A 72,089-nucleotide genomic window follows, 5' to 3' on the forward strand; every position below is an offset into this window, starting at 1 on the left:
TGTGCATTCCGGCTTCTTTACGCTGCATCTTCACCTGCAAAGATAAACAGCATTATTCTACTTACCGGCACGCTGTGCATTCCAGATTCTTCACGCTGCATCTTCACCTGCAAAGATAAACAGCAGTGCTACACTTACCGGCACGCAGCGAATTCCGGATTTCTTCATTCTGCATCGTCGCCTGCAAAGACAAAGAAAGAGACAGTAAGAGCGCTTGCCATACTTACGCAACTCCAGGCGCTTCTCCGCCACGCATAAAAAGACTATAAAGTGTAAAGGTGTCCAGAAACTTACCGGTCATGCAGACAACGACGGTACCCATCCTCTGAAGTCAAGAGGCCAACGTTTCACCAGTGAAGGAACTGGCAACGGCACCCTGCACTAGACGCAGATGGAGAGCCCAGCATTCACCTATCTAAGGTGAGCATGTGACCTGGGAGGGGGGCGCAACAGTCAGGCTGAGAGGAGAGAGATAGGGACATTCACAACCCAGACCTTTAACCCCCATATTATTTCACCTGCAGAAACCTCACCCTTCGAGTCCGACACACAGTGCGGAGAGGTTCGACCCCAGAAGCCAACCGAATCCTGCACATCACGTTTCGTGTTACAGACACCTTCCTGCCAAGACCCGCGCCTCCGTGGGAATCAGGTGAGCGTTACACGCTGGTCTTTCTTCGATTCGACTGTGCTTTGACCCGGAATGTTCAACGGACTGCTTGCTTACTCCTGCTCGGACCTTTCTGCATTTCTGGTATTTCGACTTCGGATTTCCCAATTGGATTGTCTATGTTTAACCCTCATAGACTTACCTTGCATCTACAGAACTTTGCCATGGACTTCCTTTGAACTTCTTGGATACGAGACTTTGGTTACAGGTGTCCTCTTTTCGCTGAGTGATAGGTGGAGTCAAAACCTCTAACAGGCGTCCTCGTTCTGTCGGGAATAGTCTGTTTCAGGGACGTCATTTGGGGGTCACCAGGGGTCGCAACTGCAAACCCTGTAGTCCGAGCCACGACCCCTGCCGTCTGGTTTGTGACCCCTGTATTTTAAGGGCAAACATCTTTTTTTTTTTTTTACCAAAAAAAAAACAGAAGCTGTGGGCTGCCGACAGTGGCATAACGGGGTGCGGGGTAGGGGGCGTCTCACAGACACAGCAACAACAGTGAGGCAACCCCATTTCAGAGGGTGACACCAGGTCAGTCTACAGATGGACTCTAGCAAACGCAGCGCAGCTTGTAAAGGCGAGCGCAGCAAGCTAAGTACGCTGTAGCCAGGCCTGACTGTGTCAAGGGGGATGGGGCAGACCAGGGATCGCTGGCTGAAGGTTAAAATTGTAACCGTCAGCCATGCTCAAGCACAGAGCAGCAGGACTCAGGGCATTCGTGCTCCCTCCTCCCCTCTGCACTGAATCCACGGCTCAGATGAAAAAAATAAAATTAAAAAAAAGGCACCCAATCTGGTCAATACTAAGCGATCCAGAGGGCCAGAGCCAGACACACTGGCACACCACCAGCACTCAGCCACCGATGGGCCAGATACTGTGAGATACCTACACCTATAGCTTCACAGCTACCCACAGACAGTGCTGCCGCATCATGTGGCTAAGCAGTGGTCACTTAGGAAGAGACACAGACTGCAGGCAGCAGATCCTCGCCGCCAGTCTGGACCAAGCAACAGGAAGGCTTGGGCCACCTGCATGATAAGAGGTAAGAAGTGCGCAGAACTACTCAGGCTTGAATTTTGGCAGGTTTGCTTGCACTCTCAGCAGTCTCCTGTTTAAATTAGAGTTCCAGTTCCATTTTGAAGTACTGAAGTGGCAAACGTACATGTAAATCCTCTGCTGTGCACATGAAGCTGGAGAGTGCCCTTGCTTTTGAATTCAAAATGTTTATATATTTTTTAATGTTTGCATGTATGCGAAGCAACCATTTTCTATTATCACCCGATTAGGCTGGGCGTCACTTCCCATTATGCATTTTAATAAGCACCTCGAAGTTGTATCCTTAACAAAATTAAAGCAGGGCAGGTGGGTTTGGCGAAGGGGTCCCTAAAATGAACTGCCAATACGCGACTACACTAATTAGAAAGTGATAGAACAGTTCCTGCCCATGAAATCATGGCTCTTGCATTTGAGACTTCCTACAGAGCCATTTAATTAGAAGAAAATATGGGGATGCCTTTTGGGGTCGAGAAATAACACTCCTGCGAAATGTGTAGAGACTGCCTTATTCCTTTACATGCAGGAACGAACAGCGATTGGCAGGGGTGTCTTTTGGTCTCCCGTGTGAGCAATGTTCAAGAGGAGACACTAGTTATTGAGTTGTGATGATAATTGCGCTTTTTTAATAGTACTTTTATACTTCTGCGTACGTCTCCTCGTCCAGCTGCTGACAGGTGCGCATCGTGGTAGTCGCCTGTGAGTACTCTGTCAGGAGTCGCAAACCACATTGGCAGAGACGTTGCGCACAAAATCGATTTTCTGAAGTAGTTACATATTTATATTTAAAGAAAACAATGGAATAAGTGTGCAATACCTTGCCATATTATTCTAAGCATTCGAAAATGATGCGACAACCAGCACCCACAGAAACATATGCTTATTGACACACAGGGCCTAATTTACACATTGTTTTTCAATGGAACCACTTCATTGTAAAAACCCTTTTGTAAATCAAGCCACTGCACACATACTAAGCTTTCAGAAAAATAATTTGCAACATTCGAAAAATAACCAGATCAGAGATGTTGCTGACAAAGTATTAAAGGTGGGCACCTTTTAAATTCCAGACTCTGTATCAAAATATTTCAAAATATACCTGCATAATTAAGACCATGTGCTTATGCATTCATGCAGGCTGGTGGGGAAGTGTCCTATCTGGGACTGGACTAGATCTCACTTTGAAGCCTGGCTTCAGCACTGGTTCAACACGTGCAAACAATTTGTTTTACTGCCGCTTCAAAAAACACCCCTGGGGACGAGGGCAGCAGATCGTACGCCATCCCAAAACATTTGACAGACACAGCCCATCTTCTTCCTGTACCCTCGACTTGTGCCCTGCTTTTGTTGCACTGAGACTTGCATCCAATGCTTGTAATCGTGCAGTTAATGCGAGGACGTTCATTTACAGAGACCTGTAAGTCCCAACAAATCAGCCGAAGCTGAAAATGTATTTTTCTCGAATCTGTGGAAAAAGCAGTTAGCAGCGGTCCCTGTAGCTGCGTGTTAATAAAATATACACACGGCGTGTAACGTGAGGAGATCACATTTTGTATGCATGCTGATATGGGTAATGGCATTTGTTATTTTATTTGATTTTAGCTAAGTAGGTTGTGCTGTTGGTGGATTGCGGCTTTTAGTGTTTTGTGTTTTTTGTGTAACACCTGAAGCAGTAACTCATGGTGTCACCAACACCAGAACCCCCCGTCACCTCCCCCTCCCAGTTAGAGGTTGACACCATGAGTTACCGCACCGGGTGTCACCAATATGCACCGCACAAAAAGCCAGCAGTAGCGCATGGCACACTCTGCCAGCAGGGAGGGTTCCATGTAATAATGTCCCCGCAAAAATATCGCCATGCAAAAACATTGCCGAAAAATGGCCTTTTTTTGTGGGGACATTATTACATGGAACATGCGGGGGACACCCCCGCAACCCACAAATAATATTACCTGATACCGCAGGGAGGCACTGTAAACATTGCCATCAATGAGACATAGCTGAAAGGCCCAGCTGTGCAGACACACAGCATAGTCTGCCATAAGTGACACAAGACACACACTACCAGCAGAGACACATACTGCATCCTGTTAGCAGTGACACATAGCATAAGGTGCTATACAGGCACATACTATTCCATGCTAGGAGTGACACACAGTACAAACGTCCAGCTGTATTACCCAGTATATAAGGCTATCAGTGACACACAGTTCTAGCATGCACTTTTTTTTACAGCAACAGCATTGACAACCAGCACAACGTGACAACATCTACCAGTGACGCACTCTGTCAGCAGACACGACAAACACTGCAAGTTTAATGCATTAGTGATGAGATCTAAAATATATTGCTCATTTGTATCTTTATACGGTTTCAAATATACTGTTAATTTTGCTTCCAGAAAGTGGTCATTCCGATGTGTTACACTGTCTACATTCGAATGCACTTTCATCTTTGACGCAGCATGCGGGGATGGGCACAGTGGCACGCACTAGCCTTATAACGTTTTGGGCTGCCAGCCTGAGCCCGGGCTGGTGGGAAGATGGCGAATGAACGGGTTGTTCCCTTTCAGTGTTATTCTCACTGTTGCTCTCAAAGTATTCCTTAATTAACTTGGCAATTAAGAGAACACACCATTTTGGCTAAGTGGCACAGTTAGGATTTGATCCCAAGTCCTCAGTTTTGAGAATGGTCGATTTAACAAGTAGTCAACCTCTTCTGGTGTGAGGTTAAATTACATCACTTCCTGTGATGTCACTTAGGGTGGGTCAAATTACATCACTTCCGGTGATGTCACTGGGAGGTCAAGGGTCATGTGATGTCACTTCCGCTACCCCTGGAATTTTGGTGAAATGACATCCCTGGTCTGTTTCAGGATTTTCTCTTGGACGTCCACCTCGTCACTCGGACCCCTCCATCGTAAGGATACCGGAATTTTCTCAAAGACACAGCGCTCCATTAACCTACGGTAAGATTGGCATTTGAACCCTAGTAATTGTTTCTGCCCTTATTGTTTACTATCTTACTAGTGTTGGTTATTGTTCTTTGGGTACACCTCTCATATCTTTGACAACTTCCTTGGCAGACATCATTAACACTTTGTTAGTGAGTATAGTTACTGTGAGTCATTGCTACATTCTTGGTGTGTCTTCTCAGCTAACCATTGTTTCATTTGTTTTCTTGCAGCCAGCGGTGTACCAGGGTGTACTTATTTTCGGGCAATACTCACCTCAATCTGTCCTTTTGTACTCTTGAGGGGTATGTTGTCATAAAGACTAAATCACTTCACAATGTGTCAAAGACTGCCTATTTCTTCTGTTTTTAGACACACGTCTTACATATTCAGAAGCCTCCAATAATCGAAAGAAATGGATCAGTGAAATGGGATGTCATTGGTTGAATTTAGTACATATCAAATTTTATTAAAAAACTCATCACATGAAAAAATTCATCTTAATGTCATAAAATTACATAAAAACCATCAATCAATTCATACCATCATTTGTATCCACATACAAAAGCTCATTCAAACTTACATCAATAAAACACCCTAATGTGTTACTACATCAAATATTGTTATTCCAAATATTTTCAATTATCATCTTCAATAGCGACCCAGTCCATAGTATCAGGTGTCGTTGTGTAACTGGTATCAAATTTCACCAGATATCTCACACGGAGAAAACGTCGACACGTGTTTCGGTCAGAGACCTTTTCCAGGACGTCGGGCTAGGAGCAGATACTCCGCCCTGTTCTAAACGTATATGGGCCAGTAGTAAATCTAAAAATAAATAAAAAACCATAATGTCATCCCTATTTCTTAAAGTCAGTGACAAAAAATGTCACAATGTGTTAAAATCCAATAAACACATATACCCTACTCACCCCCAAGTTCCAACTCGCGGGACGGTGAACAGGACAGCGGAAATGAATTCTCCACTGGCATCAGTATATATGTTGAGCCTGTGGGACCAACAGAAACACCACTCAAAATATATCACAGAGCAAAGCACATAATGTGCCTACCTATGACCATACAAAGTGTAAAATTATAAAAATTCCAAAGAGAAGAACACTTACGAGCACCTTGGTGCCGTTTGAAGCTCCTCTAGCACAATAAGACCCAGGAACCCCCCTGGGGCCCACGTAAAGAATTTGCAGGATGATTTTAATTGTGTATCAATCACACGATCCTCCATAACACTGCAAAAAGGAAACATATAATAGCAGTGTATCAATGGAGGGTTATTCACTTCCTATTAGGTCATTGTGGAAGATATCGCACCTCGTGTTGCACCACATACAGGGAGTGATCCCGCTTATTAATATCATTCTCTGCATTCAAAAATACTAAAATGCTAAAGAGTGCCAAATAAGTGTATGTGACAACACACAACACCCATTATTAGTGCGCTGTATATATCGGTGTGGCACCGCCCCCGTGATATTTAGAGAAATCACCTGCTGTACTAGTGATAAACATGATGAAACACTAGTCATATGTGACCTATGTCAAGTATACCTTCATAGAAGTTGCAATGCTATATATACGAAGGAAAAAAGCCGCCATAGTATCTACATTATTCCTCGTTACGAGTATGGCGTATCAAAATGCCTCATATCTAGTTACAGTAAGTAAGTCATACTCTACACTGCCTCGACCGTATCATACTCCCTAGTTCATCATTTACCTTCGGACGGAACGCACAGCCCCGCTCTTTGTTGGGAAGAATTTCACAGCCAGCTCCTCCTTCGTTCATACGCGCCAAACACCAACATAGCATCAAAGTCCATATGGGCTAGACACAGTCAAGGGACTAATCATTTATTCAGTGCTGCGGACACTGAAAAAGGACTGATAAAGTCCACACCAGCTAGACATGGACAAAAGACTATCCGTTATGATGGACTACGGACCATAGAACAATTAAAAACCTAAAACTAAACAAAATGGGACAAGATGTCAATCCCTCATCTGTCACGTATAGCACAAACAAAGGGACAAAAAGAGGTCAAGAAATGCCCTAAGAATAGACCTATTGCACTTCACACCCTGATTTCAGGGACTGGGACCTATGGAAAATGTGAACACCCAGGTACATGCTGCGTTTAAATATTCTAGTGTTACAGCTTACCCCCGATCAGTTCACTATTTTTGGATGACTTATGCAATATGAAAAAAACAGCATTAAAAGCTTAACACAATGTAAAAAAAAGAAATGTGAGGCAAACAAAATTAAATGAAGCCTTACTTATTATAGAACCAGCTGCGGATACATTAACGGTCCTGACTCAGATGGTGGCAGATCTAAGGGTAGACGTGAGCGTAGCTCACGATGCTACCCAACGTCATATTAATGAAATACACGCTAGCATGCTATCTGGGGCGGAGACCCGCCTTCTGTTTCTGGTTCAGTCTCAGGAGGGGTTTCGCCTAGACAAGAAAAAGTCCCCGTCTACATGGCGGCTCAATTTCCTTTTGCCCCGCATGAACGTTTTTTGGGTGATCCAAAAACCTTTCGGATATCCATAAACCAATGTCTTTTACACTTTTTGTGTAGACCCTCATCATTTCCAGATGCTGCTACCAAGGCAGCATTTGTTTTGTCCTATTTGGGTGGCACAGCCGCAGTTTGGGCTAATCCGTTGTTGGAAGAAAGTAGTCATTTACTCCATGATTGTGATGCTTTGATAGCAGCTATGTCCCACATCTTTTATACGCGTTACAAGTCTCAGGCTACTGATTTGAAACTGCTATCCTTACAGCAGGAGGAGACACCGTTCTTGAACTACTTGGCTAAATTCAACCAACTAGTAGCAGAAACCGGTTGGCTGGACGAAAAAGAAGGGGGCCTTATTCTATAAAGGCTTGTCTGAGTCCCTGAAGGATGTACTAGCCACGGTTCCAGTAGTTCCTTCGGCGTTCCCCGAGCTTGTGGATCTTGTTTTACAGATAGATGCCTGCAAGGCTGAATGAAAAGGGGAAAGAAAGACAACACCTTTAAACTCCCCTACCTTGATGCCGGTGTTCAGGAGGAGAGGAAATTACTGACGGGCCCTTTGGTCAGTACTCAACCCCTGAGAACTTGTAATACTGGATAGCTGCACCGTGTGAGGACAGGGTGCAGGATTCACATACTCCAGCACATCTCAAAAATCAAGACTCAGTAAGTTGGCAAAGAGAAGTATGTTTAATGATACATACATCAGCATATGGAAATCAGCAGCATTGCGAACACCTGTCTCGCTTCGACTTCCTCGAACTTCAGTCGAACAGCCGTTTTTTATAGGCTAAACTCATCATCATTGACGTCTAATTCTACAAAAAATCATCACGCAATATAATTGGTTGGCAAAGGTAACTTAAGTATAGGTGTTATATCTGTATATGACAATAGAGCATGCAGATTGGTTAATTCTTATCTAGTGGGCGTCTACGCCCAACCCTCTATATCACACGTGATCGACGTCGCTATAAGTACGACGTCCTATTGGTTACAGTGTCTGTAGGACCCTAGATTACATGGTCTATTGTGATCGGGCAAGTTACACCCCTAACCATAAATCTCCACTTTAATTAGCAGCATGCAGGATGGACACCCAGGTGCCTTGTGTCCCAAGATTCACCCTGCCTCCTTTCCATCAATCAGTGGTTTTAGGGCGATGTGTCAATTAGTTGGCTAAGGAAAGCCTTGAAACTGTAGACTCTTATCAGGAAAAGTTATTATCAGACGGTGGTACATCTTTGCGCCTGGCTGGTCACGTGTTGGTTCAACATGAATCTGCTTCAGTTTCCAGCTTTTCGTGTATTTAATTCTCCATGTAGCTCCACCACCGGCCCGGGCCTCCTTATCTTGACCTTCACAGGGCAGGCTGGTATGCTCTGAAGTTTCGATTCTCCTTAGCTGAAGCTCGCCTCCCTCTCTTGAGTTGACCTCGATTTCCCAGGCCTGAGCCATCCTTTGTTGAGTTTCGATTCTGCTCTTTCCCCTGGCTTGAGCTTATATATGAAACACGACCAGTTAGGCCTTGGCCGCCTGGGCGTTCTTCTGCTTTTACAAAATGGAGTCGCACGTGTACATTGTGCCTTCTTGAGGTAGATATATGGTTGGCGCTTGCCGCTCTATCTTCTACTAAGCATTGCAAGCATTATCGATTTCTTAGCATCTTGCGTTTCAAGCCTATTTACACACGTTTAACGGGTTCGATTCTTTCATCTTGGTTCTTTTGCTATGACATTTCTTACGTTTTAACATTGTGTTGTCCTTCGTGTCTCTTGCACCTGTTTTCGTGGATACACGCATTCGCGTGTCGCCTTTTCTCATGCGTTAGTCTGTCCAGGCCCTCTTCTCATCATTGTTTGCCTTCCATCGGGGCTCTTTGTGTCTCCTCATGGACAGTCTGTAAATACTCATCTTTTAGTATCAGTGGCTGGTATGGTTGTCTGATTGGGTACCGTGCTGCCCAGGGCTGTCTGCTTATTGGCATTTCAACAGGTACTGATCTTCTAATGTACATAAGGCAAAGGCCCAATGCGGCTCTCTGTTGGTTCAGTTGCTCCTCATACGTCACATACCTTGGTGAGTATTTTACTGGCAACTCGCAATTGGGGGCGGGGGTGCAAGCCATATCTGGGACCTCCTCTACACTCCCCCCTGGTCGGTTCATCGACCACTTCTGCTTCCTGCTTTATATTTAGTTTCTTTGTTTCTTCAATGTCTTGTTCATCGTCTTGCAGAGTTATACAAGATGGCTTGAATGCATGCACTTTTGGTGTCCATATCTTTATCACCCCTTTCAAACTTCCTGCTGTTTTCACATGCTCATCTTTGTTCCAGGTCATCAGCTGGCATTGTCCATTTGGACTGCAATAAATCCATTTTCCTTCATACGTTCTTCGTTTCTTGGGATAAGTGAATTTTGTTCCCTCTGGTGCAAATTCACTGGCCTTCACAAAGTCCTTTATCTTCGTCTGTCAGGTCTCTGGGCTTCCAACCTGGCTCGATATCGACCATCATTTTCATCCCAATGGCCTTCTTTGCAGTTTTCTGGGACTGTGTGATGATTATCTTGATAACACAGAATCCAAGCAGCACCATAGCTACTAAGGCTCCCAGAAACTTGAATATGTCAGCCATCCATTGCGGGACCCAGGAGAATAAGGTCCCAAACCAGCTGGCATCGTCCACTTCATCTGTTTCCTCGGTCATCTGGTTCTTTAGGCTTGTCAGCATGCCTATGGCCTCGGTAAGGGTTCCATTTTCCTCACCGTGCGATGGTGTAAATGTGCAACACAATTCTCCAATTTTTGCACAAACACCTCCATCCATCGCTGTAATCATGTCAAGCACATATCTGTTCTGGAGCGTCATCAGGCGGACTGCTCTTAGTTCTTCTTTAATCGCGTTGAATCCTTTTATGGTGGTATTGATGGTCTGCAGTAATTCCCATCTGGTTATCTGCAACCATTTGGTATTTGCACTAACTTGGATATGCAGCAAGAGTATTGTTGTGAATATGGATGAGGTTAGGCTAAACAGCCTGTGTTCGTAGGGAATGGTATGAAATGCGTCCTCCGATTTAGTGGAGAAGTAATTTTCTCTCTTCATCTTCGACATTAACTTCACAGACCTCCTTTTCCTTAGGTGAGCATCTGATTTTGGGAAGCTGTCCAAATTCAGTTAATTTTTTGGAATCACCAGTGCTGGAACGTGGACATTCACCAGCGTGCATATGCCTTCCCAGTTTCTTGGTAGCCTTATGTATGCCTTGGATCCACATGCCAAGTAATGGTCCATCAGGACTGCGGTTCTTTGCAACATCCCTGGGGCTTCATATATTCGTCTGCAGTTTTGATTCTCCCCCATTTTCCTTTTGCCATTACTTCTGAAGCACAGTTTCAGGTTTTCCAGTGGTACTATTTGCAGGGTTCCTCCTGTCTTCGACCCATGTTAGCAGCTTTACCAATCTTCGTCACAATGGTTTGCATAGTCTTTGTGAATTCTCTATTGCTTCTTGGCAGGCTCCAAGGACCATCCAGGCTCGGCAGATCACAACCCCTTCTTCCCATCCGTTTGGGGACACTACCGACCCCCAGATCTGCATTTGGCCTCAGTTCTTCCAGATTTCAGCTTCTTCAGCTGTTTTCCCTTGGACATTCAGTCTCGGGGTTATTTCCCATCTTATTCCTGATCCTTTGACGTCCGGGTTCTCATATCTAATCACATGATTCTTGGTGTGGGACTTGTTTCTTGTTTTGATGTCCTGAACAAAACTGTCTTCATCAGGGAAATCCTTTTCGTTGCCCATATCAGGAAAGCGTCTCTCCCCATAAACTGCCCTCTGGTGTTGCATATTGCTACGTGTGACATGCAGTGTGCAGTGGGGACATCAACTTCTATCGCCACAAAGATTTTGGACTTGCCCATGCTGTATGGCAGGAGTGCACAGACAAAACATTCCCCTTCTAATTGGCTCCTTCCAACTTCATTCATGTGTTGGTACCAAATGTTGTTTCCTAGATGGGCTGTGCTGTCTAAGTAATCGTTTAGTTCGTTGTCGGTTTCATATGGGCTTCTCTTGATTCTTAACATTTTTCTGTAATTGGCTATCACTATGTCTCTGAATGTGTCTGTACTGCTCTTAGGTTTGGGTAGGCTTTCGGGTATTATCCTTGGTGGGGCAGGGTTCATTTCCTGCCCTGCAGTAATAGGGGGATGTTTTGCATTTCTTTTCCTTCCCTCATGCATTCCTTTGTAGACCTCCTCCCACCACCATTGGCTCGTCATCTTCCCAACGCGTGGTGGCATTGTAGGCCTGATGCTTATTTCTGGGGTTGGAGCAGGCGTGCTCGTTATTGCAGTTTGTGTGGTTTTCTCGCTCAGCTCCTCATGTAGCTTCTTTGCTCCAAGTATGAGCGGGAGTACATATTCAACCAACACACGTGTTTTCTCAGTAAGTTCCTTTGTGGCTTCCTCCGGTTCTTAGATGGCTTCTGTCATGCCCCCTCTGCTTGGGTTCTCACCTGGCTCCTCTTGTTTACTTCCACTATTTTCTGGAGTTGGTCGTTCCTTAGGCAGTTTTTCTTTTACTGTTGATTTGGTCTGCGGTCCCGTAGCCATTGACACTTTCCCTTGTTCATGTGCACTCAGTGTGTGGGTGCGTGCCATGGAAAGTGCTATGTTATCATTCATTCCGAGCTGACCCTGTCCCCAGCTTTTCTCATCATTCATAACCTCAACCGTATAGCTGTCACTATTTATTACATTCAGTTTCAGTTTGTTTGCTTTACCACCAGCTTTTCTAGGAACAGGGATGACGAGATATGGTCTGGGTGCTTTTTTGGGACTCAGATATTCGTTATCTGGTAGATGCACAGACAATGGGACACTCCGTGCACCGATAAAAAGTGCAGTTCTGATAGTTAGGGACAAAAACACAATAATAATCACTATGCATATACATATAATGGCTTTAAACGATGCAGCATCTCCTTCCAGGGAAGTGGGGGCGCCCCTCCACGGGTGGCAAAACTAGGTTACTGTTCTGGGCCCCCATGTCGATCAAGTCCATAGTCAATAGTTTATTTCCTTTCTTACTTTGATCATGTTGCTCAAAAGGTTCAGCAAATACTAAAGTGACGAGTATTATTCAAATGTCCCCCTTATGGGGGTAACAAGCAGTCTCGAGATGTGCGGCACAGTGCCGTTTAGCTAGACTATGGAGAAAGGTTAGACTATCGTCTTTATCATATCATTTTCATTTTGCATTTTTACAATAAACACAGTCCCAGGGCCCTGAGGACATGTAGGAATCTGTTCGCAATGACACCGTGAAGAGACGGATTTGCTACAAATCACGCAAAATAAAATGTCAAAAAAATAAAAATAAAATAAAAGTGAACATATGAGAAGGTAGGAAGAACTAAGAAAGATGTTGAAAATGAAAAACACAATGGTGAAATTCTTGTGTCCGTTCCTTGCAATTGGTCGTTCGTTGACATGTTGAGTAGTGTCTCTCTCCTCCATCTGCGCCACGGCAGAAAGATGATGAAAAATAGAAAAAAAATACAAAGATAAAACAAAATAAAAATAAAATACGAACACGATGTGGTCATCCTTGTTTCCGCTCTTCTCAATCTTTCCTATGTTAGCAGAATGGAGAACTTTGTCCTTGTTTTCTTGCTCTGTCCTTGGCGGAATGATGATGAAGAGTTTTATTGTGGGTCCCCCCCCCCCCAGGGCTCTCCTCAGCAATGGATGTCCGTAATTGCTTCTCAGATGCGAGATGATAGCTCTCATGAGCCTGTTGAGTTGCACATTCTTTGCTGGGTTGCTGAGGAAGGTGGGCACGTCGACAGTAATGAGGTGGAAGAAGACTTGGAATGCGTATCTGCTGTCTTTTGGTGTCAACGGCATTCGCTCTTACTTTCTGGCCTCTAGATTACAGGACCTTTTTGTGCCATGAACAGTCTATGTACTTCCCTCGATCTGTCCCTCGGAGAACAGTCTCACAGGAATCTCCTTAGGAATTCGTGCTGGAAGTTGGACAGTTCCACATGGAGCATGATCCCGTGGAGAAGAGTTTTCATGTGTAGGAAATTGACTGGATCTCTGAGGAAAGTGACAACATCAACATCAGCAGGCCTTCCCACCATTTCTGGATAGTCTGTGACTAGTCCAATCAGGACATTGTGGGCAAGCTGCGTGTCTGCAGGGGACAGGGACATTTGCTTTGTTTTGCTGGGTCCCGATCACAAGTCTTTCTTTTGTCATGAGCAGTTTTTGCACTTTCCTGCTGCGTGGATTGCTACCACGTGGTTCAGTTTATACCACACTTGGTTCAAACAGTCATTGTTTCGGAGATCTCTGATGAAAGTCAGTGTATTTGTGGTTCTCCCGACAAGTCCTGGGCACTCCTCTATGATTCGGAAGAATAATGTATACGTTATTTCATCAATGATCACTTGGGGTGGGAGCATTAGTCTCTTGTTCACTGTGCTCGGGCAACTCGGCGAAGACCTCTGTGATGACAGTCAATAGTTGCCTGATTACCTCCTTATTTTCTGGATCTCGAATGTATTCTGTGACACTTGTTCCTCTCCCTATGAGTGTCAGATATGTTAGGAGCACAAGCTGAAAATAGGTGAGTACATCCCACTTGAGACTTCTGCCGGGATGTACCATAGGTTTTGTGCACAAAGACTTGGTACTGGATGCTTTAGAATAATGTTTTTTGGTTCTCAGAAATGTCTTATTTTACTACTTATCCGAGTCTTAGAGTTCATGTTCAATGCTTCGTGTGGTTCAACGTGTTCGAGTTACTAGTGTCACTGTGGTTTCGGAATATATGATTCTCCTTTTTTACCCTGCACTTTTGGCTGCACAGAGTGTTAGTTTGCTTGGTTTTGTCTCTTTCTGTGCATAAAGGAAAAGTTCAGTGTGGACACGATTTTCACAAACAGGCTCTTTTCTTTTCTTCTCTGCTCATGCGTCCTTCTTCCTCGCCATAGATCTTGTCTGCACGTGCTGAGGTCCTTCCCTGTTGTCTGTAGATTCCTCGGAGGTGGATACAGTAGGAGTGCTCTCTCCTATAAACTGTTTAATGTCGTTTAGGAAGATCCAGGCTCTTCTGCCCTCGAGATTGATGGCGGACGGGGTGCAGTCCTCTACGATGAAAGGGCCATTAAACCTTGGCTCATCCCATTTTTTCCTTGTAAAATTCCGTACAAGGACGCTGTCACCAGGGAAGACAAGGGGCGCACGAAGGCTGTGAGCTGCGCAGTATCAGCACTGTCTGTTGTGGTTTATGCTGTGCTGTTCCCTTCACGGCGTCGCTGCAGCTGGCCTGAAATGACAGTGGCGCTGGATGTGCGACAGTCAAGGTAATCCTTCATCTCTGCTCCCAGAACCTCCCTATCAGGCTGGGCATCACATCTAGCCCTGTCTCGGGGGGGTAAAGGGGTCCTCATCCTTCTACCAGTGACAATTTTGTGCGGCGTAAGATGATGGTCGGAGCCTGGTTGATTCCGAAGAGCATACAATGCCAGTGGTAGACAGTGCATCCATCCCTTCTTTAATGTGAGCTTCAACTTGGCTATTCTCTCTTTTAACAGGCCATTGAGCCGCTCACATATCCCATTTCCCTCTGGGTGATACGCCAATGAGAACTTGTGCTTTATACCAAGCAACAAGCTAATCTGCTCAAACACTGTGTTTACAAAATGGGGCCCATTATCTGATCTCATTACCTTGCACACCCCCCACCTAGGGAACACTTCCCTCACCAGAAATTTTGCGGCACAGGCTGCATCGGGGTGTGTACAGGGACCTGCTTCTATCCATCTTGCGAAAGGACACACCACCACAATTAAATACCTGTACCCATTACACACCTAAACCATATCGACATAATCGATATGTAGGTGCTGGAATGGTCCATTAGGTATGGGAATGATTTCTCTCAGTACTTTTAATGTGTACCTAGAGGTGAATTGCTGACAAATTATGCAGTTGACCATAAAAAATGCAACATGCTCTGCTAAATTCGGCATGCACCAGTCTTCTGCAAGCGTTGCAGCAAGATTTTCTTTTGACATGTGTAAGGGGTAGTGGAGCTGTTCTAACGCTACCTTTAGAAGGGCGACAAGCATTACTGGTTTACCATACATTTTTCTCCTCCTGAGGTGCCTCCCCTTGGAGCTCCATTAACTGAGTCTTCCCCATATTGCTATAGGCTTCTGGTGTGGCTCATGCTATCATCATTCGTTCATGGGTACTGCCACCTCCATGTCCATGATTGTTTCATTCTTGAATGACATGCGCTTGGCTTCCGTGTCCGCTTCATGGTTTCCACGTGACTCGAAATCTGTCCCCTTGGTGTGAGGAATGCATTTCACCACCGCTATGAACACTGGGAGTTGTAGTGCTTTTATCAGCCTATCCAGTAAGGCTGTATGTTGCACTGGCATGCCGTCTGCTTGGAGGTAACCCCTCCTTTTCTATCGTGCTAAGCCTGCGTGCACGGTGGAAGTCACATAGGCAGAATCACTGTACACCATCACTTCCTGATCCACATGATTTTCGATGGCGAGTATCAGTGCCACCAGTTCTGCAGCTTGGGCTGAATAGTGAGAGGGTATTCGCGCACTGACGAGTACCTGAAACTCTCCATTCGCCTGGTGTTTCACCACGGCTACACCTGTATACCTTTGTCCGTCTTCTTGGTCGATTCTAGAAGACCCGTCAATGAAGACGACCTCCCCACTTGGCAGGGCATTTTCCTTTACCCTTGGGATTTCATCGTAGAATTCTTCATAGTTTGCACAGTCATGGACTGGTTCACCCTCGGTTACTGGTTCTATTAGGAACGTTGCAGGATTCACCATTTTACATCGAACTATTTTGAACGATGGATTAGAGATGATCACCTCATAGGCGGATGCCAATGTCAATGTGCCTTTTGGTTTTTCCAATATGGCGAACAGTGAATGCCCGACAATGGAAGGCGCCTTCTCAACGGCAAAAGCGGCGGCAGCCAGACTTTGTTCACATGGGAAGTAGCCCCTCATAACTGGGTCCAGACTCCCGCTGTAATACGCTAGAGGTTTGCACCCCAGCGATGTTCGTTGAGCAAGTACTACTGTCATAAAATTGTCATCGGTAAGTGAACAGATAGAATTCTTCTGCATAATTAGGGATCCCAAGACCTGGGGCCTTACAAATTGCCCCCTTGAGTTCTGAAAAGCCCTTTTACATTGCCTCAGTCCACTCAATTTCCTCCTTTGTCCCTTGGGCCTTCTTCAAGGCCTGAAGCAAGGGCTTGGTGTACGAGCTGTAGTCAAAGACCCAGGCTCGGACATAATTGCACAGGCCTAAAAAGCTTTGCATTTGCTTGATCGTGCGTGGCTTGACCGTGTTCATGATGGCTTCAGCCCTTTATGGGGTTATCTTTTTCCCTTCATGAGAGATTAGTTGCCCTATGTACAGCACTTCCCGCTGACAGTATTGCAACTTTTCTTTATCAACTTTGTACCCCTTCTCAGCTGGTATCATTAATAGCCGGACAGAGTCACTCCTGCATTGCCCTTCAGTGGTGCTGCAGATCAGAATGCCATCTACATACTGCAAAACAACACTGTCTACCGCAATATTGCTTAGGTCCATTTGCAGGACTCTTTTAAAGATGGATGGGGACTCACAATACCCCTGTGGCAGCCTCGTGCTTTTCAGGCGCATTTGCTTGAACGTAAATGATGTCAAGTCTTGCGAGTCACGGTGCAACAGAATTGAGAAAAATGCATTTTTCAAATCGATCAAAATATTTTGCCTCAGTGGGCATGTTAAACAAAATTGTAGACGGGTTAGGGACTAGAGGGAACTCAGATTAGACAATATCGTTTAATGCCCTTAAATCCTGGATTAAACACCAAGACCCGCCCTTCGATTTCTTGACGGGATAGATCACAGTGTTACCGGGTGATTCTGACGTCACTAGGATGCCCTGTTCCATCATGGCGGAAATTGTCTTCGAGATCACTTCATCCATTTCTCTGGACATGGGATACTGTTGCGCTCTTGGTAGGATCGCTCCTGGCTTTAGTTTGATTTTCACCTCTCCCGCCCCCTTCAGGAATCCTACGTCATAAGGCCCTGTTGTTCATACTGCGACAGGCACCTGAGCCATGTCCTCCTCAAAGTATTCTGGACGTACCATCGCCAGCATCATTCTCTGTGGCACTTCTCGTTTGATCATTTTGACCTAGAATATGAGACTTACTTCCACTCTTGTCTCTTCTAAGTCAGGGTGTTCTTCGAACAGATCGTCATCCGTGACGTCAGTCACTCGATACCCTTCTCCAATGGCGATAATAGCGCACCATTGCCTTCCTTCATCAACATATCCTTCTACCAGGACCACCTTCCCCTTTACTGCAGCAGATTGTATTTCCAAGGGAAATATTTGTCCCTCTTCCTCATGCATGGGTATTCTTGGTCTAAATAGAAATTCGTCAGGGGTTCTCATAGGTTTGTCTGCGAGGCCTGGCAATCCTGCCATAAGCACTCGTACACCATATGCGAAAACTTCTGGCTCCAGCGGTATAGCTCTAATGGCTGCACATCCAGAGTGTGCTCTGATCATTTCGCACACATTAGAATAGTGCATTCCTGGCATGGAGCACACTATACCATCGTCAGTAAACGAGATTGTCATATTCAACTTTGTCATCAAATCTCGACCCATGATGTTTACTGGGGACTGACGAGAGTACAATAAGGGCACATTCATTTCACGCTCTCCCACTGAGACTGGGAGTGTGTCTGTAAAGGGAACTCTGCTATGAGCTCCAGTGAAACTCTGAGTATCTATAGCCTCGCCGGACAAGGAAAACCTGCCTTCTCGTATGCACAAACGCGTCACACCCGTGTCAACTAAGAAGGAATATTCTTTACCCCCTATGGTGACATTTACCCTGGGTTCCCTATTAGGGTCTGGTGTCACCGATAGGATAGAGCACATCAGGGTTTCCCGTGAGCTGTCCTATTTTATGTATAGGTTCGGCCCACTGTACGTTTGTGGAATACCCCCATTCCCAGGGTTGGTTCCTTCTCCATTGTTCATTCCTTGTGGCACCAGTGGTGGTGCCTGTTGGGGCTGCCCCTGTTGCAAGTTCCCCATGTTTGAGGGTTGAAACCCTTGTTGTGCACCTTGCTGCAGGCTTGCTGCCTGCTGCTGCACTATGTGGCCCTGCACACTGCCTTGTTGCGGGGCGGCAGGCTGATTCACCATACCTGCTCCCATTCCTTGGCCATTTTGCCACATGCCTTGGTTTCTGCACATGCGCGCCACATGTCCTGTCATTCTGCACAGCCAGCATACTGGCGGTGGTCGGACCATCTGCCCATCCAGCATGGCTTGACCGCTAATCTGTTAATTCTGAAATCCGCCTTGGTTATTTTGAAAACCTCCCCGATTACCATGGAAACCTCCCTGGCCACCTTGCCATCCTCTTCCTCTAAATCCTCTACCCCACGAGTAATATCCCGTATTTGCTTGGTAATTTACTTGCTGCTTGCTGGGCTGGGCTGGTCAACATGGCTCCCTCGAGAGTATACTTCGAGAGCTTCTTTTGTACCAGCTTTGCTTCTTCCCCCTTATGGGTTGCTTCCTTTTTTCGGTTCTTTTCTTGTAACAATCTGCAGTAGTGTGCAATTGTCAACTGAATTTTGGCCCACAGTTTGGCTTCGATCCCTACCAATTTCTTGAGCTGTTTTTGCACCAGTTCAGGCAACCCTTGACACAGTATGTGGTAGAAGACAGGGACAGACTTTGACCAAGACTCATGCGTTTGTAGCACCCATGCGTCTTGAAAGTTTTGGATATAAATTAACGGATCCTCTGACTCTTTAATTTTCCAAGTCATTATAGCTCCCATGTCTGATGTGTCTGGGCATATAGCGTTCGCAGCGCTTTCCACACTGCTGCTCTACAATTATTAAACGGTGCTCCGTCATGGGTAGTGTTAGTTATCATTACCCTTCGATACCCAGCCCGTTTCCACACATCGTCAGCCCTTTCACCGAGTATGGCGATCAGAAGGCCCTTGATGTCCCCTATAGCTAAGGTGACTCCTCCGGTCATCTTTTCTAACTCATGTATCCATTTCCCAGCCCCCTATGTCAGCATTGGAAGCTTATTTTTTACGTTTTCTCGGTCCATGTGTGGCCATGGAATGTATTGTGGCCTCACTCCCCCTTTTACTAGCAGCGGGAATTGAAAGGCACAATCTTCCTTTTCTTTTTCCCCACTCCTCCCGCCTACTGGTGGGGCAGTATTACCACCTTGCCGTCTACCCGGCAATGCCCTTAATCTGCCCGTATAGGTGGATGCTGGCTCCCCCCTCTGCTCGCGGGGTGTTCCCTCACGTTTGCCATGTGCCTTGGTAGGCTTCGATGTCCTAGGTTCAGATTCACTGGCGTCGGACCATCGTACCCCTTGGCCTCGAGGGAGCAGCTTTTCACATCGCCTCTCTTCCTCCTGTGCCTCGTCCTCCGTATCCCCACCGGAGTCAGACCCTGAATATTCCCAGTTTACAAAACATCTTGCATCATCTTCGTTCTGTCCAATTTCTAATATATCCAGGGACAGACCCCTACTCTCACTACTTCGAGTGACATACTCAGTGTCATATAGCTGAGTGCTCTCTCTAAGTGCTCGTCTTCCCTTTCCCCTTGGGAAATTAGTTCCAGCCCCATTTCATCATAGATTTTATCAATCGTTTCCCCGATGCTTCTGGTATCAAAGTCATCGTCAATATTTATCCCGCTTGTACCTGGTACTGCATCACTTGCAGGAAAGAATTCTTCTATGTCTTCCCATTCTACTGTAGGATTTGGTTAAACGACTACCCGCTCCAAATACTCAAGATCTCGTGCCCTTTGTCTGCGTTTTCGTTCCAATTCCTCATCTATCTCCTTTCACTTTTTCGATTCTTCTCTAGCCTTATCTACTTCTCTCATTTGTTCATTTCTACATTCCTTTGCCCTTCTGCTCTCCTCGTCTTCCCGCTTTTTCACCTTCCTTTCGTGCACTCTTTCTTCCTCCAACTTCAACATGTTCAGCCTGTATTTTTAACAGGCTGCATACTGTGTGCGACTGAGCGGTATTCCTTGCTCTTCACAATATAGTTGTTCTTGCCTTAATCTATCCTTCTTTCTTGTCCTTTCATCCCTTGCTTCTTTCTCCTTTCTTTGCTCTTCGTCGTGCCTTCCTCTCGTCCCCACATCATCACTTCCCTTTCCATCTAGCTTTAATAGTATCTGTCCTCCCATCCATTTGTCTTTCGCGAATGCTGTCTCATCACTTCCTTTCCGCTTCTTTCCCCCTCTCTCTTTATCGAGAGGTGCGCTAGCCTGTGCCCGATCCTTACTACTATCACCGCGCCTCTCCTTGTCCCTCGGAACTGTGTAGGCCAAATCAATTTCCTGCTCCTGTTTTTTAGTTTCGTCACTACTACATGTAGGTGATTCATATGCGGGGTTACTGTACCCTGTGGCTGCTTTGAGTTCTCGTAACGGGTAAAGACCCTCTGATTTGCTTCTCTCAATGACTGGTTCTGGCGGGGCTGGTGGCGCGGTAGGCGTCTCACCCCCTTCTGTACATACATTTAATATCCAGTCTGTAGGTGGTTCTTCTTCCTTCATTTGCTCAACCATCTTCCAAAGCTCGAGAACAGCAAGGCGTTTCTCAAGGTTCTTGCCAGTATCTGTGGCATGTAGGAAGGTTGTCATGTGCTGTAAAACAGCCTTAGACAAGGACCCATTCTGGGGCCATGGCATAAACATCTTATTGGCAGTACCCTTAACCCACTCCTGGCTATATTTCTTCAATTTTATTGCATGCTTGGGCAGTTGCTTGCACAAGTGCGCAAGTGGGGTAACTTTGACACCAATAATATTCACACAATCTTTTAATCTTCCCACTAGTATGAGCGAGCACCACAACCGCAAGCTCCAATCCACTTCTTCCTGCAAAATGTATACTATCAATTAACTCAAAAGAAACCATCAATTCACTGGTGATTCCCTCTTAGTTACAGAATCACGGAAGGCCAAAAAGCATTTCAAATATGCACCAATACAGCTGTTGTACATTTAACATGCAGTAAGACACATATGACGGACACTTGACAGACTAGTCAGACACCAGCTGGTCATACATGAACCTGCCTTCTAATTAATACTCCACCATGGGATTTGAACGAACCCTGTTAATTCCGTCTTTAAATGTAATCTAAATTGTCCCCCCTCTGTGGGCTCTGGGTTCACGTTCTTTCTGACCACTCTTTAAAGCGCAGGAACAAGGAAAAATCTCAGTTTTCTCTCGGGTGCACCCCCCCCTGGTATTCTTTTACGTTTTTGCTCAGGTGCCCCCCTGGTATTCTCTTACGTTTTAGCTCAGGTGCCCCCCTGGTATTCTTTTATGTTTTAGCTCAGGTGCCCCCCTGGTATTCTTTTACGTTTTAACTCAGGTGCCCCCCTGGTATTCTTCTTTATATATGTTTTTCTTTTTATACTTGAGTCATTAACCCTTTAAATATATACCGTCTACTCTACCTCTAACTACTTTATTTTTCTCCGCCACCCTCCGTTACCTTTCCCCTACTTGCTCTAATGCCTATGAGACATTTGCCAAGGTAACGAGTTTCGTTGTTTCACTCACCGATCGCTTCTTTACCTCTCTGGAACTTCAGGATCACCGCCCCTTCCTCTTCCCGCTTTTAACGTTTTCGTCCGATCCGCTGCCCGTGGGAATGAGAAGGGTTATGCTTGGAAAGGCGGGTTCCTTCAGACTGACTGCAGATTTTTTGAAATTCTTTACTCTATCATTGTCCACGGGGAGCTTCTCGGCCTACTGAGCCGGAATGGCGAAAGGACTCGTGATGTAAGCGAAGGCCCAGAGTCGTTCGTGCCGTCGGTTTAAGGGTGTCTTATAACTATATTAATCGATTATCAATAATTGATGGCCGAAACCATCCTCACGCTACCAAGTGTTCAGGAGGAGAGGAAATTACTGACAGGCCCATTGGTCAGTACTCAACCCCCGAGAACTTTTAATACTGGATAGCTGCACCGTGTGAGGACAGGGTGCAGGATTCACATACTCCAGCACATCTCAAAAATCAAGACTCAGTAAGTTGGCAAAGGGAAGTCCGTTTAATGGTACATACATCAGCATACGGAAATCAGCAGCATTGCGAACACCTGTCTCGCTCCGACTTTCTCGAACTTCAGTCGAACAGCCGTTTTTATAGGCTAAACTCGTCATCATTGACGTCTAATTCTACAAAAAATCATCACGCAATATAATTGGTTGGGAAAGGTAACTTAAGTATAGGTGTTATATCTGTATATGACAATAGAGCATGCGGATTGGTTAATTCTTATCTAATGGGCGTCTACGCCCATCCCTCTACATCACACGTGATGGGCGTCACTATAAGTACAACGTCCTATTGGTTACAGTGTCTATAGGACCCTAGATTGCATGGTCCATTGTGATTGGGCAAGTTACACCCCTAACCATAAATCTCCACTTTAATTAGCAGCATGCAGGATGGACACCCAGGTGCCTAGTGTCCCAAGATTCACCCTTCCATCAATCAGTGGTTTTAGGGCGATATGTCAATTAGTTGGCTAAGGAAAGCCTTGAAACTGAAGTCTCTTATCAGAAAAAGTTATGGCACCCCTTGGATCTGGGTGACATCAGACAGTGGTACATCTTTGCGCCTGGCTGGTCACGTGTTGGTTCACCGTGAATCTGCTTCAGTTTCCAGCTTTTCATGTATTTAATTCTCCATGTAGCTCCACCACCTGCCCGGGACTCCTTATCTTGACCTTCACAGGGCAGGCTGGTATGCTCTGAAGTTTCGATTCTCCTTAGCTGAAGCTCGCCTCCCTCTCTTGGGTTGACCTCGACTTCCCAGGCCTGAGCCGTCCTTTGTTGAGTTTCGATTCCGCACTTTCCCCTGGCTTGGACTTAGGTATGAAACCCGACCAGTTAGGCCTTGGCCGCCTAGGCGTACTTCTGCTTTTACAAAATGGAGTCGCACGTGTACATTGTGCCTTCTTGAGGTAGATATATGGTTGGCGCTTGACGCTCTATCTTCTACTAAGCATTGCAAGCAGTATCGATTTCTTAGCATCCTGCGTTTCAAGCCTATTTACATATGTTTAACGGGTTCGATTCTTTCATCTTGGTTCTTTTGCTATGACGTTTCTTTACGTTTTAATATTGTGTTGTCCTTCGTGTCTCTTGCACCTGTTTTCGTGGATACACGCGTTCGCGTGTCGCCTTTTCTCATGCGTTAGTCTATCCAGGCCCACTTCTCATCATTGGTTGCCTTCCATGGGGCTCTTTGTGTCTCCTCGTGGACAGTCTGTAAATACTCATTGTTTCGGATCAGTGGCCGGTATGGTTGTCTGATTGGGTACCGTGCTGCCCAGGGCTGTCTGCTTATTGGCATTTCAACAGGTACTGATCTTCTAATGTACACAGGGCAGAGGCCCAATGCGGCTCTCTGTTGGTTCAGTTGCTCCTCATACGTCACATACCTTGGCAAGTTTTTTACTGGCAACTCGCAATGGGGGGCAGGGGTGCAGGCCATATCTGGGACCTCCTCTACACCTGCGCCTGTTTCAGAACCCATGCAGATAGGGGCATTACGGGGTCCCTTATCCAGTGATGAGCAGGAACACCGGAAGAGAAACAATTTATGTTTCTATTGCAGGTCATCAGAACATTTCTTACAATTATGCCCTAAGAAGGCGGGAAACGCCAAAGCCCAACAATAGAAGGGGTCCAATTGTCGAGCCAGAAAGTTCAAGACCCTTTATCGTTCCTGCTTCTCTTGCTGTTCTTTCAAGGGATCCATGGCCTCTTGAGGTTGTTTTAGATTCCGGAGCTACAGGCAATTACATTGATGCACGATATGTTCAAGACCATGCTATCCCTCTGGAACCCATGTCATGTCCTGAGCTGGTCAATGCAGTTGATGGCACTTCATTTATCTCTGGTTTAGTCACAGAACACACTGTTGATCTTACTATGGTTCTCCCCTCGGGGCATACTGAGGTCATGACTTTTGATCATCACCGCACCACAGTTCAAAGTCATTCTTGGATTACCATGGTTAAAGTTGCATAATCCCGTCATTGATCGGTATTCTGATTCCATGGAATTCGTTTCTGCCTTTTGTGGAGAACTATGTTTGTGCACGCAGGCAACTACGGCTGGACCTAGTACTCTCATGATGACCTCTGCTTTGGTAATAGGAGTTGTTGCTACCGTTTCCTTGCCCAACGAATATGAAAAATACAGGAACGTTTTTGACAAGAAAGGGGCAGAGGTTCTACCTCCGCATAGACCTTATGACTGTCCCATTGATCTGGTTCATGATGCTTCAATACCTTCTGGGTGGATATATTCCCTGGCTCAAAAGGAAGATGAAATACTGAAAGAGTACTTGGACCAGGCACTAAGTTCAGGGTTCATAAGGCCTTCTTGTTCAGCAGCCGCCTCACCCCTTTTTTTTGTTCCTAAAAAGGAGGGGGACTTACGTCCCTGTATTGACTATAGAGCTCTGAATGCGGTTACCATCCACAACCAATATCCAATACCACTCATATCGGTTTTACTGGACCAGTTGGGTTCTTCTGTCATTTTTACGAAACTGGATCTCCGTGGGGCCTACAATTTGGTACGCATGAGAAGGGGTGATGAGTGAAAAACAACCTTTAAGACTAAATATGGGCTCTATGAATACTTGGTCATGCCCTTTGGGCTGTGCAATGCCCTAGCCACTTTTCAGTGTTTCAACAATGATGTCTTCACGGATCTATTGGACCGTTATGTTATTGTGTATTTGGACAACATCCTTGTTTATTCCCCTGCTTATGAAACACATGTTCAACACGTTTCCACAGTTTTACAACGATTACATGAGAACAACCTTCACGCCAAGTTGGGAAAGTGCATTTTTCATGCTACCCAAGTAGGGTCCGGATGAGCAACACTAAGGTAAAGCCATACTAGATTGGCCTGTGCCCACGTCTGTTAAATCCCTTCAGTCTTTTTTGGGGTTTTCTAACTACTACAGACAGTTCCATATGCTCTTTTTCCGCTCCAGCTGCTCCACTAACAGCCCTCACCAGTTCCAAGTTATCATTTGTTTGGACTGAGGAAGCTCTGGCTGTCTTTGATACCCTCAAGGCTACTTTTACTTCAGCCCCGGTCTTACAACATCCCGATCCTGGTAAACCCTTTTATGTTGAGGCTGACGCCTCTGATCAAGCCGTTGGTGCTTTCCTATCTCAGTTATGTACTGATATATACTGATTTTTTACACCCCGTTTCCCATCATTCCAGGAAGCTTACCAAATACGAGGCCAATTATATCATTACTGAGCGTGAATTGTTAGCAGTCTAGGATGCTTTTACAGTCTGGAGACATCACCTCCTTGTACTGCAGCTCCTGTGCAAGTATTTACCGACCACCGAAATCTGTTGGCCTAACAGTCGGTGAAATGTACCATGGCGCGCCATGCTAGATGGCACAAATACTTTTTCATGTTCAACTTCATGCTCACCTATCGTCCTGGTTCTCTGCATTCCAAAGCGGACGCTCTCTCTAGGATCCATGGAGAAGAACATTCCCGTACTTGGGATGGGACTATTTTGCAACCTTGTCATGTTGTTTGTTCATGTACTCTGGATTCGTCCTTAAAAACTATGTTACAGGAATGGGTAGCTGCTAACCCTCCTGAAATAGCAGACTACAACATGGATCTGGTTCTTTCGCTGCCTTACCTCCAGGGAAGAATTTACTTGCCTAACGTAGCGACCCGGCTGGTTGCTTTGAAGTGGGCTCGTGATGTGCTTATTGCTGCTCACCCTGGCCGACGCAAAACCATTGAGCAGTTGAAATGCTGTTGACATGCTGGTGTTGGTGGCCTACCATGAATAAGGATGTGGCAAGATACATTGACACATGTTAAATTTGTGCCCAATGCAAGGGGTCCTCGTCTAAACCCGTGGGATTATTACAACCTCTGCCCGTCCCAAAGAAACCCTGGGTTATGATCGCCATGGATTTTGTGGTCGAACCACCATTGGTCCAGGGGTACGATGCCATTTGGGTAGTTCTTGATTATTTCACCAAGATGGCCCTGTTTGTTCGATGTAAGGGCCTACCCACAGCTCCGGTTCTAGCAGAGCTGTTTCTGAACAATGTCTTCAGGCGTTTCGGATTGCCGGACGTTATCATTTTGGATCGAGGTGCACAGTTCACCTCACGTTTTTGGCGGCATCTGACTACTGCATTGGGTATCGATGGAAGATATTCCACTGCTTACCATCCTGAAACAGATGGTCAGACCGAATGTGCTAAGGCTACTCTAGAGCAGTTTCTCAGGTGCTTGACCATGCAACATCAGGAGTCATGGTTTTCGGTTCTGGGAGCTGCAGAGTTTGCTTACAACAACTCTGTTCATGCATCTACGGGTTCTTCTCCCTTTTTTGCTCTTTATGGCCAACACCAGAGAACCCTTCCCTTGGATCTGATGCCTTTGTCCGATAACCCGGCTGTACAGGGAGTAGTCCAGAAATACAGGCCTTACGTGGGCAAATCTTTGAATATCTGGAAGTGGCTCAGAAACAACCCAAGTATCACGCTGATCGCCATCGTATTCCTGCACCCGTCTATCTGCCGAGGTCCTCGGTTTGGTTGTCTTCAAAGAACCTGTGCATTCCGGTGCGTAAATGTCTGGTGCCACGATTTTTGGGTCCTTTTCCTGTGAAAACCTTGTTTAACCCATCCACAGTCTGTCCAGAATTGTCCTGCCATTGGAAAATCCACCCTGTGTTTCATGTTTCCCTTCTGAAGCCTTGCCGGGCGGGAACTCGGTTGCCTTTCTCGTCCTTCACCGATCTTGGTTCAGGGTGCTGAATAGTACGAAATCCAGGCCATACTTGGTTCCAAGTTGATCCGGGGTGTCCGCCATTATTTGGTGGACTGGAAGGGCTATGGGCCTGCTGATCATACCTGGGAGCCCAAATCTCATTTGCATGCACCTGAACTCTTGGCCCGATTCTTGGCTTCCTATGCCCGTGATCACTCATTGGGTGAGGATACTGTCAGGAATCCACCACGTTCTCACTCCCATGCGCACTGTAAACTCACTACACGCTGCGTTTCGTTCCCGGAACGCTGGGGGTTGTCATGGAAACGTTGGCAACCTATCCATAAACACCCATTGGTTCGGGCACGACGTGATTTCTTACGTCCAGTCAGCTGATACCTTTAAGACTCTGCCTCGCATTCAGCACGCTGCTTCTGAATCTTGCTTCAAGTGGCGTTTATTGTTGGTTACTCTGAGTTTCCTTGTATTCTACGACCCTTTTTGCATTTTGGACTGTTTAACATCTTGATCCCTGGTCTTTCTTCGATTCGACTGTGCTTTGACCCAGAACTTTCAACGGATTGCTTACTTTCTCCTGCTCGAACCTTTTTGCATTTCTGGTATTTCGACTTCGGATTTCCCAATTGGATTGTCTACGTTTCACCCTCATAGACTTACCTTGGATCTGCAGAACTTTTCCATGGACTTCCTTTGAACTTGTTGGATAAGAGACTTTGGTTACAGGCGTCCTCGTTCCATCCGGAATAGTCTGTTTCAGGATTTTCTCTTGGACTCCCACCTCGTCACTCGGACCCCTCCATCATAAGGACACCGGAACTCTCTCAAGCACACAGCGCTCCATTAACCTATGGTAAGATTGGCATTTGAACCCTAGTGATTGTTTCTGCCCTTATTGTTTACTATCTTACTATTGTTGGTTATTGTTCTAGGGGTACACCTCTCATATCTTTGACAACTTCTTTGGCAGACATCATTAACGCTTCGTCAGTGAGTATAGTTACTGTCAGTCATTGCAACATTCTTGGTGTGTCTTCTCAGCTAACTATGGTTTCATTTGTTTTCTTGCAACCAGCGGTGTACGAAGGCGTACTCATTTTCATGCAATACTCACCTCAATCTGTCCTTTTGTACTTTTGAGGGGTATATTGTCAGAAAGACTAAATCACTTCATGAAGTGTCAAAGACTGCCTATTTCTTCTGTTTTTAGACGCACGTCTAACAGCTGTCCCTCAGACATGATAGACCTCAGAATGGGGTGTAGCTTAGGACTCTAGGCACAGCAAGCTTAGGATCCTGTATGGGCATCCCCTAGACATGATAGACCTCAGAGCGGGGTGTAGCTTGGGACTATAGGCACAGCAAGCTTAGGATCCTGTATAGGCGTCCCCTAGACATGATAGACCTCAGAGCGGGGTGTAGCTTGGGACTCTAGGCCCAGCAAGCTTAGGATCCTGTATAGGCGTCCCCTAGACATGATAGACCGCAGAGTGAGTTGTAGCTTGGAACTCCAGGCACAGCAAGCTTAGTATCTGGTATACTCGGCACACTCAGTGGAAAAATACTCCTCCAACCACAAAGCTTATGAGCAAAATGATGAACCCTGTCCAGTTGTTTTGGCATGATAAAACGACTGTACTCCAGACGACCTGCCCTCTCAGCTCATTTCTGGGCTCAGGTTTTTTCTGCTGTCGGTTGGGAGCGCACCTGGAGAAGGGCAAGGCAGAAAAAACTGTTTGGAAGAGGCCTACAGCAGAAGGTTGACACTCGGGAGTGTTTGCGATTGTGAGGAGGGGGTAGGATCAGAGGAGTGTTGTGGGCAGGGCTGGCCTTAGCAGAGGCAGCACCTCGGGCAGCAAAACAAAAATGTGGTCAGAACAACATGGGGATAACGAGGCTTTTCACCATTCTATAATGAAGATGGGAGGGATATTTGAAAAAACTCAGTTTGTTCTAATGGCTTGAGATGAGAACAGACACAAAAGCAGTTCATTCTGTTGGCTGACCCTGAAATGGCTGCATCAAGTGAGGTCATAGAGCCTATTCAGACGGTATCCGGAGAAATAATCGCGAGAAAAAAAAGACTGCTCTTTTTTGCAATTATGTTTCCAAGTCAGAGAGCCACTTGGAAGTCATTGCATTGCAGCTGTTGAGACTTGGTGTAGCTCGGCACAAGTTGAGTGCACTTTTTTTCTCACAAGCTCGAAGACGTCTTCTCTCATGTTGTTGAAACCAGGAATAACAAAAATGCATTAGCCCGTTGAAATGAATTCGTGCAAGCAACCAGCCCCAAAGCAGGGACTCGCACCCAGGACATAGGTTAGCGACCTTCAACTCCTCCCCTCCACTAGACCACATGAAGAAGGCAGGTTCAAATGTCTAATTTTGGGAGTTTGAGGCCTTTCATACTTTGTCAACCATGCCATAGAAAATCTCTCTCCATTTATTTTTTCAGGGGTGTTTTCTGACAGGCGAATGGCTATTCCTCCTGTGCACGTTCTTTAATTAGGAAAGGCCAGTTGAACGAACTTTTTTTAGTTCTCTTTAAAGAATGTTCTTTTCCTGTTACGTCACTTTTGAATATGTAAAAGAGTCCTCCATTTTTTTCGGGGGACTTGTGCCCTGCTCTAGCCGTGGCATCTCTACCAATGGGCATCTCAAACCCAATGCCATCCTGATTGCCCAAGATCACATATAAAGAAGTGGACTAGTAACTCCATGTAATTTAAGCCCAGCCATTGCCTTACTCCATTTCAGTGTTGACTTTCCCCCTGGGAGGTCATTTCACCAAAATGCAAGGGGTAGCGAAAGTGACATCACATGACCCAAGACACATCTAATGACATCACAGGAAGTGATGAAATTTGACCCCACCCTAAAGTGACACCACGGGAAGTGATGGAACACGACCTTTCACCCCTTGACAAAACAGGACGTGGCATCACATAGCATTGTTCCCAAGTACACTACGAAAAATATGGTTACAATATCACTGTAATGTGATATACATTTCATACAAGAATGGATCACCATATGTATCATTAATATCAGTGTATATAGGCCCATAGTAACACATTACTGTGAATGCAAGTAGATGGCCAAGGCTAAATGACAATTATGTGTTAATATGTATAGCACTTATGCTTAAGCATTTTATATAGAACAAATATACATACAATATCACCCAACCTGTGTTGGTACTCATTTATCAACTTCAGAAGGATGAAAGGCTGAGTTGGCTGTGCCGGGATTCGAACCTGCATCCTGTAGATCACACACACAATGCAGCAGCAAACGCTCAACCCCCTGAGCTATTTTACTGCTATAGCTAGAGTGCCTGCTCTAGTTAAATGAACAATTACATGTTTGAATGGCCTCAAAGTCAGAAAGCAAATTACACTCTGTAGTGGATACCATTAAACTGGTATTTGAGATTTAAGAGTATTCCAGTTCATCTGCAGGTTTGGTGCAAAGTTGGCCACATGTCAAGCCTGCGTGGATCTACTTTTCAGTCTTCAGAGGCTGGTTAAACCACATACCATTGGGAGGGTTCAGAACTGTGTATTAAAGAATTTAGAGTAGCATAGGGAAAGCAGGACACTCACACGGTATCCCGTCCGCTGGGCACTTGTTACCTCCTACATGCAAACAAACATCCTGAACAGCATGCCATGGAGATAGGAAAGATAGACACATTACCACAAAACATTAATTGTGTCACAATGAAATCAATGGCCACTTTATGTGCTATGGTCAAACATTTCTACACTGCACACACACTTTTAGGCACAAGGATTTTATCAGGTGACCGAGGACACTGAGATGCAATGTCTTGTGATGATCATAAAAAGACAACGGCACAAAAAAACATGCTATAGCTGCAATGTGTGAAAAGCAAAATACATAGTCCGAAATTGATGCTTATTCTACTCTAAATGCTTTTTGGACTTTCTTTGTTCATTGTGAATTTGAGGTGTTTAAGAACAGACTAAATCAGCAACTCACCCCCTGAAGTGTGCCTGAAATAAACCTTTAATGAGTCTATCAATTATTGTATAGAATTCCAGAAGAACAAATTATTTGTTAGTCCTATTCTTTCTTATTTAGGGTCACTGCTCAGAAAGTGTTTTTTTAAGAAGCCTGAAGATGAAAGCCAGCCACTCTAGAAACAAAGAGGCACATGGTGATGGCCACTGCCCAGGAGCTTAAATATGAAAATAATAAAAAAACAAAATCTTTTTTAGGGGTAGCAAGGGAGACCACAGGGGACGCATGTGCGACCCATGGTGACCCCCAAATGAGGTACTTGCTGCAAGCAGCAGCCCCAAATTTCAAGTAGGCCTTTCTCTGAACCAAAAGTTCTTGCCTCTCGTAACCCTTAGCTATTGCTTATGGTAATTGACTGGAGTTTGCAGAAAGCTCCTCCATTCCCCCACATCTGACAACACACAGACGCTTGTTTTTCTGCACATGGGATTGTATGTATGAAAGAAAGAAAGAGAAAGGAGCGAGAGATTGGCAGGTGCAGTGCGTGCTAGCGCAATTGGTCCTTTATGCAATAGGCCAGTAGTGGGATTGCAGGGTTGCAGGGTGTTTTTCCTTGGCTGCATGTTATTCAGTGTTCATATATAGTGTAGCAGAGCCCTCAACTGTAGACAGTTGCTCGGCTGGTTGATACCCCGTCCTCCTCTTGCACTGCAACCCATAGAACACAGTGGAGTGCCACAAAAAAAAAACAGTGCAGCTGTCACATAGTCACTGACATAGCAGTCATCTCTGCGTCTGAACACAATGCTCTGCATGATTTTTATAATGTTTTAAACAATTCATCCCTGCTAGTAATTGATAAGTTACCCAATTCTACTAACTATAAGCATGCAATGTAATTCTCTTTTTATCTTCATGCTTGCGCAGACTGCGGACTTCTGAAGGGCCTTCCACTCCACATCGCTTCCAAGTCAGAACAATGGCAGTAGGCGCTATACAATTATCAAATAACATAACATATTGCTCGACAGTCAGCACTATTTGGAAACCCAGAAAACTGAAATATAACAATGAAAACAATAATATCATCAAAATCAGAAAACATTGCAACACAAAGAAATCATTAACCACACGCGAAAGTCAAAACTCCTGGCGACAAACACCAAACCACCTACCACACATAGTCTCTCAATTTGGCAGGCGGTCCGCACATCCTTGAGGGGCGATCCCTAGTCCCACCTCCACACCGCACCTCACCCCGGCACACCTCGACACCATCCCCGACCCCGGGAACATCCTCCACATCCCCCGCATCCAAGCTCTCCACACAATCTTGGCGAACCTGCTGCTGAACCTGAAAGTCACACGCCACACCATCAAGGACACTCTCTCGCTGACATGACACCAGAGCCAGCCATTTGTCCAAAACCACAATTCTCCTCTTACTCCATTTTGACCCATTTTCAAGCTGCACATAACCCACACCAGCCCTCACCACCACCTGAGGAGGCATGAAAACACTGCTCCCTTTAGGCACGAACCTGGGATTCTTCACACACACAAGGTCCCCTTCCTTGACCACAACTGGTCCGACACCGCTCTGATGAGACTTGACCCCATCCTGCCTCATACGCACCCTTTGCTGCACGTCAGCCAAATCCCTACCGCTGGCACCACCACCACCAAAGGCCATCGTCCTCAGTCTCGACCCTGCCTTCCTACCCCTCATCAACTCAAAAGGGGTCCTCCCAGTCATAAACGATAGAGTCCTTCTGTAGGCAGACAAGGATTCTGTTACCACTTCCTGCCAATCCAACCCATTTGCCAAAGCAAGTTGAATAGCCTCTTCAATAAATCTGTTTACCCTCTCCACTAAAACATTCGCCCGGGGATTATATAGAGCAGTGCGATGATGCCTAATGCCATAACGCCACAGAAACTCCTGCATCTGCTGAGAGACGAATTGGACACCATTATCCATTACGATGGTTGCCGACACACCCTCTCTGTCAAAGATCTTCTTGAGGAAACCAATGACCGCCTCAGAAGTGACCCTACCAAATGCGGCAATCTCCCCCCAGCGTGAGGTGTAATCCACCAACAGAACCAGAAATCTTGACCCCTCCAGCAAACAGTCCTTTGGACCCATAATGTCTAGAGCCACCTTCGACCATACCTCCTTTGGCACCTCCACAGGATAAATAGGTTGAGGATGCACCACCTTGCTCTTAGCACTGACCGCGCATGCCACACACTCCTTCACTTCTACTTCAACACCCTGGTCCATGGCAGGCCACCAATAGTCCTCCCGTAACCTTCTCTTGGTTAGTTACCTACCCAGATGACCCTCATGGGCCAATTCAACCAACTTGTGTCTCATGCTCACTGGGGGAATCAATCTCTCCCCTCTTAAGATGCCCCACGGTCCTTCTGCCAACTCATCGAGAACCTGGGCATACCCCTTTCCTTCCACACTACCTCTAACGACATCCTAACCCTTAAAGAGATCTTCCCTAATCCAACTGAGCTCTAGATCCTTGTCGACCTCAGCCTCCCACTCTCCCTTATCAAGAGCCGGAAGTACACACACCACCTGCACTCCCGCCTCCTCAGCATCCTCCTCCTAACAACCTGCCGCCACAGGTAACTGAGGAAAACAGTCGGCAACCAAATTCTTCTTCCTGGGAAGATAATCCACCTTGAAGTTATACTCTTGTAACTCTACCACCCACCTAGCAATCCTGGGGGACACAAACGCTGTTCCTCTGGTGGTAAGTACATGCACCAAAGGCTTGTGGTCGGCCCTAATCACATATGCAATGCCCCACAAAAACATCCTGAAATGCTTGGAGGCCCACGTGACAACCAAGGCTTTCCTCTCGATAGCCGTGTACCTACCTTCAGCCTCCCGCAAAGCTCTGGAAGCAAAAGCAATAGGCATACATGCACCATCTTGCCACTGTTCTAAGACCGCACCTATCCCCACTTCACTAGCATCCACAGTGAGAACAGTTGTGCATCTGGGGTCAAAAGATCGCAAAGACGGAGCCTGATCAACATTCCTCTTAACCAATTCGAATTCATCCTTCAACACCAGGACTACTCAAACCTAGCACTCTTCTTCAACAGTCTTCTCTGTGCAATTCGGAATGAACTTTACGTAGTATTCCATAAAACCCAAAAAAAGACCTTAGCTGCTCCTTGTTTGTAGGAGCCAGAGCCTCCCTCATGACACTGAGCAATCCTCCTTGTGCCTCACACCCTCAGCACTTAAAGTATGTCCAAGGTATGATACACTAGGCACCCCCACACACCACTTCGAAATCTTCACCGTCAATCCTCTGCTGCAACATCTTCTTAACTCTGTGCACCCTCTCATCATGCTCATTCCGACTCCTGCCCCAGACCAAAATGTCGTCCTGGAAATAACTGATACAGGAATGGCACCGAACAACTCGCTGGAAAACTGCAGAGGCCGAAGCCAAACCAAATGGCATGCAGCAAAACATGAAGGTGCCAAAAGGTGTAACAAAAGACGACAAAGGCCGCGACTCAATGTGCAGATCAATCTGGTGATAAGCAGATGACAAATCGAAGGTAGAAAATCACTGTGCCTGTCCCAACGTAAAGAACAACTCATTAATATTTGGCAAAGGATGACGATCCACCCAAATGCTGGCATTTAGCTCCCTAAGATCGACACACATTCTCTAATCACCATCCTGTTTCTTGGCCAACACCACGGGGAACAAACATTCTGAAGTATCGATTTCCTCAATAACACCTTGCGCCTCCAACTTCGCCAACTCGGCCTTCAATCCCTTGCTAGCCAACACAGGAACACCCTTGACCTTATGCACCTTGGGCACCGCCCCCTTTTTCAGCACATTGCGATGGACAAATCCCTGTAACATCCCCAATTTCTCAGCAAACACTTCATGGCACTTGTCTTGCAAACATTGAGCTGACCACCCCACCCAGTGTCTTTCCTCCACACTCAAAACATGCACCTTCTTCCCAGGACATATTTCAATGTCTACGGCTGTCTATTCGTCCCAACCCAAAACACTGGCTCCCTTATGCGCCACGTAGACCTTCCCCTCCGTACAGTGCCCCTTGAACTCAATGTGTGCCCACTTATAACCTATAACCTTGATAGGCACCTGTCCGTAGGCAGTAAGGTTGATATCAGCAGGGCACAGATCAGCCACCCTCCTGCCATACTTCTCCATATACAATTCAGGTGAGATCATGGTGTATGGCGACCCGGAATCCACCAACATCTACAAGCTCTGCCCATTTACAGACACCACCTCCCCCGGTCCTTTCTTCATGGAACCGTCGACATGCAAAATCACACCCCGATTAAGTTTGTTGCACCCAACCATATCATGACACACCACACTCGCATCAGACTCAATCATCCCCACAGTAGCCTTTCCTTGCATGCCCCTCTCGTCCGTTTTGGCCCTGCACATTCTGGCATAATGCCCTCTGCACCTGCAATGCCTGCACTCAACCGCACCAGCCCTTTGCTCCGGTCAGGTGACTGGACCAACCGCACTTCTTGCCAGTCTGTCTTTTCAGTCTTTTTCTTGAAGTCGCCACTGCCTTTCTGATATGAGGGTAAAAATGATATGAGGGTAAAACTGAAGGTAGAACTGCCTGTACTGCTTCTCCGTGGGCATGCCTTTCCGCCCTTTGCGTGACAATCTGGACACTGGCACGTAAGGCATCTATCGCTCTGGCAATCTCTATCACTTTATCTAAGGAAGGGTCACTCTCAATCCATAGTCTCTCTCTGACCTTGGGATTACAAATCTTCATCATTATCTGGTCCCTTATATACTCATACAGGGATCCAGTGAGCCTACATGTTGCCAGCAGCATCTGCAATGTAGTGACATAGGCATCAATGCACTCCCCTACTCCTTGGGCCAGGAGAAAAAGTGATAACGCTCAAGCACAACATTGATCCTTTTTCCGAACCATCCCTAAAACTTCAAGGCAATCTCATATGCACTCACCACTCTCTCCCCTTCCCCACTTCCATGGACATATAGATCCTCTCCAGGTAGATGCCTAAAAATCTGCAGGCCCTCTGTGCCAATGCAGTTTAGAAGTGCAGCCTCCTTTTCATCGTCGCTGTACTTTGCACCAGCAGCAGCCCTTAAATACACCTTGAAGGCATCAACTCACTGATCCCAGGTATCTGCCGGCTCACCAGGGGTCATCAAGAAAGCAGGGGGCGGTCTGGCGCTGGTGTGCTGCATGATGGCTTAGAGTGCTGAAATACGCCACCAGGCAGACTCGGACAAGTTTGCAGGGCAAACCCACTTAGCCCAAACTCCCAGCACGCAACCGGAGCAACCCAGAAAATGCTCAATAGACCCAGGGAATCACGCCACCCGGGGCTGTCTGTCTGTCCAACCACACTAGAGCCCTTACTGGGCCATCCAAAAGAATCGCCTGCAGTATGTTTTTGTGACCCCGGACACTGTGACCACAGGTCCCTCTCACCTGTGTGTGATGAATTACCCTCTCTTCCCAGTTGCACGAGGCGTGCGGCCCCAATCGTAGTGTGGCTGCGCGCAGACACTGACTGGTATACTCATTCCACACCAGCAGCGCAGCCTCCACTGTGCGTTGTTAGGCAATGGTGCAGCCTCCGTAGTATGCCGTAGCACCCGCATCCGCGTGAAAGCCTAGCAGGTCCTTTCCTCTTTGCGCCGCGCACACAGGATCTGGCAGTGAACGCGCATACCACCCAAATTCTGGTGCTTTGCTGCACCGAGGGCGCCCAGCACCCCTTCCCCCAGGACAAACGGAAAGTGTAGGGTGATGCGGTCCGCTGTCTGTAGCGAGCCCCTCTTCAACCAGTTGGGGCTCGAGCCTCCGCAGCCTCAGCGGCGCAACAAGCAGAAGTCTGCATGCATAGTCAGCTGTGCGGGGTCTGCCCTCAGAGTAATCCTCATCGGCAGTGATAAAAGCCAGGTACACAGGTTGTAGAAGTAAGAGCTTTATTGCAGACCCCGCAGCAGACCGCCATTGAGCCCAGCACCAGATCTCAACTGTGTCCACCTGGAATGTTACCGTACAAACTAACGAACATTCCAGGCACGCACATTACGACATAATGCTCTCCCCGCATGCCAGGCCCAGTCCCTTATCTGTCTTCTCCTGGTGAAAGTAGAGTTGCCGTCCAGTAATGGTCCCTCATGCCAGGCCCCGGGCCCTTACTGTCCTTCAGGTGAAAGGAAAAAGTTACTTACCTGCAACTCTTGTTCTCCAGCAGGACTCTGGCATGGATTCACATGCTCATGGCCGGGAATCCTCTGTAAAAAGAAAGCAGCCTGGCTTTAGAGCTTGTAAGACTGATGTAGTGATCATCTAATGGCACGTGTCTGTGCCTACCCTTAATTTGAGTTGTAGTAAACCGTGGGGTGCCACTGACTAAAGCTTACCCGTCTCTGCATTTTCCTTTTTATTATTATTATAAGTTATTTATCACGTGCTTAATACTGAGAGATTTCTAAGCGGCGGACCCAGGAATCGAACCTGTGTTGCTCTGCGTTGTCTTGTTTCCAAGGCAAGCGCATTGCCCCTGAGCTATCCTCCTGATAGCTCCTTCCCCTACACCATCACCACATTTTGGCGACATGCAACTAGGCACCCACAGTGGTGGACCCGACGTGCTGTTAGGCGGCTGCCTTCAGCGCAGACTGTCTCAGTAGGTGCGGCCCTCTACCAGAGAGGCAGCAGCAGCCTTGCAGCGGCCACTGGACTGCGCTGCAGTGTCATGCAGTTCATGATTGTGCACCAGAGACGTTGGCAAGACAAAGTTAAGCCCCGTAGGGCCAGCAATTGTAACTAAAGAGGAGAAGGGCCTGGCACCACGAGGCTGCGTGAGAAGTGGCTGGAGCACGCCATTGCTCGCCACCTACAGGCCCAGCCCTGCCACTTCATCCCCACCTACAGGCCACCCAGGTACTGCATCAGTGCTTGTGCCTGGAATCCGAAGGAACTGATTGGCCACATCATGCAAAGCACCCAGGCCAGAGCACACCGGGCCTCCGTGCAACACCAGGTGAGCCACCCATTTCCTGGGAGTTATGGCTGGATTAGTTTAAAGTTTACTCGAGGGCAGCTGGGTGAGCCCACTACAGTGATGACCAAAGAGAAGCAGCTTTGTTGAATTGCCTATTGACAGAGGGTCTCGGCATATTTGCGCATTCAGCTGGCGATGATGTCATGGTGCAGGCAGGTGGGAAAAGGGGAAATGTGTTGACAGGGCATATAAAACAGTCCCTTAAGAAGCTCACACAACGTTTTGGTAAGCAGCTCAATGTCGTGCTGGAGCGCTACCACTTTTACTCAAGAATGCAACGAGCTGAGGAGCCCATGGACAGTTATGTCACCACCCAGAGGACACTCATGTGTGCCATTTCACTGGGATCTTAGATGAGTATATAAGGGTCTGCATTATGATGGGGACATGCAATGCCAAAATAAGGGAACAGCTGTTCATTGACAGGGATCCACCCTTGAAGAAAGCTTTGGAACTGGCTAGGCCATTGAGGAATCTGCCAAGAACATTTGGCGATGACCCTGAAGGATGGAGCACAGGCCAGCGTTGGAGGGGCATCTATACAAGCAGTATATCCTGCTAAGGGAAATGAGGGCAGCAAAGCCAGATCGGACTGTCAAGCAGGGGCGAGTGGCGGAAGCGACAAAGGAAACGGCAACCGTTGCGGTTGGGGAAGTCACACCTTGGGGGCCAGGGAATGTCCTGGAGCAGCGGCAGAATGAAGGCGCTGCAGTGTGACGGAACCTTTTGCCAGGCAAAGCAGAACAACCCAGGAAAATGTTCACATGCAGAAGTGTAATGTCCACCTAGTGTAGAATTCTGCATGCAGAGAGCACGATGTGGAAGAAAGGGTGATACTCCATGTGCAAGTGGTTGAAAAGAAAGGGCAGTGGAGCATTGTAAAGGTAAATGGCAGAGATATTGAAATGATGGTGGGTTGCGGGTCACCCTATACAATGGTGTCTCCAGAACGTTATGAAGATACCTTCAACAAATCCATGGAAACCCTTTTACCTTCCGACATAAACCCAAACGCCTATGGGCAGGGTGCCATCAAAGTTCTGGGATACAAATGGGCCAACATCCAGTTCAAGGGCAGGTTCACCAGGGGCAAACTGTATGTTGCACACAAAGGAGAGAGTGTGCTGGGGTGAGATGAACAAACTGCAATGGCTATTCAGATTTGCCCAGGAAGGAGCGTTCCTGTTTTGTGTCTGGATGCAGAAAGGCCTATATCCGATGACAGTCTCAAGGAATTGTACCCTAGTGTGTTCTGCAACAAGTTGGGGAAATTGAAAGACTTTGTGTACAAGATAGTGTTGAAGTGAGGGGTGAATCCAGTTGCGCACAAGGTCAGGAATGTACCAGTGTTAGCACGTGAGAGACTGAAGGTGGAGTTAGCCCAGTTGACAGGAGATGGTGTGATAGTAGCCATTGAAGCCTCAGATTGGTCGTCGCCAGTAGTTTTGGCAAGGATGCAGGAAGACGGCCTAAAGATGTTTGTAGACCTCTGTGACCTAAAAGCCAACATCTGCGTGGACAGGCATCCTCCCCCAAACATCAATGAACTGTTAACCACGATGGGGAAGGCAGCATGTTTTTCAACTTTTGTCTTGTCTTCGGCCTATCACAAGATTGAGCTACATGAATCGTCATGCCATTTAACATCTTTTGTTACCCCTTTTGGCGCATACATGTTCCATCGACTGCCGTTTGGATTGGCATTTGTGGTGGCTCTTTTTCAACGGTTGATGCAAGAACTCTTTTCAAGATGACATTTTGGTGTGGGGGAGGAATGAAAAACGAGCACGATCAAAGAGTGCATGCAGTTTTGAGTGTTTTGCGTAAGAAAGTATTAACTGTGAAGATGTCTAAATGTCAGACTAAGGTGCGCAGCGTCATCTATCTGGGTCATACCATTGACGAGACGGGCATCAGACCCAAAGAACGATTGGTGAAGGTACTTAAGGAAACGCCTGTTCCTATATCTAAGGAACAACTGCGTTTGTTCTTGGGGATGGCCAAGTTTTATGTAAAATTCATTCCCAACTATGCAGAGAACACAGTTCATATGATGGATTTGTTGAAGAAACATGTGGCATTTGATTGGACTTGTGAGTGTCAGGCAGAGTTCGACATGGTGAGGAAATATGAGGATGAGGCACCTTTGTTGGGGGCATTTAGCATGAAGGCCAGAACGTGTTCACTGTGGATGCTGGTGAGGTTGGATGCTGTTTTGGCACAATGGGGCGATGGCGAGTACAAACCCATAGAGTTTGTTTTCAGGGTCTTGCACGGACAAGAAACAAGGTACTCCGTGATTGCGAGAGGGGGGGTGTTAGCCATAGTTTGGGCATCTAAACATTTCAGACCACTGTTATGGAGTCTACATTATGTGGCGAGAACGGACCACAAACCTTTGGGACATGTTTTAATTACCAGGGGTCTAGGTTCAGTATCGGCGAGGATAGCTCGTTGGATGGTGGCACTCCAGGAGTACAAGTTCATTTTGGACTATGTTCGGGGTCAGCAGAATGCCGTGGCAGATTGCCCGTCTCATTTGCCTGTCCCGAAAGAGTGAGATGTTGGTTTGACAGGCGCAGTTGGTGAGAGTCAACTGCAGGTGGCATGCGTGATCCGAGCTATTGACAGGAAGATATGGTGGGAAGAGGCTGTGAAGGCTCCAAAGTTGTCATGGTTAAGGAAGGGCCTTAAGAGGGTTGGTCTGCGATCAATGATGCAGTTGTGAGCAGATAGTATGCTCTAATAGCTAATGGAGGGAGTCTTATTGGTGGCCCGGAATGGATGGGGATGCTGAACGGGTGGTGAGAGATTCAATCCAGTGCAGAGTGAGTAACAAAAGCCAGGTAGTTAGGGTGCAACCAGTGCACCCTGTACCAGTTCCTGACAACATATGGAGCCCATTAGCTCTGGAAACGATGGGACCTTTTGAAGTGTTGGGAGCCGATGAAGCACATTCTTGTGATAATTGATTATACCTCGAGGTGGATAGAATTTGCCCCAGTACAAACCGTGACTATGCAGAAAGTGGTGGGATTTCTGAAGGAAGTTTTAGACAGAGAGGGGGTGCCAGATAGTATAGTCACTGGTAATGGAGTCCAATTTGTCTCTAGGGAGATTACAGACATTTTGTGGGAGAGGGGTATTGTGCATCACATGACAGCGCTGTATAATCTGAGTGCAAATGGTTCGGTGGAGGCTGCTAACAAGTTTCTGAAGGAGGCGGTGCAATTGCCTCAGGCAAATGGTTTGGATTGGAGGTTGGTTTTGGTAGAGGCGGTGAAGGCGCGTAGAGGCACTTCCTGTAGTTTCAAAGGGTGTTCTCAATTTGAGCCTATGAGGGGCAGATTGCCTGTTTGGCTGGGTGATGAGGTTGTCGAATGTGGATTTGGCGCAGGTTGTGAACTTGGCAAGGGAGAGGCAAAAGGTGATGGTGGACAAGATCAACAAAGGTCATGTGAGTGTGTCATTTGTGTAGGGGATGTGGTGAGGGTCAGAAGTCCTGGGTTCATGAGAAAAGAGTTACTTGGGCTTCTACCTCTGAGGAAGGTAGCCGGTGTGGGTTGGGGTTATGTCAAATTGTCTCATGGTACTGTGTGGAGTAAACAGATGATTATGGTGCAGGATATGTCGGGTGCGTGGTGGATGGATGATTATTCTTCTGAGCATGAGGGTGATGGGGTCATGGATTTACAGGCACCGTCCACAGTGTCTGTTGGTTCAGCGACTGGTGCCAGGGAAGACAAGGGTTCTGATGCATTTGATCCTTTTGTTAAAGGTTTGGTTATTGCTGAGCTAATTTCTGTTTGGTCGGTGTGCCCTGCTAATGTGGTTTCAGGCTCTGGGGGTATGTGTACAAGCTCAGTTGATAAGGGTCTAGCGGTGCATGTGTCTAGCAGGATCAGGCGCATGCCTAAGAGGTTAGACAATTATGTTTGTGAGTGAGTTGCTTAGTCATTTGTTTAGTTGTTTCAAACTGATGTGGCTGGAGTGTGTGTTCACTGTTTTCTATCTTTGTTTCCTCCTTTTTTCCTTCCTCTTTTCTTGTTCCTCCTGTGTTCCTCATCCTTCCTTTTGTGTTCGCCTTTTGTTGTGTTCGTGCTGTTGCTGGTGGGGGATTAAGGGGAGGAGGTATGTAGTGATCTTCCCATAGCACGTACCCATGCCTAGCAGAACTTTGAGTGCAACTTTAGAACAGACAGTTGCTTTGAGCTGGAGTAAACTGTGGGGTGCCACGACTAAAGCTCATCTGTCCCTGCGTTTTCCTTCTCCATCACCACAACTGCTTTTCTCCCTCTAACTAATCATTGATGTCTGGGTGATACTGCAGCCATCCACTGACAACTGTCTTCCGAAGTCCCACCCCTGGTGGCCATCTTCATATTCATAAGCATGCGAGGTGACAGTATGAACCAAGACGAGCCACAGCGGGGGAGGAGGGAGGGTTTGCATGTGAATCCATGCCAGACCCATGCTGGAGAACAACAGTTACAGGTAAGTAACTTGTTCCTTCTCCAGCATGGGGTCTGGCATGGATTCACGCGCTCATGAATACAAATATACAGCAGTACATAACACAATCAAGACTCAACAGAAGTAAAATGACTTACACATGGTAAAGATTCACCTCAAACAGGTGGAGTAGCACTGCCTGGTTGACTCTGGACTCCTACCTGGAATCCCCGTCGACGCAGTACAATTCCATGAAGGTGTGCATAGACCTCCACATAACAGCTCTGCAAATGTCCAGCAGGGGAACACCAGAGAGAAACGCTGATGTTGCTGTGAGGGCTCTGGTGGAATGGGCTCTCTGCCGGCCTGGAAGAGGTCTGTTGGCCAGACGATGACAGTGCATGATACAGCCGGAGAGCCACCTGGGTAAGAAAGCCTTCGACAGGGCCTTCCCATGATTCGCAGGTCCAAAATTCACAAAGAATTGAGACATCTTCCAAAAATCCTTTGTGCGTGGCAAGGCACGAGCAACATCCAGCAGATGCAGGGACCTTTCAACAGGTGAATAAGGATTCAGAAAGAAGACTGGAAGCACAAAGGGTTAGTTGAGATGGAATTCAGAAGGAGCCTTCGGCATAAAGGTGGGGTGTGTCTGAAGCACCACCCTCGTAGCATGGAAGGACAAGTATGGGCACTTGCAGGAAAGAGCCTGAATCTCCCCCAACCTGCCTGGCTGAAGTGATGGCCACTAGGAAAGTAGACTTCCATGAGAGAAACTTCAGGGGGGCCTGATACAATGGTTTGAATGGAGGCCCCATGAATTTAGTAAGAACAACATTGAGCTCCCAAGCTGGGGTAGGAGCCTTCACCAGTGGAAAAGTCCTGGAGAGGCATTTCAGAAACTCCTTGATGAGCCTGTGAGAGCACAGCAATGGCCTGCTAGGTGACCACGTGAAGCGGGAAATGGACGCCAGATGTACCTTGATGGAGGCGTGGACCAATCCGGCCTTGCCTAAATGACAACAGGTGCAGCAGGAGCTGTGGGGCCGTGACACACAGAGATGTAATCTTTTGCAACCTGCACTACAGAGTGAAGCGTTTCCATTTGTGGCTTTAACACAATAGTGTAGAGGACGTTCTAGACTTGGCCAGGATCTTCCTACATTCTAGAGGAATGTCATAATGCCCAATCTCTAGGACTGCAGGAGCCAAGCTGTGCGGTTCAGCTATGCTGGGTCGTGGTGTAGTATTGTTTCATCTTCTCTGGAGAGGAGTTCGGGAAGAGGAGGCAGCCGGATGGCTGGTGCTACTGCCATGCAGAGCAGTTCCATGTGCCAGATCTCGTGAGGCCATGCAAGGGCAATGAGTATGAACTTGCTGCAACAGCGTTTGAGTGTGTTGATTACAGGTAGCAGCAACGGGATTGGAGAGAACACGTATAGGAAGAGGCCTTCCAATGTGATGGAGAAAGCACCTCCCAGGCTCCCTGGCTGGGGAAACCTGCTGGCGAAAGCCTGGCACTTCAAGTTTGCTGCTGTCGCAAAGAGATCGATCCGGGGTAGGCCACACATGCCGAAGAGACACAATGTCTGTCTGCTGGAGCTCCCATTCATGGCAGGGCCACAGTTCCGTGCTGAGGGAATCTGCAATGATGTTTTTGATGCCCACCAGATGAAATGGTGCGAGCAATCTCTCCTGGAGTATGGTCTAGCGCCACAGGGCCTGCGCCTCCAGGGAAAGAGCGGGGGAGCGGGTCCCTCCCTGCTTTCAGATGTGAAACATAGTAGTGACATTGTCCATAAAGATAGTCCAGCCCACCCCTCGCAGAAGAGGAAGGAAAGACTTGGGGGCCCAAAACATGTTCCGCAGCTCCGGAACATTGATGTGCAGAGCCTGCTCCTACGGAAGCCAGGGCCTCAGGCATGGGACTGTCCGTGTGAGCTCCCCATCCACCCGGAGAGGTGTCCGTGGTTATGAAGGTGCCCTGCAAACATCAGATAAATGGATCCAATATCAAAGCCCCTTAACTTTCACAGAGAGGGAGTTGAAAATAAAACTTCGTAGGGGCCATGAAACCTGGGATTATTCCACTTTCTGACAAAACTCCTCATGTAAATAAGTTTCTCAGGCAGCAGCGGTTGGGTGGCTGGGGAGTCTGTCATTGTTGTGGTGTTCGGTATGTCCCCTTGCCGTTGTGGTACAATTGGTCAGGAGACACATTTAATTGCACGTGACAGGTACTCTTTAAATTTGTCACCCAAGACTGCTGCCACCCTATGGTCATCTGATGACCTTCTGACAGGGGGGGGCGTACTTGTGCACCGACCATTGACCACCTCATGGGGTGATAAATGGTGGTCCGTGCTGGGTTGCGTGCATAGACTGAAGAGGGCCAAGGGTAAGCAGTGCACCCAGTTCTTCTTTAAAGTGGTGCAAAGCTTAGAGAGCTTGCTCTTGAGAATCCTGCTGAGTCTCTCCACAACACTGTTGGCATGGTGGTGATAAATTGAAAACATCCAGTGTTTAATGCCAAACAGGTCTGTAATCTCTTTAAAGAGCTCATTGAAAAAATGTGTGCCATTAGCAGACCCACCGCGGAAATACTTTACGGACAAGAAATGTGGTGGCACATTTGGCATCTGGGTGTGCACAAGGGCCTGCCTAGACCCACTGTGAAAAGGGGCAAACCATGACAAATACTGGGACCTATTCCACCTTTATCCCATGTCTGCGTAGTCTATGTGTAGCTCGCAGAATGGCCCAATAGGGCGGGGTAAAGTACCCTGTAAAGTTTGGAGTGCCATGCTGACTATGTTTGTGAGGTGCTCCTGAAGATTGGGCACAAATCAATCTTCTTGTATGTCGGCTGCAATGTGTTGTGTTGAGCTGAGCTGTGGGGTGGCGGAGGGTGGTGAAGTTGATCACAGGCTATTGCTAATAGTCCCTGGGGCATAACAGTTTTGCCAGTGCACTCTTGTATCCACAACAAATCAGTTGGAGACTGCTTGCACCCTCTCTTCATCCACAATTCCTTTTCTTCATTTGGCGCTTTGCCATGCAGTTCGATCGGCTGTGCAATAGGCGCAGCTGTATATTGGGTGTTTTGCTGCTTATTGAGAGGCGTGGTCACAACATACTCGACAAGTGTGGGTACCGGGAGCTAAGCCGTTTTGGCTGCCAAGTTGGTAGAGGTGTTCCCCACTGAGATGGCGGCCGTGTTGTTGGTATGGCAGGGCAATTAATGACCGCCACTACAGAGGGTTGGGACAATGCAGAAATCAATATGTCTAGTAGTGCAGCATGCTGTAATGGGGACCTGTACACTCTTTGGAAAACCCCTCCCCTGCCACCGCGACAGAACAGCCTGCACTGTTGTAGTGATGTATGAAGAGTTGGAATAAATGGTCACGTGGCACCTTTATTACACCCTCAGTGTTTCAATAAGTGCTATGAGCTCCACAGCTTGAGCCGAGTAATGCATTGGCAGTCTTTTCATAATCAGTGACTTATATTCACCTCCCTCGAGGCGCACCACTGCGGCGCCTGTATGTCTTTGTCCAGTCTCCTGATACAATTGTCGCTGACCCATCAATGAAGACAATCTCCCCCTCCTCCAATTGGCTATCCTTTGCCTTGGGGATGTCATCCTCCTCCCCCTCGTACGTGACACAGTCATGCATTGCTATGTCTTCATCTGTACATATTTCTGTCAAAAACATGGCAGGGTTCACTGTCTTACATCGCACAAAATGGATGTTTGGGCTTGAGAGGATAATTTCATAAACTTAGGTTCTGTGTGTGGTCAGAGTAGATTTCGATGACTCCAAAATGGCAAAAATTGCATGTTCTACATACAGAGCAATGGAACATCCCATCACGATTGTAGAACTTTTCTTGATCGTGAACACAGCTCCAGCAAGTGCTTGCTTGCATGCAAACTGACCCTGCATAATTGAGTCAAGCGTGCCACTGTAGTAGGCCAATGGCTTGTGGCCCACGGTACTCATCTGAATTAGTACTGCAGTCATGAGTTTACCGTTAGAATAGGAGAATATGCATAACAGCTGTGTAGTCTGGGGATGCGAGCCCTAGGGCTGTGCATATCACTTACTTTAGGTCATTGACATTTTTTTATCATGGCTGCTGTCCACTCAAGGCTGTTGTAGCCTTTTTGTACTTCATTAAGGGCCCTTAGAAGGATCCTTGTATATGCTGCATGGTCTAAAATCCATGCTCTGCAATAGTTGCATAGTCCTAAGAATGCCTGCATGTCCTTTACTGTTATGGGTCTGGGGGTGGCGCAAACAGGTGCTGCTCTGTCTGGTATAATTCCTTTGTCGTTTGCGGATATCAATTGACCTAGATACAGCACTTCTTTCTGGCAGTGCTGTAGTTTGGCCATGTCAACTTTGTACCCCTTGTGGATCAGGAGTTGTAGGAGTGTGAGGGAGTCTCATTGGCAGTGCTGCTCACTGTTGCTACATACACGCAAATCATCCATGTACTGGATGATCGTGCTGGGCACTTGAATGTTTCCTAAATCGGCATGCAATATTCTGTTGAAAATGCTTGGGCTTTCGCAGTACCCCAGAGGCAAACAAGTGTGTTTGTAGTGCTTTCTGCCATGGATGAAGGCTGTAAGGTATTGGGAGCCGGGGTGCAGAGGTATTGAGAAGGTGTTTTTCAAATCCACCACTGTAAAGTGGGTCACCTCTTTGGTGATACTGCATAAAATGGTGGCGGAGTTAGGAACCACAGGTAACTCTTTCCGTACCACATCATTTAGGGGGCGCAAATAAGAGTAATTCTCCCATTGCCCCCTGTCGCCTTTTTGACACGGTATATCGCTGTGTTACACAGTGAGGTGGATGGCCCTAGTATCCCTTGGTGGAGCAGGTCCTGCATCGTGTCTCTAAGCGCCTCTTCTGCTTCTCATGATAATGGGTACTGTTTCACCCAGGGTAGCACTGTCCTTGCCATTAATGTGATGTGTACCGAGGTTACTTCCTTTAAAAGCCCAACATCATATGGGTTGGTGGTCCAAAACTGCTCAGGTACATATTTTAAGTCTGCCTCAATGAATGGGGGCAATGCCACAGCGGCCATCAGGGTGAATTGCACTCTTCTGTACTGCACCATGATTTAACAAGGAATACAAATCTCCAAAGCACTCTGCACCACTCACACCCCTGCCTGTCTGTCCCTAGTATGACCACTGTCTTCGCTGACACCAACAACCCTTGCAGGTCTGGGGACAGTGCCTACCACCAATTCAGGGGACACCACAGGGCAAAAGACGAAATGTGTCAGTACTCTCCAACAGCCCTTGGCAATTTGTGGCACCGCCTCAACAAGCACGTTATTCCATAGAGTAACATGTCTGCATCTACGAGTATCCCTGAACCACCACCTCCCCTGCCATTGCATGTATTACCATTGCTCTTATTGCACACATTCCTGGCGTGGCACAAACTATACCTTAATGAGTGAATGAGATTGTCATGTTCAACTTACCAAGCAGATCCCTGCCAAGTTGGTTGACAGGAGAAGTCTCACAATACAACAAGGGAGCAAGCACCACCTTTCCACCAGCCTTTACATCCAAATCATTGGTGTATGGAACCGAAGAAATAGCCCCAGAGAAGCCTTATGCGTCAAGAGTTTTGCCCGATAATGGGAAGTTCCCCTCACTGATGCATGACTTTGCAGCACCCAAATCAACCATAAAAATGAAATGCTGGTTTCATATCTCTGCCCCCATCAATGGTTCCTCTTCAGGGTTGGGGGATCATCGACAGGACCGGACACACAAGAGTTCTCTGTGGGCTGTCTTAGTCAGGATATGTGTTTGTTCTAGGGAACCTGGTTCCCCCCTACCACGGTTGTACCAGTAAGGAGGGGACCATACTATTTGGTGTTCCGCTGAATGGGTTTGTGCCACCTCCCTGTTGAAATGTATGTGGGGGTGTGTATTGTTGTATTGTCTGCTGCGCATGCGGACCAGGAACCTGTGGGGGCAATTGTGTGTAGGCCTGGTTTACCTCGTAGCGTATAGAAGTCATTCTGGGTGCCCCTGGGGTGGAGGGCCATAATAACCCATCCCTTGTCTGCTCCTACACGCTCTTGAAAAAAAGACCCCATTTTTCACAGTGCCAACACTGTGAAGGCCCCATTCCTCCTCTTCTGGGTCCCATTCCTCCCACAGTCCCCCTCCTCTTGCTCCTCGAACCCCCACCTCTTCCTCGCGGTTATCCTCGTTGTTGCCACTGTGGGTTGGGGTACTGCGGACATCTGCCCCAATGTCCTTGCCCTCTTTCTGACCAAACCGCAGCCATTCTAGTATTTGCAAACTCTCGACGTTTTTTGCCATCTCTACTTGCAGGGGCGTGGATATTGATGCCTCTACAGCAATTTTAACAAGTTTACTTTGTACTAGTTTTGCTTCTGCTGCTTGCAGCCTCTGGGCCGCCTACGTATCACGTTCCTTTATTCTCTTGCAATGGTGTATTATTATGCTTTGTATTTTGGCCCACCCCTTCGCCTCGCTGCCCACTATTTTGTCTAGTGCATTTTGCACTTCTTTGGGCAAGCCTTTTTTAATAATAAATTAATAAAAGGGTATTGACTGGTCCCATGAGCTACCCGTCTCCACATCTCCTGAACCTTAAGAATAAACTGAGAGAGGTCTTTGTCATCGCCCATTGTACATTGCATCATCGATTGCAGATGAGATGTGTCAGGGAACGCTAGCCACAGTGCGTCCCTTATTTTTGCCCAAATCTTGTTAAATGATGCTCCATCATGTGCATCGCTCCCCAAAGTTCCTCCTGGGTATCCTGCTTTCACCCACACATCCCCAGCTTGGTCTCCAATAGTTGATACCAATAACCTTTTTATGTCACTGACTACCAGCAGTACTCCGGCAGTCTGCTTTTCAAATGCGTAAATCCACTTATCCGCTCATGCCGCAAGGGGTGGGAGTGCCTTGATCAAACTCTTTTTATCCATCTGCATCCATGGCACGTAGTTCGGTCTGCCGGACCCTTTATGTGTAAGGGGTATTTGCATCTTTGTTCTGCCCTGTTGCCCCTTTATCAACTTCCTTTTTTCCTTGCCACTGCCATTTGGTAAAATCTGCTCCTTAATCTACCGTCCCACAACCTCTCCACCCGGGGAGTTTGTTCAGGGGCTTGCTCTGCCTTCTAATCCTCATCAATTGTACTCCACCCCTCTTCCTCTCCTCCAGATCCTATATTCTCATATCCTAGACTGTCCGCCCACTTGTCCCCTTCTCCTTCCTTTTCTACGTTTTTCTTTTTTTTTACAGCTGTGCTATTTATTCTGAACAAAAAGTCTCTGCCTTTCCACCCATATGATGCATATACTGTTGGTTTATCGATTTTTCACTTCATTCTGTGCTGCCCGCAATCTAATCAATTCTGTTTGTGCCGCTTCCAGTGCCACTTCTAGGTCTCTTTTGTTGACATCGGCATGTGCGGGGCCACACGGAAGGGATGCATATGGGGGTGGTGGGGATGTCGCTGTGGTGGACACATAGTTCGGGTTGGTGTAAACTACTACTGCGGGGCATATTCCCCCACACTCTGCTGGTCCCCCTCCCTCCTTTCCAGTGCAGTCACCCTTGCTATCTTTTTGCACTCTTCCTCCCTCAAGATCTTCTGTATCTTTGAACATTTTCCATAGGTCTAATATATCTTTCCGCTTTTGCAACTGACTCCCCTTATATTTGACGAAATGGAGACATGTATTCTAGAATTCCCTCATTATGGGAGCTGTGCTCTGGCCACGAGAGGAGCATACCCCATTCTCTTGTTTGTCACCCATTGCTTATAATACTTCTTAATTCTGTCATATTGTGGTAGGGCCTTATACATACATTCTATGGGTATTTCCCCTCCCATTATAATTGTCTGTGTGCCTCACTGTCTCAACGCCTTTGTTAGCACGCTGCGTACGCTGCCCGTCAAAGTCAGCCCTCCCTCCTGTCAAAAAATCAAACATATTCTCCCCATCCCCTTTTTCATCATACACAACACACCCACTTTCACACTCCACACACTCAAAACACACTACTATGTACACAATGCCCCTCCTTGGGCCACCACTCCACACAATAAAAAACACAAACAAAACATACTAAAATAACAAGCTAAAATAATACCTACTATTTTGGAACCCACTAATTATGCGAGCTCCTACTTATTTCCTTTTCCCGACGTTACAGAATATACGTGGTACCACCTTCGTCCCTCACTCGGGAAGGTTCCCTAACACTTTGTTTGCCTTTCCTTAATATTCTCCTTAAAAAGTTAATACCAAAAACTAAAACAAACCACATCCATACCACACCAACAATTTCACTATCCACGTATTCACTCCCTTCACACCTTTCCATATACCCATCCCCTGCTTGTTATCACTTGCAAGTTTATACTCACGTGCGCGTGTTCACCCGAACTCATCCGTCATGGGGTCCCAAATAATACCAGCCTATACTCTGCTCAGAGCTGCCTGCCGCTCCAAAAAGCAGACAGGAATTCTGCAAAGACGGCTCCTGTAAAACCACTCTGGAATGTGTTTTTCGGGACTGGTCACTGTAGGTGGGTGCGGGCCTTCTGGAGAAGTGGCCTGGACACCTCTGCAGGTATGATGGGGCGCTGGGATCACGTTGGGTTCACCAATTGAAGGCGTGCCCCTAAACGATCACACCAGAAAAATACAACCTGCTAAGGAAAAAGGCCCAAGAAACTCTCGCAAGGATAACACGTTTTATTTCTACAAAAATAGGAGCGCCAGCAAAGAATTCTGCTGCAAAAGAACGTTCTGCCTAGAAGCTTAAAAGGGGGCACAGTGTCGTTCATATACAGTGAAAACCACCGTGGCTGGTTGGTGCAACCCTATACATGGTAGGCCTACTCTACTGGGGATGCCAGGCCACTGGTCCCAGCCCAGTCCTTCCGTATGTCCGTCCGTCTTCCATCATGTGGGGTTTGCTGGGTTCATCGTCTCCAGGGAACCAAGGCAGTAGAAACAATTAGCTACATTTTCTAACAGGGCTACTCTATCATTATACAGTGCACCTAGCATGCTCACAGACTGGCACCGGGGGGAGTCTTAAGGTCTCACTAACCCATACGCATCTCACTCATCCTGATCACGTCTCTCGGGTTCCAAGGCTACTGCCCTCGCATTTTTACTAGAATTTATCCCTCCCAGTACCTTGCATTACAAAGCATGTCATTATGAAATAAAGGTAGGGTGACCATACTCTTATATCTTTTATGACTGATTGGTTTATGGTCAGTGGTCTGGGGTCAGCTAGTATCTTGCTTGGAATTCAGGGGTCTTTGGACTAGACAATTGTATGGGCTATAGCTCATAAATGGCTGGGTCGGGGTCAGAGGACTGCTCTGTTTGTGATAATACATGCACCAAGGCGCCCTGCACGGTCTCGTGGCCTTGCAGGGCACATTCTTACAACAAACATATTGGCAACAACTTCAGAACAAAGGAGAGTTTTTGGGGAAGTTAGCAAGCAGCGTGGGCCTCTCTCATCAGCGCTTGGGCCTGTTCAGATTTCCCACTCAGACTTGCGGCCTGTGTCTAACACACTAAATACTGCATGGCCGTGTAGGCCTCATGTTTCAACTATGGTTACTTCATATATGCAAAATAGCATGTTTATATGCACGCACTATTTCTATATGTCTAAATCGAGTACCATATTATAATTGTGTAGTTACCTTTAGAGCACACCCCGCCCCAGGGTGTATTAAATCTCTTCCAATGGGACTCGCTTCAACCTAAAGTGCCTAAGGGGGTGGGATGGATTTGATCCCTTCACAACACATACAAGCATTGAAATCTCATTGCTCTCGACATGCTTATCAAAAACAGTTGCTTAAGTACTACAAATGCATCATCAATGACGTCATAACATGATAGCATACAAAACGTATGGGGGCTGGGGATTGGTTAGTAGCTTTGGCTACACATAGATTACATACAGGTTAAACAGTTCACTGGGTTACAAGTATCTGATGGCTCCACCTGCACCCACCCCTATATTGATAAAGGTTAAAACATATTTCAAGGGATTGGTTGGCATACTACTTGATGGGCAGTAGGCCACTAAGGATTTCGATAGGTTGGCACATTGCTAACTAACCTTGGGTACTTGACAGGTCGTCCATATATCAGCCAGATGTAGAGTAAGGTCTGAGAGGCCCATAGAACATTCTTCCTCCAATTAAAAGTTACCATCCCTCATTCTCAGGCCATGAGACTGAGCAATCCCTTTGTACTTGGCCTGGTGTAGCCCCTTGTGTCTATGTGTTATTTCAGGGAGTTTTGCAGGTGCCATATCTGTGTTTCATTCCAATGAATGACCAGTGTTCTCCAATTATAGGTCACATGGATGGAATTGCGTTTGGAAAAGATGTACCTCCCATTTATTGAGGTTTTAGCTAATATTAATGTGCGTGTTATGTTTTCTGTTGCCACCAGTTAAAGTTATTTTTCATGGAGTCTTTCGGCCTACTTTTCTATTGCACCTGGCTAACAATGGCTGGTTGTGCTCTTATACATTTTAATCTGGGAGGATACTGCTTACGTCTTGCGAATTGCTATCTCATGCCTTCGTTCCGATCCTCCCTTATTTCACTGTAACCTTGCCACTAGTTTCCAGCCACTGTCTAAGCTTGGCAGGGATATGCATTTCTCTGGATTCAGCCTTTTGATTGTTCTCAAGGCCTTTAGTGCTGGGCTCGTTCAAAGACATGCTGTGGCTTTCATTTTTAAGAAGATGGCTGCCCAATTACACTCTTGCTTCTGTGGTTAGCAAGCTATTTTTGTGTGTCGTTCATGTTGCATTCAGCTTATACATTTGTTCCGTTAGTGTTCTTCACGTCTGTGGGTGCTATGCTAAAATTTTGTTCATGTCTGAATGCATATATTACTTATTGTTCTTCATTTGGAGTGCAGGTATGCTTTCTGTCTAATGCATGCGCTTTTCATGTTATATTGTTAGTTTGAATGCTTTTACCCTCTTCAGCTTATATTGTATCCAAACCCTGCTGCACCAGTGGGGGATTAAGGGCAGAGCGGCTCTCAGTGAGTAACGTCGCTCACCTTTACGTTATTGGTGCGGGGGAGGGGCAGAGCTATAGATGATGCATTCATCTGCCTCCCAACATCATATTACATGGTGCTTTCCATCTGGCCTTTCTCTAACATGCCTTATTAAAGCAGTCACATAATTATAAACAAATTGCCTATTGTATTTGATAGGACCGTCATGATACCAATATGTTATTGTTTCAGCTTGGGTGTCAGTAAAATTCTCCACAATTTCTTGTTTTCAAATATTGGAGTGAACTGCCATTATCTCTTTCTATTGTACATTAAAAGAAGATTCCTTTAGCTAATGTTAGTATAGCTCCTGCCTACCGCATAGAGTTGTACACTCCTTTGTTAATCCAAGTGTGCGCCATATAATCATACGCTACAATTGTTACAGACATTACATAATTATATACCTTACCTGTTTTCACATTGAACAGTGAAACTATTTTGTAAAATGATTATGGCTCTCACATAATACAAAATACTTATACAAGATGGCCACCACGGAGCTAGAAGACGGGCTCCAAATGGAGCCCTCTTCCATTTACATGGCGGCCAACAGGAACACAGAGCGGCGGCAGCACGACACTGAAGGAATGCAGTAAGTGGGAGTAGGGACGGGAAAACAAAGGGAGGGGGGTATTGTAGGTGAAGCAAATGCTAGGTTGCTCGGAATGCTGGCTTGGAATGCAGTATTCAGCAAACGATCCAAGCAACCTGATTGGTTGAATCCCCTGCCCCGGGTGTCAAGATCGAGTATAACCCGTTATCACATTGCATGTTGTTTTTGGTATGATTGCCATGAATCCAAATATGTTGTTTCAACTAAAGCTTTGGCTACATTTAACAGTTATTTGTTTTCAAATATTGGAGTGAACTAAGTTACCACTATGTATTGTGCATTAAAAGAAGATTCCTTTAACTAATGTTAGTATATGTCCTGTCTTTCACAATGTAAAATCTATCCCCCTTGTATGTCCATCATATATGTATATATTCTAGTGGACGTTCTGTGAATAATACCAAAGACGTCAGTTATATTATGCCCACAAGTTACAGATAAGAAACATTAGTTAGCGTGCAGGTAATATTCCAATGTAAGAGAATATAAGAGCTCCTCCTTTTAAGCTGCTGCTCTTTGGGCCTGCTGTGTCCCCTTTCAGATCTAAATAGGAGCGACATACATTTGGGTGACCAAGAGGGGTAAGTATCTCAGACCCGGGGGCTAGAAGCTAGGCTGCCCTGGAAATACCCACCAGGTGGGCCCAGTCCACCAGAGCCTCATGTTGGTGAATGTACACCTGCATAATGTCTCCAGGTTGGGTCTAGAGCCTGGGGTGGGGGGAGAGAGGATCTGGGGGAATCACACTTATACCACCCCCCTAGGTTGCATCACCAGGAGGGTGACCCCCCCACCCCAAGAGTCTCTGGATCCCCCTCTGCTTGTAGACCAAAAGGGACTTCATCACATAACTCCTCCCCCTTTCAATAGGCCCTTCCTGGGGTGTCTGCTGGAGGAATGAGGTCATACAGTCTTTTGCCCGCAGTCAATTGATACTGAAGCCCACATACCCAAGACAGCTGGGCTGAGCGCAAAGCTGACAGGCCCTTAGCGGCCTGGAAGAGGCAAGCCGCGGGCACGGAGAGCAGGCAAGAGTGTGTATGTGTGCGTGTTTGAGGGAAGCGCAGGGCGATAATGTTTGAGGCAGGAAAGGGTTTCCTAAAAGGCGGCTCGATGACAAGAAAACATCACCAGCATGGGAGAATGTGGAGGGGTGTTTGGCTCCAAATTGGGTTCGGAGGTAAAACCCCCTGAAATCAGTATTTCACACCCGTTGAAGGCTGGTCCAAATCGTCCCAAAAAAAGCAACCTTTTTTGGATGCAGCTTTCAATGGGCGGGTTCAAGACATAGAACCGGATTAAGAATGTGTACTAAGGAGGTTTATAATAGTCGGAAATGTGTCTTTCCTATGTTCCACAGAGAATACATATCCTATTTCCTATCTTAGTTACAAATCAACATCATCAGCGGCAGTGTTCCTTCTAAGCTGTGCGCTTGCCCAGCTTCCTTTTGGGTGCCACTCAGAAGACTTTTAGCAGGGCACACAGACAATTTTCACCTATTAAGAAAACATTTAATAAGGCACAAGTCACAGCAATTACTTGAAATTTTCTTTCTCTTAAAATAAGCAACTAGTCTTGATATTCTGCTCATTTGCATTACACTACTATGCAAGGATGACCGTAAACACCTAAAATCCCTAACAGCAAAATACACACATAAGAGGTTAAAAACTAATATGAAAAACTGGCTCCATGAACAGAAGAATCTAACCAAGATATTCCTGTACACATTAACCTGATAATGTTCCCTCCCCACCCATGACTCCTAAGCTTGATTCTACCATATTTTTACCATATGACTCTAACCTCTGCCCCAGAACACATTAAGATGGTACCGGACAACCTTGACTCTTCCTCTCTTGACTCTGCGAAAGATTAGCAAATGTGTACCTACATCCACTTGTTTTATGTTTGTTGTAATATGAATAATATGAATAACATTCACATGCCAGAATTTCTGTTACTCATTGTGCATTACAAAAAGCATCAACCATACCATACACTCAAACTACCTGCTCTAATATCGAATACTGGCTGTAGGTAAGCAGGCTACCTGGATGTATAACCTTATCCCATACTTCCTCTTCTTTGTACATATGTCACGCAAGTGTTTTGAAGCGGCCCCCTTGCAAGTTAACACATTATAAAACTCATATGAATTTGCCCTGTAAGGATTTTGAGAAGACAAATGTGATGCTCATTGTCTCCTACTGTTGCATTACTAACATTACCCTCTACGTGGAGAACAACATTGCAATATCATTTACTTATGGGTATGGACTATGCCTGGGATGGCTCGTCCATAGTATCAGGGCACTGGATATTCAGACAGGGGAGTGCTTTTCACACAATCTGCCTCGTTTCCAAGTGTTCAGAGTTCCTTTGGGCATAGACCTTCACTCATTTTATGGTAACTCGCTGCTATACAAAAACGGTTTCATGAAGCACTGTGTAATCCTACACAATGATATAAGGGTGGAGTATGTTGAAAACAATCTTGTATGCGCTGCAAACAAATTGTGTACATGCAGAGTCATGACATTCTTAAAATGCACATAATATGTTGAGGTATTAAATATGCCTTGCTTGCAAAGTATTGTGGGTCTGCAAATATCCCAGTGAGTGTTTACTGCTACAAACCCTCACTTTTTACAGTGCTCTATCAACTAGTATTGGAGGCTAGCGCCGGGGCCGGGGAAAGGTATGGGTGGAAGAGCACAGGTCATCACTCCTTGCGGGTGATGAACAAAGCAGCACATTTCAAAAACCAAATCAGACGTTTCGGCAGTACACTGAAGGAAATGTGTTGCTTGTTTGCTAAAGGATAGGACATTCCAGTACCTGTCTAGACAAAAGCTCCTTTTTCTTTCTATGATCAGTGGCTGAGGGCTTTTCAATATAACCATGGTTATATTGAATCGTCTCTAGCATCCCCCTGCATCTTATTTAACTGATAAAGAATTACAGAAGAGGGATCCATAGTTATAGAAGAAGGCACTCAATCAGTTGTATCTCTGATGAATTGATGCTATTAACTTAAAAGGCATATATATGTGACTTTCTTTATCAGGGCTCCATAATAAACCTCAGTAAGGCACTTATTTAATTTTATCTAGGCTGTGGTGGGGAAGGATGGGCAAAACTATAGACTTTATTATGTGCCCTGTCATTTAACTTCCTACGTCAGAGGTATAAGAAGGTCTCTAATCAGATTTTGCTCCCTACTTGGAATCAAACGATTTTTCAGGGAGTCAAAATGTAATTCGCTTTGCCAATAAGTATACTTTCTACTTAATAAAAGATGTTCTTCCCCTTAGAATTCCGGTTGAGATCAGGCGTTAATATTATTAGAGGTCCTTCCTATACCACTGCTCTACTGGTCACTAATTCGAAAAAAGATCAGTGGAACATTGTGGGTCGAAGCAACATTTTCATGGTTTCTCGTTTTTGTTGGGCACATTTTGTTTTTTTAGGGTGTAAAAATGGATGGTGTATATGTCTCTTAGCTGTAAGGCTGGTTTTTATCAATACCCACAGGTATTGTGGATAGTAAGCACGGGCGCAGGAATTTTTTATCATCATATTCTGAGGTGCAGTTATTCTGATGCAATAATCATCCTTACACACATTATTAGAAGCATGTTCTCCTGGCCCTTGAATTACTTCATTAAAGTGGCCCTTGAACTCCTATCAGTATGTTTTTTGACACATTGCTTTTAATTGCCATTAATTCATTGGCAAATGTATTCTGTCAGACTTTCTTGACAGCCACATATATTTGTGTTTTGTAGTACATATTAGTGATTTTCCAGGGGCATAAAACATTTGCAAGGTACTGTGGCAGATGTTGAAGACTTGGACTGGTTGATGAGTTTTCTGTTTAATCACATATGACATTTTATTTTAGCCTTTGTGTTTGGGAAACGTGTTGTAAGATTTGTCAAGAATTGCAGTGGCTGGGAAGAGGAAATTCCTTTCCAAACTCTCTTCTGCGACAGTAGCTCACTAAATACGCATGGTCACAAAGTGGCTTACCTCATTAGTCAGTTGCGCACATGGAAAATAATGTGCGCACAACAGCAAACCAGTTCCGCACATAGAGAAAAATATTTAGAGGGAACATTGATCAGAGGGCCTGGTCCCTAATCAGCCAACACATGCGTCCTGTCGCATAGTATTCAAGGGCCTCTGTGGTCCATTGAATAGATAGGCATTCAAACTCAAAGGCTAAATGGTTCCTTTCCTGAGGTAACAGTATGGGACTAACAGAGAAGTGGCTGTTCTATCCTGTTCTTCTGACAACACTTCCCCTAGACCATCCTTGGCGTGAGAGGCACGTGCGGGTTGCATAGTGCATTTTGGAGGAATGAACAGCATTTGCGTCCCTTTGGTTTCAGGACAGATAAACTGGTGGGACAGCTTTTAATATTTCTGGAAGGGGTCTGGCTATCGTTGAGAAGGTGGGAAGAAGTCTCCAGTAGAAGCCAACTCATACTAGAAATGCCCACAAATTTGTTCTTGGAGGAGAGTGATCCTTTGGACAGCTTCTACCCAAATATTTAACATTCGACTGGGCGAGCAGACATTCGGCAGGACGAGCAGTTAATCCAAGTCACTGTAAGGGTTGGTACACTATGTGTAGGTGGCACATGTGGTCTTTTCCAGACCGACTGTGGAGTGCATCGTCGTCGTCGTACACCCATTCAAACTTCTAGTATGATGCCCACAAGGATCTGGAAATAGGAAGGCACCCATATAGCCCAGAGGGGAGAACCAGGTATTGAAATAATCTTTTTAAGGTAGAAAATACAATGTAAAGTAATGTATAGTGCCATTCTACCATCATTAGGGCCTCGCTGAACGTGGCCCTGTAATAAAAGTGTAAAGTAGGGGATAATGGGATAAGCGGTAGATGCAAACCCTGTTATGGACTAAGACAGGCTGGAAGTCTGCGCTCCCTCGCTGCTGATCTTATTATATGGGTTTGCAATGAGCCTGTGTGCATTGTGGCCAGCCAGAAGAAGAGGACATGTTTGATCGTAGTTTTATTTAAATTAAACTGAAAACGCCTTCCTGACCGTACTACTAAAAGGGAGTTCCCTTCCTAAACTAACTAAACTAGTCAAAAATGTAAAAAATAGTCCTTGGTACAAACCTATCTACTAAACTGGCCCTACCACTTAGCAAAATGTAGAAAATAAAATAGATTGAGTGTCATGCATTCTTGGTTCTTCTCAAAGGCATCTCTGGCTGTCCCAGAAATCCCTCCTAGGTCTGGATCCCATAGTTAGGAGAAAATAACAGTTCTTGTCAGTATATCAAACATTCCTCAAAGTTCGAACAAAAAGTCCCAAGTTCTGGAAAAAAACAAAATGTCCAAGCTTCCCAAATCCCTTTCCACCAACGTAGTCGATCACTCCCCACTCTCTCTGCTACCTTGATATCTGCTTTTCACCCTGCTTATTGTGCCCCTGTGGCTCCTGGGGTACCCCAGGCCCAATATCTCACTTAGTTCTTTAGGTTTCTGTGACCCCTCTCTGCTTCTGGCTCTTCTCGAAGTTTATGCCGCTAGCGTTTCACATGCTCCCGTAACTCTTTTTCCTTGTCTTGTGCTCTCTTCTCTAAGGTCTTTGTGACCCATGGATGGGGGTAGGCTAGTCCTTCCCCCTTCTCGCTCCCTCCCTCCCTCCCTCCCTCCCTCTGAAATGGGCAACCTGCATACACGCTGTGTTGTGATGCTTGCTCTAGTCAGGGCCAGTCTTTTAAGAGATGGCAGCATTTTCAGCGGTTTGCTGCTCTACAGCACTGGATGCTAGTGGTCTTTATGTGTTCCGCTCACCTTGGCTTTCTCCTTCGTATTGGCTCTAGATCTGAGAGCGGAGGACACAGTCCTGCCTTCCTCCCTTCATGCCTGGATTCAGCATCTGTTCGCCGGCTACGGCCCCTTCACGTGGTGTATGTGGTCACGCGGCCCCTGCCTCTCAGGCCTTGCACACTTTCTCGTGTGGCGAAAGTCATTTCCCTCAGGCATCTGCCTCCCTCTGCGCTGCAGTGAGCTTTGCACGTCTGCAGTGCTCCGCCCCTTGCTGACATTTTAACATCCGAGGCTTGCCTCAGCGTTCGGTTTCGTTTCCTCTATTCAAGGGTGGATCGCCCTTTATTCTTGCTCCATCTTCAAGAGGAGCATATTGTTCAGCACCGGCTGTCATGCATGTGGAAAGTTCAGCATTACCCTGTGCTAAACACAGAGGTATTGTCAGTATTTCTTACTCCCATATAGGCAGATAATACGCTAGGTACAGGGAGTTCCCCATGGGAATGGGAGTCATTGTCCCCTAAAAAGGGGAGTCACTCCTAGTGAGGTACTGCTTTTCCAAATCCCTACGGAGGATTTTGCCAAGGGGGCTCGCCTTTATAGCTTCAAAGGGGGTGGCTCCCCACAGAGAAGAAGGGACGTAGTCTTCAGATTCGTTCCATCATCTTGAAGGGAGGGTCTAGGGTCCGGTTAAATTTACAGTGCTCTGGGGTAGCCCCTGAAGAAGTGGGATTTTATAGAACTAGAGCAGTTAGCCTGGTTACAGCTCACATCATATCCAAATTGTTGTACACTGCACACCTATGTGGTGGAATTAAATACATCAATCTAAAGTGATATTTTATATAGATTTACAATGTACGATATTATAACTTAAGGTGCAGAGGAGAAATGGTCAACCCTGACACGTGGGAGCAGACTAAGAGAAAAGTTTTCAAATAGGAAACTCCTGTCCCCTGCACACTATCACAGTCCTAATAATAAGGTCAAACTTTAAATGGACATTTTTGGTGTATCCAAGACTTTCGATATGCGTCAAGTTTAAAGAAACAAGTCTGTATTTTCACGTTCCAACAGCAAACATTCCATGGCGTTGATACCTTCATCATGGGGAATCGTTGTATAGAGGCTGGTCACGTCTAGCTATACCTCTTTCTAAACGTTATTTGCATTATTTTGTAGAATTTATTTGAAATTCGCCCCTGACGAAGAGAAAGATATTCTCGAAAAGCGTTTGGCCTGATGAATAAACTTATAACGCCTCAAGCCGCATATGTGCTGAGAGAATTTATTTACTAAATTGTTATTCTTGACTTATTTTTGAAAGTTGACCCATATCGAAAGTCTTGGATACACCAAAAATGTCCATTTAAAGTTTGGCTCGGGGGACGGGGGTTCCCCATTTGGGAACCATTCTCTTTTACAGCTCCCTTCAGGCAGATCTGTTATCCGATAGGCCTCAGGTAACCGTGGATGGGGGCCGGGGCATGAGGAGTAGCATGGCGGAGATTTTGGAGTGAGAAGTGGTTAGTAAAGAAGACTGGTCTGTGGGTGGACAAGGGATGCATGTTGTAGGGGAGGAAAATACATTTAGTGACTTGCGTAGAGGAAGTAGCTGTGCACCATCTGGAGAGTATTAGGGCGGTTGGATCTTGAGATGGTACTGGTCACATTTTATTTAGAATGTGGACAAAGACTGAAATGAGTCTGTTCCCAAAAGCTCATTTTGGATGTTAGCATGCGGATTCCAACGTTGTTCATGTATCTTCGCAGACCGCCTTGCTTAAAAAAGGCGCAAGTAGCCTGTGATAACGATCTTGGTCTCAAAGCGATCATTAGTTGAATAGCCAGGTGTTTGGGTTGTCTCCCGAACGCCAGGCGGACAGTTTCTTTGCACAGGGATTTGGGCTCGAAATTTGGGCGAGAGGAAGGAAAAGGATGACGCTACGTGCTGTTTTCTGTTGAAATTTGGCGCTGTTATGAAGACTTCACTGTGGGATTGAAATGCTGTTGGTGGTTTCTAGTAAGATCATTGCCCTTAGATGAATTTGGAGCCCCTGCTGTGGAAGGCACGGGGAGCAATGCAAAGACATTTGAAGTGAACCCATCATTTGTTTGAGTGAGGGGGGAGTGGGCATAGGGTTGGTTAATTTGTTAATATCTTTTCAGTTTGAGGAGCAGAGTCGTGGCCATTATTTGCACTCTTTGCAGTCTGTCGAGTAGGTATTCCGGGAGTACATGGCAGAGACTGTTGTAGTCTAGTCTTGAGAGTACGAGTCTTCTGACCACCAGTGTTCTTTGTGTGAAGGTCAGGTAGGGCATGATGTGCTGGATTGTGCAGAGCTTGTACTAACAGTTTCTTATGATGTCTTTAACCTGTGGTCCAGTGTCAGGTTTGTGTCCAAGGTTTCGTACAATTTGTGTTGCCAGAAAGCAGGCTCCCATTTCATCTGGCAAGGGGGATCAGTGTTAAGGGTTGTTGGAGTTGTGCCATAGGCGTTAGGTTCTATTTTGGTTGGGTTAAATTGGAGTTTGTTTGCAGTCATCCAAGATTCCACAAATACAAGGCATCCCCATGGTATGGTGCACTCGCTGTAGAGTCATTAATGAACTTGTACATGATTTGCAGGTCAGCTATGTAACTGAAGCATGTGCAGGGTTTGCATTGTTGATCAGTTCCAGTCATGTGGCTGTTAAAGAGTAGAGTAAAAAGACGAGATCCATGGTATTTGTTGCATGCCAACAAATAGAGATGGGACCTGAAAGGCACTCTACGTTTTGTTTACGTCCCCATTATCTGGAGCGATATAATACAGTGCAGAGGGACCCCTTTTACTCTAGTGTCATCTAGCCATCTAATCACGCCACAGGCCGTGGAAATATCTAGAAGGATGGGTGTGCTGGGTGAGTTGGTGACAGCGGTATTTTTCAGGATGTCCCACACTGAGCTGAGAGTGGAGTCAGTTCCTTCCTACCGGCCTTATTCCTTGTTGGGACTCCGGCCTTATTCCTTGTTGGGACTCCGGAAGGAGGTTGTTGTTTTTGATATTTTCATCAAGCAGTGAAAGGCGCATTCGATAATGGTTGGTTGTTGGCAGTTGCTTTTTGAGTAAAGCCATGATGAAGGCTGTTTTGAAGGCTTGAGGAATGAGAACGTGCTCAACTGAGGCATCAAGTAGGGTTCAGACAGTTGGAGCCAGTTGTTGTAGCTTCGTTATGGCTTTGGAGATAGTGGGCGGGCATGGGTCTTCAACGGCTTTGCTGTATCGCGCTGCCATTGACCGTGTTGGGGAAATCCTGGGTGGAGAAGGGACCAAAGGTTGTTAGTGTTGCAGTACTTGGTTTTTTTTCAGTGCTGCTAGACAGGTTTGATTTGTTCTTTTCTTGTTCACATGTCCTGAACTTGAAATATCTTCTCAATGAGGTTTGCAGCATTGGAGTCATCAAGTTCCTGCAATGGTATTGGAGCCATGTTGCATGCTGCAGGGGGTGGTTGAATTTGTGTATGCATTTTACTTTCTTTTGGCACTGTATTGCTGATTCTATTCAATGTGTGAAATGGCCTCTTTTTGGGTCAACAATTTCTGCTCAGTAGAACAGAAGAAATTGATGGTAGGCCATCAGGGACGTCATTTGGTGGTCGCCAGGTGTTGCAGCTGGTCGCAGTTTGCAACCCCTGGGCAACCCCTTGCTACCCCAATTATTAAGAACATTAAAAAGAAATGTTTGTTTTGGAAAAACAAAAAAACGCAAGCTCCTGTTGCAGCAGAGGCCTCCACAGCCCCCACCACACCAGGTCTGCGGAGGTACCCGCCCAGTCCTCACCTATCAGGGTGGCGCTCAGTAGGGGCGGGTAAGAAGGCTTAAAAAAATGGTGTGTATTTTGCATGTGTGAAGTGTGAGTCAGATGTATGTATGTGAATGGTGGGTGAATGAGAAGTAATGTGATGTGTGTTTTTGAATGTTCTGTGAGGGTAGGTGGGGGTGTGCCTGTGTAGAGAATACAATGGGTGGATGTAAGAGAAGGTGTGAGTGACTGGGGGGTGAATGAGTATGAATGTGATGGTGTGTATTTGAATGTTCTGGATGGGTGGGTGTGTGCCTGTGTGGTGAATGCAGTATGAATGAATGTGAGACGGGATGTATGGGTGAGTGACATGTGGGTGAATGGGGATGCATCTGTGCATGTGTGTGTAAGGCCGTGGGAGACTGGGGATCGCTAGAACATTTTTGACACGTGCTTTATTGACTTTGCATGTGTTACTAGTATTTTCAGGCAAAGCCAAGTTCATGTGTGTCATTACCTGGCTAGACCACCATTTTGGTGCAGTCAGTCTAGCCATTGCTTACTGTGGCATGACATTTATTACTCAGGATCTTTAAAAAAGCAAGCATGAGAAGTAGTCACCTCGCTAGACTCAGTGTAGCAGCCTGTATATTTTTTACTGTAGCATGACTTTTTTATTAACCCAGCATCTATGAATCAAGCATGATAAGTGTTTTTATGGCTCTAGACTGGCTTACATTGGAACCGGTTTGGCCAGGTTTTCATATTGTGATCTGTCACTTTTAATGGCCAAACCAACAGGAGCATGTTCTTACATAACTGGCATATATTGGCAGATACAATTTTGTTGCCAGTGGCCGCAATGAATGGTACTATTAAAAAAAACATTTTAAAGCAAATTGGAGTGTGGTCTTATATGGGAATACTAGCATATGTTGGTGGAGCCAGCATGGAAATGTATGGGCACAGCCAGCATGAACATTTTTTTTACACTGGCATATATTGCAGGGACCGGCATGATCAGGCATTGGGAAATGCCCTGTGCACTTTTGGTGACTTGCATCTATTGTACTTTTTTCATGATTTACCCCACACTCTACAAAACCGATTGTTGGCGCTTTACCCACATTTTTTACATGTGTGCTGTGTAATGCACCATTTTAACCCATTATTAAAAACATTTTCTCAGGAAAGGGGGAAGAACCCCCTCTGCTCCCAACACCATTTTCATTAGTTCGGGCTCCCTTATTACGCTTGGTCGCAATCGCATACCTATGGGCAAATATTTACATACTCCTAAACAAAATAAAAAACACAACACAGCTATATGTGGACCAGGCACCGCCCCCTCCTTTCTACGCTACGTGAACCTTTTAAGCTTTGATTAAAAAAACACATTTACTTCTTTTACTTAGTGCATGCCCGAGGCGGCATAATCATCATGGACATTGTGCACACGTGGTGGTCCGTGCCGGCCCGGGGTGAAGTCCAGGCCAGCCCGGGTGTGGCGTGCACTGTGCTTTGTTGAGGAGCTTGGGGGCACCCACAGCAAGGTTCGCAGGGGGCCCCAAATTTAGTGCTATGCCATTGTCTAACAAAAGGGTAGTGTGCAGTGCGTGTCTTGAAGTCTGCCAGTGAGTCCTCAGGTGAAAAGCAACTTGTGAGTGTTTTCAATTTAAAATAACGGTTGCGCCACAGTTTTGTGTCGAGCAATAATAATACATTAAATGCTTGGGGCTTTTTAAGTCATCTGGCACCCAGTATTACCCTTAGATAATAAAATCAATGGGGGGGGGGGGTCTTAGGTATATTGAAAGAACCTTTCCCTGGTATTATGCTCGTGGAAAGACAGGTGCAATCCCCTATGTGCACCCAGACTAGTCTAATAGGTTTCTTCTATCGCAGTGGTAGCTGACTCAGACACATTTATAACCAGGGAATTTTGTTCATACTAAATTCTGGTCAATGATTTAATTTTCAGGACTTGCTCGTGCAGCATTTTGCTCCTGGGTAAACAGCAGCGCACGCCTCCCCAGATCAGTGCTTTTTTGGCTTGTTTAACACAGCAACACCACAGCTAACGTGTGTCCGTTGATCTATAGATATTTCATACCCTAGCTGTAGCCTGCGTAAGAGATTTCGGTTACCCTGGTACAGGTACTGAATTATGTATGTTTTACATATAGATGCCACGTCGAATATAGAAAATGACATTCCCCAAAGGTGTGATCGTGGACAAAGCATGCCTCTGTCTGTGGCCCGGTTAATACATCTACATGAAATGAGAGCGCCTGGAAACATAGGTGCTAGACACATCTCAAAAATCTGAAGGTCGTTGCCATCACTTCCTGTGATGTCACTTCCACTACCCCAGTCATTTTGGTGAAATGACGACCCTTTAGGCCACTTTCTGCAGAAATGCAATTTCTTCTCCCGATCTGAGCCTTCTATTTTCCTTTTCTGCTGAGATTAAGTTTGGGGGAGAACCATTTCCAAACTTTGTTTCTTTTGTGAGAATAGAAAAGGCTTTTTAGGTGCTATCCTCATCCAGTTTTAGATTTTAAGCAGGTCGTACTGTGCCGTAGTCTGGTTTTTATTTGTCTGCAGGGGTATAGCCACTTGGCTTTTCCAGGGGGATTTCCAATTGAATCTCTTTTCAGGATCACCTCAGCGAAGGAGGCCCTTTGATATATTTTGCAACTGGTGGTGCGTCTGTGGGGAAGCTGAACTGAATGGGTAAGCGGACTGGCAGAAGACACCAGAAAAGCCATCTCTAGCTTCATGCAAGCACCCTTTAACTTTCTGTTTCAAATGTAATGCGTGGTGTGCCAAAAGTGACTGTGCCTGGGTAATGCTTTTCCAGCAGGATAGCTCAAATCTCCCAGTATGGTGAGGTGTTAGTGGACAAGAGAAGTTATCGACTGTCGGCCAGACTGTCTGCAAATGACACATTTGCAGGAAAGGGGTCTGTAGATGAGCCCAAGGGTTAGTGTGGAGGTGTATGAGGTAACGAGGATTAGCAGGAGGAACTTGCAGTCCGGGATATTGACCTGGTGGGGTCTGATAACTTGGATGGAATCTACACGTACCAGTGAAATTCCTCCTCTTTTGGATGTTCTGCTGGGGAATTTCATCTTGTATCCTGTGGGAATAGTTGTGTGTAGATTTGGAGAGTGGAAAGGTAGTCTTCACTTTCTCTTCAGGTGACAAGTATACCTACTAACATCCAGAGATCAAGAGAGGTTAAGTTTGTAGAGGAAACGATCTATCAACTCATGTACTATTAGGGTGTATGTCACATTTGGAAAGCTCCATAACCTCTCTGAAACCAATACATATGTTTCCAGCTTCCATCAGGCTTTCCTACCAGGAAAATGGGAGAACACACCTGGCTGTGGGATTTCTTTATTATATGTTTCATATGCAGCATTTTCTTCATTTCATGTAATTTGGCGATGGGCTCTGTGAACTCTATACATTATTTAAAAAGTGTCAACATTCTCACAGTTATATGCACCTGGTTAAAGAATCACTTTACCTGCTCGAGAAAGTCAGAGAAGAGACCCTGGAAATGAATTAGGAAGACTAGCAAACGTATTATCTGAGTAGGGGTCAACTCTTAACACAAAAGGATTGCCCGGCTTGAAGCTAAGGAACCTGCATCTTAGATCTTTAGGAAGGCCAGGAGAATGCGATTGCGAATTTGGTTCTGTGGTTTTAACCAACTCAAATGATAAATGTGTTCTCTCTTGCACGTTGTACCAAAATATTTACCCCCTGCTGCAACCCACATTCAATCTCTCTTCCAGATGTCCCACCCTGTGCTGGGGGGGGTAGCTTCTGGTCTGTGGTGGGTAGTAGAACCCTTACTTGATGCCCAACAAGGGACATCTTCACAGGTGCTGGTCATATAGTCACTCCTGTTGGTGTGGGGGCCTGTCTCGTGCGATTGTCTATTAGTTATCTAAGGACTGACCCTGACCCTGTCAGTGGTTCTTGGCCTAGTTATCTCTCTGTGCCCAGCCCTCTCCTAGCATGTCTAGGGCTTCCAGGGCCACTAGACTGCATAACCGCTCAAAGGACGTGAGGCAGATGGAAGCCTAGGGTTGTTTTTCCAGACTGCAAACAAAGCAAAGGCAAGCCAATCATCACAGTTTTTACCCATCTGGGTTTACCAACATGGTCAGTAAGTTCTTTGGAGTCCGATTAAACCTTTTAATGCATCTATCCATATAACGATACTGACACGGTCCTAATGCGAAGAAGCTCCTTACTTTTACCCAGCAGTTTTGGCTGGAAGCTGAGGACACTTTTCGGGTTAGGATTTGGAAATCTTGACTCTGGTGAAAGGACCAATGCTTCTGGATCTGTTGGTGGTATTGCCCCGGAGGGTAAATGATTCAGGTTACCTGGCGACCTAATGCTGGGATGGATATATTAGGACCACTGACACCTTCAATCTCAGAGAAGCAGATGTATGTTATAGGGATGGGCTGAAGTCCTTATGCACATCAGCCCAAGATGTCTTGAAAGAGGGAACAATTGATAGAAAAGGTTTTTAACTGACTTTAGATACTTGGTCTAATGATGCAACAAAACATATTGGATTTTGGTTACCCCCAGGATCCACCTGCCAAATGGGAATGAGCCATTTCTAGTGCTATCTGCTTAAAAGGGTCTTGGGACCACCAGTTATATGGTTCAGCATTCCAAATTGCCACTGTTATTGGCCCTGTAGAGCAATCTGCTTTTGTAAAATAAGGCAGCTGGATTTCAGAATAATTTGTTCGAAGGGGTTTCCAAAAACAGGGTCATTTGTTGAGCGGTGGGGAAATTAGCAGGATCCCCCCCAACGCTTGAAGGAGCTCCTTTGTTTTTGTGGGACCTGCGTAGGGTAAGTGGAGACAAACCCTGGCGACTTGTCTTGGTGGCCGCCATTGCACCTCATCTACACACCAAATGAAGATTAGTTAGCAAATTAACTGGGAGATTGCATCTCTCATTTTACTTTTGCCCTTTAATCTCTTTGATATGATATGGCATTTGTAACGCGCCTATACACAAGTGTTTCAAGGCGCGACACTCCACTCCAGCCCCCACATCAATATAACGGTTGGCTGCCCGTTCACACTTGGGAGTTACTGGACCCTAAGTAGTCAGAGGAACCAATATAGGGAGTAGGGTCTTCACAAGGGGGCTATAGCCAAAGCGGAATACACAATCCCTGGAGCCGTATAGGTTGAATCGTATGGATTCAGGAGTGGCCCGATAGGGAACCTTATCCGCCAGCCACTACAAATGAGCATAGCACCATTATAGCTTTCCTAGGTTGGACCCCTGGGTCAGGTCCTGTTGATCCCACTCCTCACAGCACCATCTAAAAAGGATCAGGACGAACACAACACTTGATGTGGCAAATTAAGTCTCAACACTATTGTTTTCACAGGGAGGGTTGGATTACAGGAACTTTAGTGTACTTTCTACAGCAGAATAGGAGGAGTGTCTGATGGTGTCATGATGGCAAAAGAAATATGGGCAAAGTATACTATAAGACTGAGTGTTCTAGGCCAAGTATCTATTCCACTCAAAATAAACACATTCCAATGATACAGCCCCTACTGGCTAATTGCCAAATCATTAGGAGGCATAGAGTATTTATAGAGCTCTAGCACCCTTGGGTTACTTCTGTGCTTTTTATGTTGTCGTTGTATCCCAACTGGGCTGAACAATGTTAACCCTGGGGCCGCAGGTCATCCCTCCTGGGCTCCAGTAGTGCAGACATTCCTTTAACTGAACAGACAGGGGTGCCCTCATGGACTCGAGCTCGATACAGGCTCTTGTCTGCTTTATGATCCCAGGCACCTCTCTGGGCACCGGGGTTGGAGCCCGCCACATCTTCCATTGATGGCTCTTCTTGGGCTGTAGCCGCCAGCTCACAAGTAATTACTTCACCTTCAAAGACAACTGGCTTTTGCCTGGACCTGGGTTGTAGCGTCCAATAAGCAATCAGCAAGTTATCTCAATAGCTGGGCCTGCACTGCCCAGAAGTCTTGCTCTCACCTTCTGTAGCTTTCCATACTACCAGTCTGCTTCTGCTCCTGGCTTATTGGTTAGGTTTGCTGCTCACCGGCCCCGCGTGACTCTACTGTGCAGGACCTTTCAATTCCACTTTCTACATGCGTTCCTCATTATGTCCATGTCATGTGAGCTTTTCCTGTTCTGCATTTAGCATTTGCATAATGCTAAGGTCTAGAATTCAGCAGCCGCCATCGTGGGGTCAGTGGTATAACACAGTAGCCTGCGTTCACTGGCCTCTCAGTTACGCTTCCCTCGCTTCTGTTCCCCTTTAAGCCCATCATCAACATGAAGCAGTGCAAGATGGTTCCCAAGCTTCTCGCCAACCCTTTGCCTCATGAGCTGCCTCCTCATAGGTCTCCTGCTCGCTCCCCTACAAAGTACTGTGATGGTGAGCGACCGCAGCCCTTAAACTGCCTGGAGCACTCTTGTACACACCTGCAGGGTCTCCAACCTTGGTCTTTAGGTCGGCTACCGTACCCCTGCGCAAGAGCCTCCTCTTTCTGCATTTCAAAAGTGACTTAATAACAAGATGTAAATAATTAATACAATAAAACAAATGTGCATTCATGAAATCACCTATGGTTGAGTATATTTCTACACTATACCTATAGGACTATGGAGGAAGTGGGTCCACAAATCCCCTGGACAAGCGGCGAAGCCAGCAGTGGAAAAAAAGACCTGCAGCTTCAAGGTCAGCAATGAAGCTGCCAGAACTTTACTTTATATATGAGTTCACTACAAGGCTTCTAGTGAAGAACACATTTCCATGATTTTCCAGCTACCTCATTTGTGTTGGGAGTATTTCCCTGTTTGAGAGAATAAGGGCAGGTGGTAGTTTTATCTGTAGAACTGACACTAAGGCAACAACAAAAGAAAGAAAGTATTGTGCTGGAAAGGACACTGCATCCGCAATCGCACTGCATCTCGATAGTCCTGCACAAGGGTTTGGTGGACTGGCACTGATTTGCATGCATGACACCACACACGCCTGACATTCCTAGCCTCATGGCCTTTAGATGGTTTTAGAGGCATTGGTTTAGTTTACGGATTCAATGATTTCTCCTCGCTGAAATCCCATAGAACCAGATAGACAAGTTCATCCTGTGCCCTTCCAACCCCATCATAACCAGGAGGTTTGTTTGGATGGAGGTGGCGGGCTGCAGAACAGGCTTTCAATGTCTATGCCTGGTTTCTGCCTTTGCCCTTTCCCTTAAAGAAACCTCCGGTGTTGGGGCACCGTTTGCGTGGTGGACCAGTGACTTTGTAAGGACAGTAGCTCCCCAAAGGTGGTTCTGACTGACACAGAGAGCTGTTTAGCATCTGCTGCTTGCGTCACCAGCTCGCCCACCTGGAAGAGAAGTTTCAGAAGAAAGGAAAGATTTGCAACAAAGAGCAAAATACAAGCCATAGAAGTAATAACATCGCAGGGCAAAAGAAGAATGATCAATTAATTTACTGATTCGGCAAATAAACCATTTTTATTGGTTCTCAATGGAATAAATCAGAACTTGAAATGTTACAATCAAACAACTAAACAAATTAACCATTTTACTGAACAAATAAAATTAAGGCATGTGTTATGAAAACAATGTTTAAATTAAAAATAATAGTACAAAAAGAACCAGCTCATGATTAACACAAAACACAATAATTAAACTAATTTAGTAAAGCATAAAAATGACAACACACGACTGATTCCTCAGCAAGACACAGTGGGCGACTGAAGTTTCAGGAGCACAATGTTGCTCCCCCACCCCATCTCCACTTTGTGACAAACCCCTACAGGAAGTTCAGGATGACCTTTGTGCATTATAAAACAAGGTGGAAACCTCAGCCCGCTCCAATGTATGCTACCTTGAAAAGCCTGGCGCACTACAAAGCTTTTGAGACACTTCCC

The 72,089-nt window shown here is 46.1% G+C and overlaps 1 protein-coding gene across 2 annotated transcripts in view; it reads right to left on the reverse strand.

The window, feature by feature from the left end:
* Positions 1-71,651: 71,651 nt before the first annotated feature.
* Positions 71,652-72,089, reverse strand: part of INPPL1 (inositol polyphosphate phosphatase like 1) — a 1,017,870-nt gene continuing 1,017,432 nt past the window's right edge. For both annotated transcript variants that reach the window (XM_069640289.1, XM_069640290.1), the window contains one exon: positions 71,652-72,089. This exon is cut by the window's right edge and continues 3,698 nt beyond it. The gene's annotated coding sequence lies outside the window, so the exon portion shown is untranslated.

The sequence above is a fragment of the Ambystoma mexicanum genome, chromosome 7q (assembly GCF_040938575.1).
Source record: "Ambystoma mexicanum isolate Mex_15411 chromosome 7q, UKY_AmexF1_1, whole genome shotgun sequence".
NCBI classification, from domain to species: Eukaryota; Metazoa; Chordata; class Amphibia; order Caudata; family Ambystomatidae; genus Ambystoma; species Ambystoma mexicanum.